Source organism: Triturus cristatus, chromosome 11 (genome assembly GCF_964204655.1).
Source record: "Triturus cristatus chromosome 11, aTriCri1.1, whole genome shotgun sequence".
NCBI lineage: Eukaryota > Metazoa > Chordata > Amphibia > Caudata > Salamandridae > Triturus > Triturus cristatus.
The window spans coordinates 100,851,099-100,923,187 of NC_140594.1; positions in this window are offsets into that span (position 1 = coordinate 100,851,099).

The window sequence follows — 72,089 nt, forward strand, 5'->3', positions numbered from 1 at the left end:
TCCATATTCTTCATCGTTTGCTTGTCTCATATTAGTAGTAAGTTCCTTGTACTCAAAGAAGGACCAAATATTTGCATTACCGATGCTTCCTAATGACTTCTTTGTATCTTCATGTGTCACAGTATTAAACACTGGTTGTCCTTTAACTGGAGTAAGCTGTAGAAGATCTCCAAAAACTATGACATGTTTTCCACCAAATAACACGTCATAATCTGTCCTTAGAGTTTGCTGCATTCTTAAATGCACAAAGGCAAGCATTAAGTTTGATACCATGCTCACCTCATCAATAATGAGAACTTGCATCTTCTTCAATACTCTTGAAACTTCCAAGCATGCTTCTCCAGTTAGCTTGTGGTATTGTATTTTGTTCTCATGCTCCACTGGTAACATTAGCAAACGATGTAAGGTGATTCCTTTTATGTTATATGCTGCTAACCCAGTTGGAGCAGTAACCACACAAGACAAAGTAGAATCCGTTTTTTGCTGTAGGTAGCTTCTGATGACTTTTATTAGGAAACTTTTTCCAGTTCCAGCTTGTCCGCTTACATACATCCTGATTGGATGAAATGATGTGCATGAGCACTCTTTTTTTTCATGTAGTAATCCGTGATCAATTTTGTTTCTGATTTCTTCATAAATTTGTTGCTGCTCTTCATTCAGTTGTCTTTCCAAATTTGGTAAGTCTATTAAATCTTCCTGAGCTTGATTCATAGCCGTTTCCACTTCATTCATGGCTATTGCAGCTTCATTTTCAACGATTGGTTGTCCTAGGGGATCTTGACTGAGTGTTCCTGAACTTTGGTTGTTTTGAGAACTGTCTCTAGCTACTTCAGCTGCAATTGTAGTTTCCTGTTCAATTTCTTCATTTAACATTTCCACATTGTTGGACAGGCCACATGAAGGGCTCGCTCCCTCCCCGCATGACACGGCCCCAGCCCCGGCCTCCTAGGTGTTACCCACAAGAGCAACCCGCACCCCGTCTCCCGACGGAACTCCTGCCCCCGGACATCCATGTATCATGGGGCCGAACCCCTACCGGCTCCCCCTGCCGGATCAGCCGCCATCTTGGACACTGCGCCACGAGGCCGCGTGGCCTCAGCTCGACCCTAACCCTGGGCCTGGCCCGGCCCCGACAGCCCGGCACCACCATCCACCCAGGAGGTGAACGGACCACTTGGCAGGTCAATGGGAGAAAGAAGTGTCGATGGCTCTCCCCCGCCAGGTGCCGATCGCCCTCCAGCTCCCCCGGGCGCTGGCTCCACCCCCTGCTGGGTGTCTGGACTCCCTCATCCCGGACCCCCCGACCTCCAAGTGCGAGGGTCCGGACATCAAAGGGCGCCAGACCTATAACTAGGGCAGCTCCAGAGCAGGAGGGCAGTTGTATCCTGGAGTCGAGAGACACCGAGAGAACTCAGCCTTGACGGACTACCGGCACTGCCGTAGCCCTGCCTTGTGAACCATCGTCCTGCCTGCTGGTGCTGCCGCGGCCTTCTACATCCTCCATCCTCATCGGGACCTGCTGGCGCTGCCGCGGACCGTGTAACGACCACCTTCATCAGGACCTGCTGGCGCTGCCGCGGTCCGTGTAACGACCACCTTCCTCGGGACCTGCTGGCGCTGCCGCGGACCGTGTAACGACCACCTTCACCGGGACCTGCTGGCGCTGCCGCGGCCCGTCCAAAGCTAGAACATCGAGCTCGAGGATTGTGAGCTATCCATCAGACCATCTCAGCTACCAGATTGGTAACCAGACTGTCCCGCTACCCCCCTTTCCCAAGCCAAGAGACTAGAATCGAGGGGACCCCTGAGTCCAGACCTCCTTGTACCCTTCCATCGTACCTTAAGAAATCGCTTATAAAGAACGTTAAATCCTATCCTTGTGTGGTGTATATCTGTGGGGGGGAAGTTACGCATCTGTACGATCGCTGGAGACGGTTCTCCCCGGAGACCTCTCCCCTTGTCCTCGGCCGACCCTCCCGGTCCGTCTAACATTGGTGGCCAGCGGCGCGATCCGAATCAACGCGTAATCGTACAGAGAGTAGCTCACCCCACGACAAAACCACAATGTCAACCAAAGAGAGCGGATCCACCGAGAAATTCCAGATGGATAAATTGGAGGAGTATAACCATCGTGAACTGAAACAATTCTGCATGGAACTAGGCATTGCTACCACCGGCCTGAGTACCAAAGACGATTTTAAGCACGCCATTGAGTCGTGGGCAGAAACCGGGGTCGCCGGATCCCCAGACCAAAACGGTGCAGCATCGGAGAGGAACGCCACGGATCCCGAGGAGCGAGGAACGGGCCTCTTGCAGGAAGAGATCCAAGAAAGAGAAAAAAACAGATTACATGAGTTGGAAATGGCACGACTCAAAATGGACGGTGAACTAAAATTAGCCGAGCAAAAACTGAACCTAGAACATCTGCGGCTCCGAGAAGAACGGGAAGAAAAACAGAGGCAGAGAGAGCTCGAAGAAAAAAGACTAACATTCGAACACGAGCGCAAACTGGCAGAAATAGAACTACGGAAGCAGAACAAAGAACCGGAGGTACCCGAGCGACCGCGCACCCCGGGAGCGACAGAAAAGAAAGTCCACATCCCCAAGGATGTTGTCCGAGAGTATGTCCGAGAGGACGACATACAACAGTGGTTCAAAGCCTACGAGATCGCCATGACCTCCCACCGGATCGATCGGAGCGATTGGGGAGCCGGCCTATGGGGGAGGTTCGTCAACGAAGGCCGCGATGCCCTACTGCAGCTCCCAGACCATCAGATGTCGTCCTATGACCACATGAAGGCTGCCCTCCTCACCCGATATGGGCTCACACCCGAAATGTACCGCCAGAGGTTTCGGGACTGCACCCGGATCCCAGGTACAACGTGGGTGGAATATGTCAACTATTTCAGCCGAGCCTTCGAGGGTTGGATCAAGGGAAGCCACGTAACGACCTACGAGCAACTTTTTAACCTCATGGTGTGGGAGCACCTGTCTAACAACTGCTTCGTCGAGCTCAGGCAGCACCTCCTCGACAGTAAATTGACTGACCCACGGCAACTCGCCGCCGAAGCTGACCGGTGGGAAAGCACCCGAGTGGGCCGGAGAAGGCCACACGAGCAAAACCGGAACAACCAAGGTCAGCACCGTCCCCGAGGAGGAGGAGGAGGCCAGGGGCGAGGGAGAGACACCGTCCCGGCCACTCCCGCTGCCAGCACCCCGCCCCCGGCCGGCCGGGGCAACCCCCCGATGCGCCCGGGGTTCCGAGCCAACGTCACGTGTCACCGATGCCAGCGAGTCGGCCACTACGCCAATGACCCGAACTGCCCGCAGAACCAAACGCCAAAACCCCGCCAGGTAGCTGCCGCCACCCTGGGGGGAGAACAAATCTCCGAGGAACAAGAAGAATATGAGCAGGCACAACAAGAGTGGGAACCGGCCGCCATGGTTCTAGCGTGCCTAGGGGGAAAAGACATGGTCCCGTGGGCTCCCCTACCCGCCAACACCAGAAAATATAGCCAGTGGGTGAACATTAATGGGCGCCGGGCCGAAGCCCTACGCGACACAGGGGCCAGTGTGACGGCCGTCCGCTGTCACCTGGTAAAACCAGAGCAGATCCTGCCGAACATTCTCTGCCCCGTCCGCTCAGCCGACAATTCCGAGAGTCTATGTCGGATGGCCTGCGTCCCCTTCGAATGGGGAGGGGTCTCCGGCATGTTGAAGGTGACGGTCCGGGATGATGCCCCCGTGGACTGTCTCCTGGGGAATGATCTTGAGAGTTCCCCGTGGGCCGCCGTCGAAAGAAGAGAGCACCTGGGGATGCTGGGCCTCCCGGACTGGGCGTGCGTAACCACCCGGTCCATGGCCGCCCGTGCCATCCCCCGACCAGAAGAACCAGAATGGCCTGCACCTCCTCCACCGATCGCTCCAGTAGAGGACACCGACTATACCGACCCCCCAGAGCCAACCCCCGAAGGGGTCGCCCAGCCCCAGGACCTTCCCGGCCTGGCTCAGTGGCGTCAAGAAGGGGGGCCCACTCAGGAACAGTTCCGCCAGGAGCAGAAGACCTGTCCCTCCCTCGAGGGACTCCGCCAGCAAGCCATCGCCCAGAGCGCAGGGGACTCCACCGGAGCCCACTGGGTCTATTGGGATAACGACCTGTTATACAGTGAACAGAGAATCGCGGAGTTAGGGGCCAGTCGAGTGCTGGTGGTGCCCCTCCGTTTCAGAGACTTCCTGCTAAATTTGGCCCACGATGTCCCTCTGGCGGGACACCTGGGCCAAGACAAAACCTACAGTCGCCTGGTGACCCACTTTTTCTGGCCGAGGATGCGAAACGACGTCCTCAACCACTGCCGGTCCTGCCCCACGTGTCAGGCCAGCGGGAAGAGCGGCCGCAAGCTCAAAGCACCTCTGCAACCCTTCCCAGTTGTCACCACCCCGTTCGAGAGGGTGGGAATAGACATTGTGGGGCCCCTGGACCCCCGCACAGCACAAGGACATCGGTTCATCCTGGTACTGGTGGACCACGCCACCCGCTACCCCGAGGCTGTGCCCCTGCGAACTGTAACAGCTCCGGTGGTCGGCCAGGCCTTAATGGGGATCTTCTCCCGGGTGGGCTTCCCCCGAGAAGTCGTCAGCGACCGAGGCACAAACTTTATCTCGAAATATATGAAGTCCCTCTGGCAACAGTGCGGGGTCACCTACCGATTCACGACCCCCTATCATCCTCAAGGAAACGGACTGGTTGAGCGATTCAACCGCACGCTCAAGGGAATGATTGGGGGATTGGAAGAGCCCCTCCGTCGCCAGTGGGATGTACTACTTCCGTGCCTCCTCTTCGCCTATCGAGAAGTTCCCCAGAAGTCCCTTGGTTTTAGCCCCTTCGAACTGTTGTACGGGCACCCTGTGCGAGGGCCCCTCAGCCTAGTCAAAGAAGGTTGGGAGATGGCCCCCCTAAAGACCCCTCCAGACGTCTTCAAGTACCTCCTGGCACTACGCAATCAGACCCGGCGATTCAGGGAAATGGCAAAAGCGAATCTTGAGGCCAGCCAGGAGGACATGAAAAAATGGTACTATCAAAATGCCTCCTCCGTCGAATTCGAACCTGGTCAACAAGTGTGGGTGATGTCCCCCACCGAACCATGTGCCTTGCAGGACAAGTGGACGGGGCCCTTCAAAGTGGTCGAACGCAAGAGCCCCGTCACCTATCTCATCGATATGGAGTCTCCTCGGAACCCCCTCCGGGTCCTCCACACCAACAGACTCAAGCCCCACTTTGTGCGCTCGGAACTCAGCCTCCTGATGGCTACAGACAGTGGGGCGGAAGAAGACTCCGAGCCTCTCCCTGATCTCCTGAAGACTCAGGAGAAAGACGGTTCCGTGGACGTGGTCCGGCTCTCCGATGCCCTCACCCCAGAGCAACGCCAAGGCTGCCGGGACCTCCTGCTGCAGTTTGCTACTCTGTTTTCCCTCACCCCAGGGGTCACCCCCTGGTGCTTGCACGACGTGGACACGGGGGACAGTCCCCCTATCAGACACCGGGCATACCACGTACCAGATCGGGTGCGGGCCTGCATCCAAGAGGAAGTGTTCAAGATGCTCACGCTCGGGGTCATCGAGCCCTCGGACAGCCCCTGGGCCAGCCCGGTCGTGCTGGTCCCCAAAGCCGCTGCCCCCGGCACCACTCCTGAACTCCGATTCTGCGTCGACTATCGGGGCTTGAATGCTGTCACCAGGACCGACGCTCATCCCATCCCCCGAGCGGATGAATTGATCGACCGCATGGGGGCTGCCCGTTACCTCAGCATCTTCGACCTGACAGCGGGCTACTGGCAGATCGGTCTCACACCCCGAGCCCAAGAACGGTCCGCCTTTTCTACCCCCGATGGCCACTACCACTTCAAGGTCATGCCCTTCGGCATGAAGAATGCCCCAGCTACTTTTCAGCGACTAGTGAACCAGGTCTTGGCGGGGCTCGAAGAGTTCAGCGCCGCCTACCTGGACGATATCGCTGTGTACAGCCACCACTGGTCCGACCACCTCCACCACCTCAGAGAGGTCCTGCAAGCCCTCCAGCGGGCCGGCCTCACAATCAAGGCCGGCAAGTGCCAAATTGGTCAGGGGTCCGTGACCTACCTCGGACACCAGGTGGGAAGCGGTCTGGTGGCCCCTCTGCAACTCAAAATCGCTGCCATCCAGGCCTGGCAGCCTCCAGTCACGCAGACCGAGGTACGAGCCTTCTTGGGGCTCACCGGCTACTACCGGCGGTTCGTGAGGGACTATGGCAGCATTGTGGGGCCCCTCACGGGTCTCACGTCCAAAAACCAACCGAAGAAGATTAACTGGACCCCCGACTGTCAAGCGGCCTTCGAGAAGCTGAAAGCCGCCCTGTGCACCGCCCCTGTGCTCCAGGCCCCCGATTACAGTCGGGAATTCATTGTGCAAACGGACGCCTCCGACCACGGCATCGGGGCGGTTCTCTCCCAGCTGAACCCCGAGGGTCTTGACCAGCCGGTGGCCTTCATCAGCAGACGCCTCCTGGCCCGAGAACAGCGCTGGAGCACAATCGAGAGGGAGGCCTTCGCAGTGGTGTGGGCCCTCAAAAAGCTCCGGCCCTATCTTTTCGGTACCCACTTCCGGGTGCAAACCGATCATCGACCCCTGCAGTGGCTAATGCAGATGCGGGGGGAAAACCCAAAACTATTGCGCTGGTCCATCTCCCTGCAGGGGATGGACTTCACTGTGGAACATCGGCCGGGCCAAGACCACGCCAACGCAGATGGCCTGTCACGCTTTTTCCGCCTCGACGAGGAGAGTCCCCAAGAGGATGGGTGACTCTCCCCGCCTTCAGCTGGGGGGGACGCATGTTGGACAGGCCACATGAAGGGCTCGCTCCCTCCCCGCATGACACGGCCCCAGCCCCGGCCTCCTAGGTGTTACCCACAAGAGCAACCCGCACCCCGTCTCCCGACGGAACTCCTGCCCCCGGACATCCATGTATCATGGGGCCGAACCCCTACCGGCTCCCCCTGCCGGATCAGCCGCCATCTTGGACACTGCGCCACGAGGCCGCGTGGCCTCAGCTCGACCCTAACCCTGGGCCTGGCCCGGCCCCGACAGCCCGGCACCACCATCCACCCAGGAGGTGAACGGACCACTTGGCAGGTCAATGGGAGAAAGAAGTGTCGATGGCTCTCCCCCGCCAGGTGCCGATCGCCCTCCAGCTCCCCCGGGCGCTGGCTCCACCCCCTGCTGGGTGTCTGGACTCCCTCATCCCGGACCCCCCGACCTCCAAGTGCGAGGGTCCGGACATCAAAGGGCGCCAGACCTATAACTAGGGCAGCTCCAGAGCAGGAGGGCAGTTGTATCCTGGAGTCGAGAGACACCGAGAGAACTCAGCCTTGACGGACTACCGGCGCTGCCGTAGCCCTGCCTTGTGAACCATCGTCCTGCCTGCTGGCGCTGCCGCGGCCTTCTACATCCTCCATCCTCATCGGGACCTGCTGGCGCTGCCGCGGACCGTGTAACGACCACCTTCATCGGGACCTGCTGGCGCTGCCGCGGACCGTGTAACGGCCACCTTCCTCGGGACCTGCTGGCGCTGCCGCGGACCGTGTAACGACCACCTTCACCGGGACCTGCTGGCGCTGCCGCGGCCCGTCCAAAGCTAGAACATCGAGCTCGAGGATTGTGAGCTATCCATCAGACCATCTCAGCTACCAGATTGGTAACCAGACTGTCCCGCTACCCCCCTTTCCCAAGCCAAGAGACTAGAATCGAGGGGACCCCTGAGTCCAGACCTCCTTGTACCCTTCCATCGTACCTTAAGAAATCGCTTATAAAGAACGTTAAATCCTATCCTTGTGTGGTGTATATCTGTGGGGGGGAAGTTACGCATCTGTACGATCGCTGGAAACGGTTCTCCCCGGAGACCTCTCCCCTTGTCCTCGGCCGACCCTCCCGGTCCGTCTAACACACATAAGTTGTGAATGTACTGCATTGTATGCTGTCTTTGCAAGCATTAAATGAATCTTCATAGCTTTGAAATTCTCCCAGTAGTTCATCCTCTGTACGCCATGGTTTAAATAGCTGTAAAAGAGCCAAGTAGTAAAATTCCTTTTTGTCAGTAGTGTCACAACTCAGCTTCCTGTGATTTATCAAACTTCCTTTTGTTTGCTTCACCAAATATCCTTCCTCACCAATGACTTTATATTTTCCATTGTTGATGTCTTCTGCAGCTTTCCGTGAATAAATGTAGTTCTGCAGCACTTCATAGAGACACATGTTCTCCAGATGATGACTTCTCTTGGGATAATATGTGTCCAACATGTTTGATTTCAAAATATCTGTACTTTCTGGGTCATTCTCGGCCAAATATTCAATTTCTCCAACAGATTTCAGTACCCGATTTCTCATTGCTGCAAGGCCTAAACTTGCCCAAATTATTCTTCTTGATTTCGAGTAGAGACTTGCAGAAGATAACCTATCAAAACATTCGTAGGATCCAATTTCTCGATGCGATAACATCTTTAAACTGAAACTGTACAGCTTCTTACTGACAGTCTTCTCGTGACAAATCTCTTCCCACATTTCCTTCAATTCCGTTTTCTCAGATTTAGTAATGTAAGACGTTACATATCGAGCAACAGCAATGGAATTGTCAGCTACATACTGTATATCCATGTTAGCATTCCACATGGATAAAATGACTGGGTTGTAGTCATTTATATTTTTTGATTCTTCTTTTCTTTTTAGGTTGTAGGTATTCTTAGGTGATTTTCTTGTAATAGTATGTCTCACAGATGACATAAAACTGTTTACTCTTCCATTTGAAAGAACAGGTCTAGGAAATCCAAATCGACATTTAATGTAGTATTTATCTTTGCTCTTGTATTTCCGTCGACAGTATTTTCCACACCGATGACTTTGGAAACGTAAAACTTGCTCCTTTAGCTTTTTCTCTTCTGTGCTTTTTGGTATAGCACATGTTGCATATTCTTCAATGAAAGATAACACTGCTTCATCAGTATCTGTTCCAAACTTTGGGGCATCCTTGATCCACAACAGCATATGAATATGAGGAGCACCTCTTGCCTGGTAATCTTTTCTCCAAAAGAAATCCTCTACTTCTCCAAGAGGTGGATTTTTTTTATTGCAGATGAAGGACATCATAGCCTCAAATCTATGATTGAAATATCTGCAAACATTAACCGGATCCAATGAGCACAGTTCTCCTGCTGTCTTGTATTCGATGTTTTTAATGTTTGAATTTGCCTCTCGTAGAAAATCCAGTAAATCATCCCAAGCGTACTCAGCACAGCTTAGGGTAAGGAACCATGTTGGTGTTCCTAAATTTCGTAACATGCATTTTAATTCACCATGGCGTCGGTACCAATATTCATTTGTCCCACGCTGACAAGCCATCAGATTGATGAGTTGTGTTTCCAAATGATCATCTCGGTGCTGCACTTTCTCCATAAAATCCTTAGCAGACACATTTTGTAAATGTACTCCACTTTTTAAAATGTGATTTACTGCATATGATAATGCAGACAAGTCGCTTTCAAATAAAAGATGGAATACATAAGGAATACTTTGTCGAAATCTTGGATCTTCTGCATATAGTCTTGTAGTCCGATACTCAGAAGCTGGAATCTGTTCTGGACGTTCATCGTATCGTCCTCCTTTTCCTGTAGGAAACAGCTGGGGAAAACATCGAGCTTCCAAGCTCTCCTCCCATACACTCACGGGAGTTCCTTTTGCTTTCCTCATCTGAAACAGATCAATATTGTCTCCCATAACTTCTTTTGAATGAAGAGGATGTATGCTAAAATGTTCATAAATTTCTTCTTCCTTTGACTTGTCCACTTTTTTAATTTGTCCAGTTGGTGTTTCTGTGTCTTCTTGTAAATCTTCTTCTTCTTCTTCTATATAAATTGATTCATACCATTTGTTATTCCTTTTCAAATACAAATTTGCTCTTTGAACTTTCCGTACATCTACCAGCTCCTGCCAAATCTTTTTATTCTTTGTAGGTACACCATTAACCAGAATAACTAATGGTTCAGTTTCCAAAGTATCTGCATCAATAGTTTCCATATTTTTTTTCAAATCCAAGGGCAAATACACCACTCTACCTTTTAAACCTCTCAGTAAATCAGAAGGAGGTAATTTACCAGTTTTGGGCTCCATACGTACTATGGTCTGGAACGGATGAAAACATTGAATAAGTATAGACTCATATGTATTTAATTCAGAAAGTTCGGCAGGAATAACATCCAATTCTAAATTATTATGTACAGCTCTGGTCGGCATTCTATTTTCTTCTAACTTGTTGTAACAGTATTTACAAATATATATGTGGCAAAATCCTTCCACTTATAATTATCTTCATTTTCACTTTTTCTGTAGAGATCAACATTCTTGGTTTGTTTTCTATAATGAGTTCTGCGGCAACAAATACAAGTAATATTTGGTCTTTCATTAGAGATTATTGCAAATTTTGTTATGTGATCATTAAATGTCTTACTTAGAGAGGGTTCTACATTCTCTTCCACTTCTTCCTCATTTACTGTGTCCTTTTCTGCACTTTCTTGTTCTGGACCAAAGTAACAAAACTGAATTTCATCAATAACCTTCTCTACATCTGATACCGTTCCACGGAACAGAGCCCTATTCAATTCATCTAACTTTATTGCTGGACTTTTAGCAAAATACAACCGTCTCACAAACTTTCTCATTTCAGTATGATGAACAGCCAGCATCCTAAAATGATGAAAAACACTTTTACACACTTTTCTAGATAGACAAGCCAGAGAATGACCCTGCAAACCAGTATTCTCTCTCACTCTGCATGGATCTAGACTTTGAAGCACCTTAATCTTCTGTTTTACACTTTTTTTACTATATTCTCTTAGAAACTCACGAAATTTATCAATAGATTCCTGACGCACAGTGCAAATACTACTACAATTCCAAGTGTACACTGGGGCTTTAGGACGTCTCCCCATAGCCTCATCCGCCATCACTTGTACCTCATCTCTTGGAACCATTTTCTCCTTCTCCATTATACAACAATTTTTCACTTCGTAAGCACGACCTCTGGTGTCAACTGCATGCAGCAAAGTATTACTTTGAAAATAACTCTCTTCATTAAAAAAAGGTTCACTACTTGAACTATGCATCCATTCTCCTAAAAACACTTTGCAAAAGTTTGTTCTTTTCACTTCTCTTTTCCTTTTGGTTTGTGATTTCAGTACATTAACCATTTTATCTAATGTACGCATCCTATTCAAAATTAAAATGAATAGTTTCCTTTTTAATTCTAATGCCTAAGCTGCAATGGCTTCAATTTCTTTTTTTCTCTTATAAAATTTAGCCTTTTGCATATATTTCTTCACATCCTTTATCAAATTGGACATAACTCTTCTCTGAAACATTTTTCTACGTATCTCTTTAAACGCTGTTTTTCTGTTTAAATTAATCTTTATTGTTTCTGAAGGTATATTTGAATTAACTAAATGCTCAATTTTTTCCTGTTCTTTTCTATTTAAAACATTCTTTCCAGTACAGACATTTTGTACATTTTTCCTTTTTTTGAAGATGTTCTTTAAAAAATCTTTTGTCTGCTTACCAGAAGACTTTCTCTTTTTCCCAACATGAGCATCTCCAGCTAACTTAGGTCCTCCAGTTGTCTTCAAATATAGATTTTTTTTGTGGTTTTTCCTTTGTCTGGATTTTGTAGGCATCTTAAATTTTGTTCACTGCTCTTCAGCAATACCTGAAAAAAACTAAAAAAAAATTCCTTTATTTTATTTAAATATATTACTACATTTTTATGATCTTTTCAAATCTTAAAATACTATGTACCCCTTTCCTACAAGTGAAAATCACAATAACACCTTCACAAATTAAATATCTAAAAACTATTCCTGTGTGCACACAGACTCATGGTTTGAAATTAGGCAGAAAACGAAATTTCTTTGCCATTTTGAAAGCACACTTACTACTCTTTTTTTTGGCAAGTGATAAGTACTTTTACAATCTGACACATTTTGAAACCACTTTTCATATTCTCAAAAAAGCACATGTCCAAACAGCTTTTTGAGACCAGCAACATGTGTAACCTGGGTGACTGACTACACTCCAGCAAGGGCAACCAGCCTTAGTGATGCTGAATGTATTTGCATTACTGACTGCAACCTCAAAACCCACTCAGTTGTGAATACTGTGCATGATTCCACAGGATAAGCAGCTGGCTGTGTGCTAAGAGTCTGCTTCTGCACAAAAAAAATAGCTCCCCCTTTCCATCTAATGCAACTGTAAAATTACCAGAGCAATACGCAAAAAATCTCTGCCTGTAATTCCTCTTTGCACGCAGAGTCATGTTTTCATATTAGTCAGAAAACGAAATTTCTTTGCCAATTTGAAAGCACACTTACTACTCTTTTTTTTGGCAAGTGATAAGTACTTTTACAGTCTGACACATTTTGAAACCACTTTTCATATTCTCAAAAAAGCACATGTCCAAACAGCTTTTTGAGACCAGCAACATGTGTAACCTGGGTGACTGACTACACTCCAGCAAGGGCAACCAGCCTTACTGATGCTGAATGTATTTGCATTACTGACTGCAACCTCAAACCCCACTCGGTTGTGAATACTGTGCATGATTCGACAGGATAAGCAGCTGGCTGTGTGCTAAGAGTCTGCTTCTGCATAAAAAAAATAGCTCCCCCTTTCCATCTAATGCAACTGTAAAATTACCAGAGCAACCCAAACAGCTTTCTGAGACCAGCAACATGTGTAACCTGGGTGACTGACTACACTCCAGCAAGGGCAACCAGCCTTAGTAATGCTGAATGTATTTGCATTACTGACTGCAACCTCAAACCCCACTCAGTTGTGAATACTGTGCATGATTCCACAGGATAAGCAGCTGGCTGTGTGCTAAGAGTCTGCTTCTGCACAAAAAAAATAGCTCCCCCTTTCCATCTAATGCAACTGTAAAATTACCAGAGCAATACGCAATAAATCTCTGCCTGTAATTCCTCTTTGCACACAGAGTCATGTTTTCATATTAGTCAGAAAACGAAATTTCTTTGCCATTTTGAAAGCACACTTTCTACTCTTTTTTTTGGCAAGTGATAAGTACTTTTACAGTCTGACACATTTTGAAACCACTTTTCATATTCTCAAAAAAGCACATGTCCAAACAGCTTTTTGAGACCAGCAACATGTGTAACCTGGGTGACTGACTACACTCCAGCAATGGCAACCAGCCTTACTGATGCTGAATGTATTTGCATTACTGACTGCAACCTCAAACCCCACTCGGTTGTGAATACTGTGCATGATTCGACAGGATAAGCAGCTGGCTGTGTGCTAAGAGTCTGCTTCTGCACAAAAAAATAGCTCCCCCTTTCCATCTAATGCAACTGTAAAATTACCAGAGCAATACCAAACAGCTTTCTGAGACCAGCAACATGTGTAACCTGGGTGACTGACTACACTCCAGCAAGGGCAACCAGCCTTACTAATGCTGAATGTATTTGCATTACTGACTGCAACCTCAAACACCACTCAGTTGTGAATACTGTGCATGATTCCACAGGATAAGCAGCTGGCTGTGTGCTAAGAGTCTGCTTCTGCACAAAAAAAATAGCTCCCCCTTTCCATCTAATGCAACTGTAAAATTACCAGAGCAATACGCAATAAATCTCTGCCTGTAATTCCTCTTTGCACACAGAGTCATGTTTTCATATTAGTCAGAAAACGAAATTTCTTTGCCATTTTGAAAGCACACTTACTACTCTTTTTTTTGGCAAGTGATAAGTACTTTTACAGTCTGACACATTTTGAAACCACTTTTCATATTCTCAAAAAAGCACATGTCCAAACAGCTTTTTGAGACCAGCAACATGTGTAACCTGGGTGACTGACTACACTCCAGCAAGGACAACCAGCCTTACTGATGCTGAATGTATTTGCATTACTGACTGCAACCTCAAACCCCACTCGGTTGTGAATACTGTGCATGATTCGACAGGATAAGCAGCTGGCTGTGTGCTAAGAGTCTGCTTCTGCATAAAAAAAATAGCTCCCCCTTTCCATCTAATGCAACTGTAAAATTACCAGAGCAATACCAAACAGCTTTCTGAGACCATCAACATGTGTAACCTGGGTGACTGACTACACTCCAGCAAGGGCAACCAGCCTTACTGATGCTGAATGTATTTGCATTACTGACTGCAACCTCAAACCCCACTCGGTTGTGAATACTGTGCATGATTCCACAGGATAAGCAGCTGGCTGTGTGCTAAGAGTCTGCTTCTGCACAAAAAAATAGCTCCCCCTTTCCATCTAATGCAACTGTAAAATTACCAGAGCAATACCAAACAGCTTTCTGAGACCATCAACATGTGTAACCTGGGTGACTGACTACACTCCAGCAAGGGCAACCAACCTTACTAATGCTGAATGTATTTGCATTACTGACTGCAACCTCAAACCCCACTTGGTTGTGAATACTGTGCATGATTCCACAGGATAAGCAGCTGGCTGTGTGCTAAGAGTCTGCTTCTGCACAAAAAAAATAGCTCCCCCTTTCCTACTAATGCAACTGTAAAATTACCAGAGCAATACGCAATAAACCTCTGCCTGTAATTCCTCTTTGCACACAGAGTCATGTTTTCATATTAGTCAGAAAACGAAATTTCTTTGCCATTTTGAAAGCACACTTACTACTCTTTTTTTTGGCAAGTGATAAGTACTTTTACAGTCTGACACATTTTGAAACCACTTTTCATATTCTCAAAAAAGCACATGTCCAAACAGCTTTTTGAGACCAGCAACATGTGTAACCTGGGTGACTGACTACACTCCAGCAAGGGCAACCAGCCTTAGTGATGCTGAATGTATTTGCATTACTGACTGCAACCTCAAACACCACTCGGTTGTGAATACTATGCATGATTCCACAGGATAAGCAACTGGCTGTGTGCTAAGAGTCTGCTTCTGCATAAAAAAAATAGCTCCCCCTTTCCATCTAATGCAACTGTAAAATTACCAGAGCAATACCAAACAGCTTTCTGAGACCAGCAACATGTGTAACCTGGGTGACTGACTACACTCCAGCAAGGGCAACCAGCCTTAGTGATGCTGAATGTATTTCCATTACTGACTGGAACCTCAAACCCTAAAAGTATTCCTTATTTGTACCAGTACACCTTAATTTATGGTGAAAAAATAGTCCATATTATTTTACATGTTCCTCACATTTAAATTTCTCCCAAAACACAAAATGATAAACACAACTTCAACAAAAGGAATTCCAATGCTATTATTCATTTCTTAATTTACCATATACATCCCCTCTCAAACTCTTAACTCACGTTTAAAATTAGTTAGTTGTGAAAGAAATGTGGCACTCAAACAGCAGATTATCAGAGCCAGGATCTCTGTTCTGTACACCTCTCTCCTCTCAGCAGAACCAGATAATGGCAATGTTTCCCTCTCTTTTTCCACACATATACATGTTAGTTTCAAATCTCAGTGCTTCCCCCTTTTTTTCAAATATAATCACACATTTCTATTGGTTGAAAACCAACCCTTTTCAAAAAGTACCCTTCCCCCAACTTGACTTCTGCCTAGTACCCTTCCCCCAACTTGACTTCTGCCTGCTACCATAGCAACAGCTCATGGAACACTGCTGTGTGGTGTCAGGTCAGAAGTTCAGCAGACAATGTTTCATTTTCAAAGTGCAAGAGTGCTTGACTTTTCAAACCTAACAGCAAATCCATAGTACTGTTCTTTGGTAACACATTTTTCTTTACCAATACAAATCATGCTTCTATAAATTGACACACACAGCCTAGTTTTTAGTGTAGAATGGTATGAAACAGCCAATCAGTTCTTTTTCTTTAAAAAAAATATGTATGCCTCCATTTCCAAACTGTCTTTAATTTCTTTTTACCATTCTACTGAATTACACCTCCTGAGTGCATCCAGATCTCCTTGGAAGATGTTCACAGTGTGGATTGTAGGGCACAGCTATGTCTTCTGGAGTGAAAAGTATGCAGAGAAAACAGGTATGGTGAGAGACCTTGCTTTGCCAAATGTAGACATTAAATGGATTGGTCAGAGAGGGTTAAAGTGGCACCAATTGATGCCATTGGTGAAATCCTTCATGCAAATCCAACACCCTGACCTCATAATAGTGCACTGTGGTGGCAATGACCTAGGCACTTTGACTGGGGTAGGTCTGGAAGTGCTTATGAAGGAGACCTTTGCACAACTGTTTTCACTTTTCCCTAAAACTGCCTTTGTGTTTTCTAACATATGCCAAAGGCAAAAATGGAACTGGTCCAATCATTTTTGTCCACAGATTGACAAAGCAAGAAAGCACGTCAACAAATCTGTTTCTGCTCTCCTCCGTGACTATGGTATGGGTTCCATTTACCACAACAACTTGCGTTACGACATGCAAGACATTTATAGAGGAGATGGTGTACACTTCACTGATGAAGGGAACAGAGTCTTCCTCTTGAACCTTAGACTCTGCATCGGTACTTACTTGTAGGTACCACTAACAAATCACTTAATAAACACAACGGCTCTTTTTAGAGCCCCCTAATATCTAAACACTTAAATCTGCATTTAATTTCATTTTTTTTTTTTTTTTACCGTACGCGTACGGTGAGCTTACCGTACACGTACCCCGCGATTTTTTTTAAAATTATTAAATGTTTTTTTTATACTTTTCTGTCCTTCTTAGACCCCCTTTCAAATGTTAGGGGGTCTGTAACTCTCTTCCTTGCCCCCTTTTCAAGTTATCACCCTTTATTTTCTCAGTGAAACACACAAAATGGTGGCCGCCGCTTCCTGGTTTCGACCGATTCGAATGTTTACTAAGATCTAACAGCCAATCAGAATCACGCTCACGCACGTCACCGTACGCGTACGGTAAGCGCACCGTAAGCGCACCGTAAGCTGGCTCAGATATATATATTGATTTAAAGGCTATTTTCTCAGAATCTACTGAACACATTTACAACAAACCTACAAAAGGCACTTCCTTGACCTGTAGACTACCTCTCTGACAAATTTCAAGGAACTCTGTTCAGCCGTTCGGGCTGTAGCTGTGTCTAAAGGTCCTATGGAAAAATGCATGGGAAAAACGCGTTTTGGGACCCCCCTTTTATCTCGGCGCCCGCTTGACGAATCCCCCCGAGACTTTCAGGGTAGGAGCGGAGCGTAGCGCCCCATTAGTTTTGAAAATTTCGCGAGGATTTGTCGACCGGCGCCAAAGTTATTCAAAATAGAATGTTGCGGTTTTCCTATGGAAACAGGGTCCTAACTATAACTACCTACTGGCGACCGCCAGTAGGTAATTATCTACTGGCGGTCGCCAGTAGATAGTTATAGTTACAACCTAGTTTCCATAGGAAATCTCAAAATTCTATTTTGAATAACTTTGGCGCCGGTTGACGAATCCTCGCGAAATTTTCAAAACTAATGGGGCGCTCCGTTCAGCTCCTACCCTGAAAGTCTCGGGGTGATTCGTCAAGCGGGGGCCGAGAAAAAAGGGGGGTCCCAAAACGCGTTTTCCCCATGCATTTTCCCATAGGACCTTTAGACACAGCTACAGCCAGAACGGCTGAACTGAATTACTTGAAATTTGGCAAAGAGGTAGTCCTCAGGTCAGGCATGTGCCTTTTGCATATATGGTGTAAATCCGTTCAATAGTTCCTGAGAAAATCAAAAGTAAAATCATATACATATCTGGGCGGAGCCTAACCACACATCTCATTGTGAGATCGGATTGGCTGTCAGCACTTCATCCAAGAAGTGTTGGCAGCCATCTTGGGACCAATATACATGATAGCACCTCATTAAAAAGCATTGCAGATAATAGAAGGTTTTAAGACTTTAGTTACATTATAAATCATTTGTTGATGGTACCATACTCATTTTAGGAATTGTAGTATGTTCTAAGGTGATTTTACCATGTGAAAAAGCCTTCTGCTGGGATATCATGAATCATGTTTGAGAGAAAACTATTTTCACATGCTTTTCCCACAGGGGTTTGGAAGGTGATCTATAAGCTAAACTGAGAGCATATTTCTGTAAATTCACATTATCTTTCTCAGTCATGTGAGAATGAACTCTGACATTCTCAGTAAAACATGTACATCCAACAAGGGCAGAGACTGTCAGTTGATTCCTTTGTGTTCTACTGCAGCTTCCCAGAGTGTTCCAAAGAACAACTAGAGCGCTAACAGTCTTACTTATGACAAAGGTATGGCACACCTGAAGCCATCTTGATTGGAATAAAGTGGTAACATTTAAAACATTTAATTTAAAAAGGAACAAAATGAGAGGGTTCATTTTGCCATAGAATGTATGATTAGTGCTGCAGAAAGAAAAATTAGGGCACATTTTGAGTGACTTCTCAAATCCTCTTCTATTTCATTAAAGAATTCTGACATGCAGACTGAAACATGCACTTTCAATACGAGCAGCAGACTTCCCTGGTGAGCAGTAGCTTTACTACAGTGATCTAATGAGCAACTAGAGTGCTAACATTCTGAATTTATGGCAAATGTGTGACACATCTGAATGCCTTCTTCATTGAATCAAAGTAAAAAACTGACAGTATGCCTACTGAGGAGACTGCAGTAAATGAGGAAATTAGGAAACTTCATAACAAGTCTCCCAAGATGGCCACCAGAGACAAAAGAGCCCAAATGTAGCACAAATATCACCGAGATGTAGCCCAAGTATAGCCCAATGACAGAAATCCCAGAGTGTTTTTACAGAACAACTAGAGCGCTAACAGTCTTACTTATGACAAAGGTATGGCACACCTGCAGCCATCTTGATTGGAATAAAGTGGTAACATTTAAAACATTTAATTTGCAAAGGAACAAAATGAGGGGGTTCATTTTGCCATAGAAATTATGACTAGTGCTGCAGAAAGAAAACTTAGGGCACATTTTGACTTCTCAAATCCCCTTCTATTTCATTAAAAAGTTCTGACATGCACACTGAAACATGCACTTTGAATTCCAGCAGCAGACTTCCCTGGTGAGCAGTAGCTTTACTACAGTGATTTAATGAGGATCTAGAGTGCTACCATTCAGAATTTATGGCAAATGTGTCACATCTGAATGCCTTCTTGATGGAACCAAAGTAAACAAGCATTGAAAATGCAATAGGTCTCGCCCTCGTTTAAGTTAAAGCAATTCTGTTTGTAATTAGGTGGCTTTTTAGCTTTGCTTTTATTAGTGTTTTTCAAAATTTCATGTAAATACCATGCATATCTGTATATGTATGCATGCATTTATATTTGTATTTATATAGATATGCAGATTATATATATGTTTATATATGTATGTATATACATATATATATACACATACATATATATAAATGCATATATGTGCATATGTGTGCGTGTAGAGAGAGATAGAGAGAGGTAGAGAGGTAGAGATGTAGAGGTAGAGACGTAGAGGTAGAGAGGTAGAGGTAGAGAGGTAGAGGTAGAGAGGTAGAGTTAGAGAGGTAGAGGTAGAGAGGTAGAGAGTAGTAGAGAGAGAGGTAGAGAAAGGTAGAAAGGTAGAGAGTAGAGGATGAGTAATAGAGAGTAGAGAGTAGAGAGAGAGTAGTAGAGAGAGTAGTAGAGAGTAGGAGAGAGAGTAGCAGAGAGTGAGTAGGAGAGAGTAGTAGTGAGTAGTAGAGAGTGAGTAGTAGAGAGTAGTAGCGAGTGAGAAGTAGAGAGTAGTAGAGAGTGAGTAGTAGAGGGAGTAGTAGAGAGTAGTAGAGAGTGAGTAGTAGAGAGTAGTAGAGAGTGAGTAGTGGAGACTGAGTAGCAGAGAGAGAGTAGTAGAGAATGAGTAGTAGAGAATGAGTAGTAGAGTGAGTAGTAGAGAGTAGTAGACAGTGAGTAGTAGAGAGTAGTAGAGAGTGAGTAGTAGAGAGTAGTAGAGAGTGAGTAGTAGAGAGTAGTAGAGAGAGAGTAGTAGAGAGTGAGTAGTAGAGAGTGAGTAGTAGAGAGTGAGTAGTAGAGAGAGAGTAGTAGAGAGAGTGAGTAGTAGAGAGTAGTAGAGAGAGTAGTAGAGAGTAGTACAGAGTGAGTAGTAGAGAGTGATTAGTAGAGAGTAGTGGAGAAGTAGAGAGTGAGTAGTAGAGAGTAGTAGAGAGTGAGTGGTAGAGTGAGTAGTAGGGAGTAGTAGGGAGTAGTAGAGAGTGAGTAGTAGAGTGAGTAGTAGGGAGTAGTAGGGAGTAGTAGAGAGTGAGTAGTAGAGTGAGTAGTAGAGTGAGTAGTAGAGAGCAAGTAGTAGAGAGTGTGTAGTAGAGAGAGAGTAGTAGAGGGTGAGTAGTAGAGAGTGAGTAGTAGAGAGAGTAGTAGAGTAGTAGAGAGTGAGTAGTAGAGAGTGAGTAGTAGAGAGTAGTAGAAAGTGAGTAGCAGAGAGAGTAGCAGAGAGAGTAGTAGAGAGTAGTAGAGTGAGTAGTAGAGAGTGAGTAGTAGAGAGAGTAGTAGAGAGTGAGTGGTAGAGAGTAGTGGAGTGAGTAGTAGAGTGAGTAGTAGAGAGAGTAGTAGAGTGAGTAGTTGAGAGTGAGTAGTAGAGAGTAGTAGAGAGTAGTAGAGAGTAGTAGAGAGTGGTAGAGAGTGAGTAGTAGAGAGAGTAGTAGAGAGGGAGTAGTAGAGAGAGAGTAGTAGAGAGTAGTAGAGAGTGAGTAGTAGAGTAGTAGAGAGTGAGTGGTAGAGAGTAGTAGAGAGTAGTAGAGAGTGAGTAGTAGAGAGTGAGTAGTAGAGAGTAGTAGAGTAGTAGAGAGTAGTAGAAAGTGAGTAGTAGAGAGTGAGTAGTAGAAAGTAGTAGCGAGTGAGTAGTAGAGAGTGAGTAGTTTAATTTAAAAGGAACACAATGAGGAGGTTCATTTTGCCATAGAAATTATGATTAGTGAGGAAAAAAGAAAAATTAGGGCACATTTTGAGTGACTTATCAAATCCTCTACTATTTCATTAAAACATTCTGACATGCAGACTGAAACATGCACTTTCAATACCAGCAGCAGACTTCCCTGGTGAGCAGTAGCTTTACTACAGTGATCTAATGAGCAACTAGAGTGCTACCATTCAGAATTTATGGAAAATGTGGGACACATCTGAATGCCTTCTTGATGGAATCAGAGTAAACAAGCATTGAAAATGCAATAGGTCTCGCCCTCGTTTAAGTTAAAGCAATTCTGTTTGTAATTAGGTGGCTTTTTAGCTTTGCTTGTATTAGAGTTTTTCAAACTTTCATGTACATACCATGCATATGTATGCATATATGTATATGTTTGCATGAATTTATATTTATATTCACTGAAAAAACCATGGGTTTCACACACGTTATAGTTAGGAATTAGCATTTAAAAAACCTTGCAAATTCAGTGAAAAAACCATGGGTTTCACACACGTTATAGTTAGGAATTAGCATTTAAAAAACCTTGCAAATTCAGTGAAAAAACCATAGGTTTCACACACGTTATAGTTAGCGGACATTTTACTCATAAAAAACCAATGAAATTCCCCCGTTATATTTAGTTAAGCTAACTATAACTCGCGCACCCGCAATCCACTGCTGATGACGTAACATATTACATCACTCATGACATGGTCAGTGACATCACTCATGACATCACTGATGACATCTCAAATGACATCACTGATGACATCATCCAGTGAATGTGTGTTTTTCTGAAAATTACATATGTTTTATATATGTATATCTCAAGGTCGATGGAAGAATAAATGGGTATATAAGTGTCTAAAAGGATGATTTGTTTTTGAAAAATTGATTGTATAACTGACTGATTAAGTGTATCTTACTGAATACATGGCTTAGTGAGTAATGTTTAAATGTGTAAATATCTGTATCAGTCTCTCACTTTGTGTATAAGTGGCTGCATGGGTTGGTGAGTAGCTACATGGGTGTTTATATAGGATATTAGGTTGTTTTTTGAGTATCAGTCTGAGTGTCTGCATGGTTCGGTGGGGGGTATTACGTAGTGCATAGGTGCATGAATGATTGACTCTCTGGTTGTATGTGTTGAAGACAGCATGTGTGCATGTCTGTATGGTTGGATGAGTGTGTGTATGGGTGTGTTAGTGAGTGAATGACTGTCTCAATAGTGTCTTTATGAGTTACTAAATATGTTTTAAAGAAGTATATTTGACTATTGGTGTATATAAGTGAATATATGTGAGAGTGAGAGATTGAAACAGTTCCTGTATGAATAAGTATGTGTTTTTATAAGTGATTATTTAAAAGAGTTAGTATGTGTAAGTTTCCATAGAAGTAAGTGTGGTGGTGTGTGTATAACTGTATATGCAAGTAAATGTATGTTTGATTCTTTATTAGCATGAGTGACTATGTGTGTGAGTAACTCTATGGATGAGTGGCATTGTGTAACAGGATGTATAGGTGTATGAGTACATATGATGAGTGAGTACACGTATGAGTGACTGTACAGGACTGTTGGTGAATGTGTGGATGTGTATGTGGATCTTAGAATTACTGAAGAGGTTGTTGTAACCTGTATTGGTATGTCCATTTTTTTGAAAATTTCTGTCTCTATTTTTGAATGTTTGTATCAAAGGTTATATTAGGGTGAGAGGAGGTCTACTACTCTGTCACAAGGATGATGTCATCAGTGATGTCATTTGAGATGTCATCAGTGATGTAATGAGTGATGTCACTGACCATGTCATGAGTGATGTAATATGTTACGTCATCAGCAGTGGATTGTGGGTGCGCGAGTTATAGTTAGCTTAACTAACTATAACGGGGGAATTTCATTGGTTTTTTATGAGTAAAATGTCTGCTAACTATAACGTGTGTGAAACCTATGGTTTTTTCACTGAATTTGCAAGGTTTTTTAAATGCTAATTCCTAACTATAACGTGTGTGAAACCCATGGTTTTTTCACTGAATTTGCAAGGTTTTTTAAATGCTAATTCCTAACTATAACGTGTGTGAAACCCATGGTTTTTTCAGTGAATTTGTATGGTTTTTTAAATGCTAATTCTTACCTATAACATGTGTGATTCCCTTGGTTTTTTCATTGTTTTTGTATGGTTTTTTTAATACAAATTCTTATATTAAACGTGTTTTTTTTTTGTTATTTGCAAGCTTTTTTACTTTTTTTTTTTTTTTTTACTTTATATTCTCTTAAAACACTATGCTTAATTTTTAAAAATTCTGCAATATATTATTTTTTCTCATTTTTTTTTTTACCAAACAGGTAAGATATATTAGTATAACATAGTGATTTTTTTTTTCCTTTTTTTTTTTTATTTTTACGTGCGCGTACGGTAAGCTTACGGTAAGCGTACGGTTTGCGTAATGTTCGTAATATTTCTACTGTTTTTGCGTATGGTTACGCAATTTACGTAGCCGTGCGTACTGCGTACGTGGCGCGTAAGCGTGTACGCTACACGCGCACGTTACGCGGAAGTGTTGGGCCGTGCCTGTTATGCGCATGCGCGCGAGCGCGTGTCTTTTTTACGCGCATGCGTACTTTTACCGTAAGCGCTCCGTAAGCGCTCCGTAAGCGTAACGTACGCGCACGGTGGGTCATGTGATCAAGAAACAAAACTTTTGATTGGTTCAAAGTAGTTTCAGTTCCAGAACTCTCCTACACCACACCCATTCCCCTCATTTCTGCTTGTGATCCCTTAGGAGAAGGAGCTGAGTTGTCTTTGTGATACGATGGCAGACCAGCACTCCTCTGCTGAGAGTGAGGCTAGCAGCACCACCATCAGGCAGAGAAAGAGGAAACAGAAGAGCTCTTTTATATGGGAGTATTTTACTTTTCCTGAGGGCGAGAAAAAAGTCAATGCTGCTTTGGTGACTTGTAAGCTGTGCCAGCGTGTACTTTCAAGAGGTAATCCTAACAAGAAGTATTCCTTCGGGAATCACACTATGTTACGACACCTTGAGGATGTACACCCTAGGACACATGCACGACATACTAGAGGTAACCCTTCAGTAAGTCGAGCAAGCACATCCACAGCAGCTCAGCCGAGTCCATCTTCGGAAGCTCAGCTGAGCCCTTCATCTGTGGGGGCAGATTCACCTTTTTCTGGTCCTGTGGAAACTAACCATCGGTTTGCGAGGGTTACAATGCGGTGTTCATTTTGCCATGGTCTAATTGTTCATAGGGAGACCAGTCTTCCCCTCATTAACAACAAAATAGACCAGCACATTTGTCCTACCAGCTAATGTTCCCATTCTTCCTTTCCTCTGTCCGTGCATGAACACAACGGCTCTTTTAAGAGCCAACCTTACCTCTCAACTTTTTTTAATTTTTTCTTAAAAACTTATTTTTTTTTTTTTTTTTAAAACACTAAAAAACAATTACCACATTACAAGGTCCTTGTGGGATTAATAACTAAATACTGAAAATCTGTTTGAGGAGAAGTGGAAGAAAGGGACCATCTAATTTCTGACTTACCTGACCCACCCAACAATTTAATTTTTAATTAAAATTTAATTGAAATTATTTGTAAAAATTGTTTTTTTTTCCGAAAATTTTCTTTCACAATCTGAAAAAAAAGAAAAAAGTATTAATATTTAATAAATCATTATATAATACAGTATACGTATTTACATATTTTCCAAAAACAATTTTTTGCCATTTTTTTGCTGTTTTCAGAATATATTGCATCTCACTATAAATCGTGAAAGCAATTGCATTCATCACTTAACAGCGGGCAAAAAAAAAATAACAATCTCAAAGATTGTTTTAAAAAAGCCCAGAATCTCTTTTCACTTAAACATAACATTATCGAAATGCAAAATATTCAAAAAAAATATCATCTAATAACAATAATTATTTCTTTAAAATACCGTCTGACAATTTTGTTACAGAAGCATAATCACAAAAATAATATATCTCAAATAACTCCACAATACATCTGGTTACATTTCCTTTAGGCCAAATGGTAATTTTAAAATTCTTTTTTGATTAAATTTCCAATGGTAATCTAATAAAATTCCAAAATTTAAATTGTACAGATGTTACCGATTCTCTCTAAAATGTTGGTTTCCGAAAGATTAATTAGTAATTAAATAAGTCCACAATACAATTGGTTACCTTTCCTTATGGCCAAATGGTAATTTTAAAAATCTTTTTTGATTAAATTTCCAATGGTAATCCAATAAAATTTCAAAATTTAAATTGTACAGATGTTACCGATTCTCTCCAAATTTTTGGTTTCTGAAAGATTCATTGGGAATTAAATAAGTCCACAATACAATTGGTTACCTTTCCTTTAGGCCAAATGGTAATTTGAAAAATCTTTTTATTTGAAAATTCCAATGGTAATCCAATAAAATGGTAACATTGTTTTGTACAGATCTTGCCAATTCTCTCTAAAATGTAGGTTTCAGAAAGATTAGATAGGAATTTGCTAAATCAAAAGGCAAACGTTGCTTGAAAATCAATTGGGAATCATTACACAGTGTCCAGCCTTTTTCACATTTAAGATAAACTGTGTAATGTCCAGAAGTAACAGTAGGTCCTTCATGGAAAATTATTGCAACTGTTACAAAAGTTTTTCCTGAAATTGATAATTGCTGTCCTATAAACTTCTTTATTAAAGTATCCAATTTTGAACCATCAGCTCTACATCGTTGCATCATTAAAATTACATACTGTCCGTAGTCCTTTAAAATTAACGTTGAAAACATGTCAGATTTACACTCACCGCATTCCATGCTATGATTAGCATCTTTAACTAATTTAGCAAAAGTGACTGTTTTACTGTCTGGCAATGTTAAATAAATAAACCTTTCAGAATCAACATTAGAGCCACATGTATTGAAACAGTTTTCACAACTATGTTCCCATTTATAAGAGACACCAAACATATTTTCAATGTGTACCCCTTCTTCTTCCAGTACCTGAAGAAAACACATCAAGAATTCCTGTGCGTCTTGCTGTACATTTTGAGAAAACTGTGTTCGTCCTGAACATACATCTAAAAGTTTTCTAATTTCAGTAGCACTTTCTATTTGAGTTTTATCATTACTCAGCTTTTGAAAAAGGAGACTCAACTCAGAACAGAATCTTTTTCTCTGATTTACTATTATCTGCTCTTGCAAACTTTCCAGATAAAATGCAACATTCAGCACTACATTAGCGAAGCAGTTGACACCAGAGCTATTTTCAAAATGACAACCTACAACCTCTTCAACATTTTCCTTTTTCTTTTTGCTTGCAATTACATCACTCTTCTTTTTTTTTCCTCCTCTCTACATCCTCATTACAGATATTCTCAATTCTCCTTTTTCGAGAAACTACACGTTTCTCCAACACAGGATACTGACCTAAATGAGGAGCATAGGTTCTTCTTAATCTATTATACTCCTTTACACAGTTTGTATCAGCACTAACTTTTGAATCATCAAAGTCTATCATGAATAAACCAGATAATGTTTTCACTCGTGACAAAGCTACATAAGCCATACCTTCTTTGAACACAGTTGAACCAATGTTTACAAATGCACAATCTACAGTCAATCCTTGAGACTTGTGAATAGTTACAGCATATGCTAGAGAAAACGGAAACTGTTTCCTACGTACATATAACTCTTTCACAAGCATGAAACGAACTGTACAACGACAAATGTCTATAACTTCTTCTATCTGATCAAATTTTATTTTTAAACATTCAATTCCATCTTTTTTCTGATAACTAATAAAACCCACAACTCTTCCCATAGCTCCATTTACTAAACCTTTTTCAACATCCAAATTTCTCCTTAAAAATACTCTACAGTTCATGCAAACATATAGATTTTTTTCTAATCCAGCAGTTTTTGAAATGTTCTTCTCTAGTGAATCCAATTTATTTTTCAGTTTGCCTGTTAATGTAATAGTAATTCTTTCATGCTAAATTTTGTCCACTGCTTCCAATTTCCTAATCTCTTCCTTTCCCAATTTCAAAAGCTCCTCATTGAATATTGAGCATTCACGTAGAGTTGGCATTAAGCAGATGACACTTTTCTTTTCTGCAATGTTCTTGTATATCTTCTCTGCAACTATTTCTTCCTTTGGAAATAAATTATGTAGCAACCGACTCTGTAATGCTTTCGTGCCAGCTTCAGTGAGTAGTCCAATTCTGATATCTTTCAGAATACTTCCATATTCTTCATCGTTTGCTTGCCTCATATTAGTAGTAAGTTCCTTGTACTCAAAGAAGGACCAAATATTTGCATTACCAATGCTTCCCAATGACTTCTTTGTGTCTTCATGTGTCACAGTATTAAACACTGGTTGTCCTTTAACTGGAGTAAGCTGTAGAAGATCCCCAAAAACTATGACATGTTTTCCACCAAATAACACGTCATAGTCTGTCCTTAGAATTTGCTGCATTCTTAAATGCACAAAGGCAAGCATTAAGTTTGATACCATGCTCACCTCATCAATAATGAGAACTTGCATCTTCTTCAATACTCTTGAAACTTCCAAGCATGCTTCTCCAGTTAGCTTGTGGTATTGTATTTTGTTCTCATGCTCCACTGGTAACATTAGCAAACGATGTAAGGTGATTCCTTTTATGTTATATGCTGCTAACCCAGTTGGAGCAGTAACCACACAAGACAAAGTTGAATCCGTTTTTTGCTGTAGGTAGCTTCTGATGACTTTTATTAAGAAACTTTTTCCAGTTCCAGCTTGTCCGCTTACATACATCCTGATTGGTTGAAATGATGTGCATGAGCACTCTTTTTTTTTCATGTAGTAATCCGTGATCAATTTTGTTTCTGATCTATTAATAAATTTGTTGCTGCTCTTCATTCAGTTGTCTTTCCAAATTTGGTAAGTCTTCTTGAGCTTGATTCATAGCCGTTTCCACTTCAGTCATAGCTATTGCAGCTTCATTTTCAACGATTGGTTGTCCTAGGGGATCTTGACTGAGTGTTCCTGAACTTTGGCTGTCTTGAGAACTGTCTCTAGCTACTTCAGCTGCAATTGTAGTTTCCTGTTCAATTTCTTCATTTAACATTTGCACATAATTTGTGAAAGTGCTGCATTCTATGCTGTCTTTGCAAGCATTAAAGGAATCTTCATAGCTTTGAAATTCTCCCAGTAGTTCGTCCTCTGTACGCCATGGTTTAAACAGCTGTAAAAGAGCCAAGTAGTAAAATTCCTTTTTGTCAGTAGTGTCGCAACTCAGCTTCCTGTGATTTATCAAACTTCCTTTTGTTTGCTTCACCAAACATCCTTCCTCACCAATGACTTTATATTTTCCATTGTTGATGTCTTCTGTGGCTTTCCGTGAATAAATGTAGTTCTGCAGCACTTCATAGAGACACATGTTCTCCAGATGTTGACTTCTCTTGGGATAATATGTGTCCAACATGTTTGATTTCAAAATATCTGTACTTTCTGGGTCATTCTCGGCCAAATATTCAATTTCTCCAACAGATTTCAGTACCCGATTTCTCATTGCTGCAAGGCCTAAACTTGCCCAAATTATTCTTCTTGATTTCGAGTAGAGACTTGCAGAAGATAACCTATCTGAACATTCATAGGATCCAATTTCTCGATGCGATAACATCTTTAAACTGAAACTGTACAGCTTCTTACTGACAGTCTTCTCGTGAGAAATCTCTTCCCACATTTCTTTCAATTCAGTTTTTTCTGATTTAGTAATGTAAGACGTTACATATCGAGCAACAGCAATGGAATTGTCAGCTACATACTGTATATCCATGTTAGCATTCCACATGGATAAAATGACTGGGTTGTAGTCATTTATATTTTTTGATTCTTCTTTTCTTTTAAGGTTGTAGGTATTCTTAGGTGATTTTCTTGTAATAGTATGTCTCACAGATGACATAAAACTGTTTACTCTTCCATTTGAAAGAACAGGTCTAGGAAATCCAAATCGACATTTAGGTGCCGATCACGATCCGGCAAAAACCGGGTACGAACCGTCGGACGGAGCATAATTTCCGTCCGACGCGTACCCGGTCGTCAATTTTTACAAACAAGGAATTACGATTCGCACGGGTACACCAGTACCGTACGAATCGTAAAAAAGCCCGACCGACCAAAAAAAACCTACCAATGCGATCCGGAAAAGCGCCGACCTGACGTCGGGACGCTCGCAGCCAGCCATTCACGACCCAGGAATCACGATTCGCACCGACGTCACCCCGCACGGTGAATATTTTGCGGCAGCCAAAAACTGCCGGGAAATCAGGACGACGCGAACAAGGACCACCAGTACGCGACGGACAGACGACGACGCGAACAAGGAGGACCAGTACGCGACGGACACAAAGGACGACGCGACCAAGGAGGACCCGTACGCGACAGGACGACGCGATCAAGGAGGACCCGTACGCGACAGGACGACGCGATCAAGGAGTACCAGTACGCGACGGACAGACATGGACCCGAACCTACGAGTCATCCCTGCCCTCATAGCAGTCCACCTCCTCTACAGGTTACGACGCAGACGCCGCAGAAGGTCAGAATAACTAAGGGAGGGGGGAAAGTGGGGTGGGGTGGGGGTGGCACGATCAGGGCAGGCGCCAAAACAACCACATAAGTCACACACCACACATGGCCTGGACATACCTGACTCCCATGCCCTGGTCACCACGAGGGGGTGGGGGCGTGTCCTGATAAGCCAGCGACCGCCACAACGGAAGTCCGTCACCACGCGAACCGGCAACACAACCAGACAGGTACGTCCCGTACCCACGCCTGAAGAGCGTGGCTACGAGTCGTACCACGCCCACACACACGTCACCCCAACAATGGCGGGACGGATCGTACCCACGTGGCAAAGGCCTGGGTACGGCCCGCACAAGCATCACATAGCGTGGGGACGGATATGTACGGACCCTACCCCCACCCCGTATGCATGGAGCGTACCCCCACCCCAACAGTGTAAGTACGACCCGTACCCCCACCCGCGTATGCATGGAGCGTACCCCCCATGCCAACAGTGGAAGTACGACCCGTACCCTCACCCGCGTATGCAAGGATCGTACCCCCCACCCCAACAGTGTAAGTACGACCCGTACCCCCACCCGCGGACTCACGGACCGTACCCCCACCCCAACAGTGTAAGTAAGACCCTTACCCCCACCCGCATATGCAAGGAGCGTACCCCCCACCCCAACAGTGTAAGTACGACCCGTACCCCCACCCGCTGACTCACGGACCGTACCCCCACCCCAACAGTGTAAGTACAACCCGTACCCTCACCCGCGTATGCAAGGAGCGTACCCCCCACCCCAACAGTGTAAGTACGACCCGTACCCCCACCCGCGTAAGCATGGAGCGTACCCCCCACCCCAACAGTGTAAGTACGACCCGTACCCCCACCCGCGGACTCACGGACCGTACCCCCACCCCAACAGTGTAAGTACGACCCGTACCCTCACCCGCGTATGCAAGGAGCGTACCCTTCACCCCAACAGTGTAAGTACGACCCGTACCCCCACCCGCGTATGCATGGAGCGTACCCCCCATGCCAACAGTGTAAGTACGACTCGAACCCTCACCCGCGTATGCAAGGAGCGTACCCCCCACCCCAACAGTGTAAGTACGACCCGTACCCCCACCCGCGGACTCACGGACCGTACCCCCATGCCAACAGTGTAAGTACGACTCGAACCCTCACCCGCGTATGCAAGGAGCGTACCCCCCACCCCATCAGTGTAAGTACGACCCGTACCCCCACCCGCGGACTCACGGACCGTACCCCCCATGCCAACAGTGTAAGTACGACTCGAACCCTCACCCGCGTATGCAAGGAGCGTACCCCCCACCCCATCAGTGTAAGTACGACCCGTACCCCCACCCGCGGACTCACGGACCGTACCCCCCATGCCAACAGTGTAAGTACGACTCGAACCCTCACCCGCGTATGCAAGGAGCGTACCCCCCACCCCATCAGTGTAAGTACGACCCGTACCCCCACCCGCGGACTCACGGACCGTACCCCCCATGCCAACAGTGTAAGTACGACTCGAACCCTCACCCGCGTATGCAAGGAGCGTACCCCCCACCCCAACAGTGTAAGTACGACCCGTACCCCCACCCGCGGACTCACGGACCGTACCCCCCATGCCAACAGTGTAAGTACGACTCGAACCCTCACCCGCGTATGCAAGGAGCGTACCCCCCACCCCAACAGTGTAAGTACGACCCGTACCCCCACCCGCGGACTCACGGACCGTACCCCCATGCCAACAGTGTAAGTACGACTCGAACCCTCACCCGCGTATGCAAGGAGCGTACCCCCCACCCCAACAGTGTAAGTACGACCCGTACCCCCACCCGCGGACTCACGGACCGTACCCCCCATGCCAACAGTGTAAGTACGACTCGAACCCTCACCCGCGTATGCAAGGAGCGTACCCCCCACCCCAACAGTGTAAGTACGACCCGTACCCCCACCCGCGGACTCACGGACCGTACCCCCACCACACCAGTGTAACTAGACTCGTACCCTCACCTCGAATGCATGGAGCGCACCCCCACCGTGTATGTTCCAAGCGTACATATCCAGAAATAGGAGGTGTGTGTGCAGAGTCCACCCAGCAGTGCCCAGAGGCAGGAGGGGTGTGTGCCTATCACTCCCAGCAGTGCCCTGAGACAGGAGGGGTGTGTGCAGAGTCCTCCCAGCAGTGCCCAGAGACAGGAGGGGTGGGTGTGGAGTCCTCCCAGCAGTGCCCTGAGACAGGAGGGGTGTGTGCAGAGTCCTCCCAGCAGTGCCCAGAGACAGGAGGGGTGTGTGCCTATCACTCCCAGCAGTGCCCAGAGACAGGAGGGGTGTGTGCCTATCACTCCCAGCAGTGCCCAGAGACAGGAGGGGTGTGTGCCTATCACTCCCAGCAGTGCCCAGAGACAGGAGGTGTGTGTGCAGAGTCCTCCCAGCAGTGCCCAGAGACAGGAGGGGTGTGTGCAGAGTCCTCCCAGCAGTGCCCAGACACAGGAGGGGTGGGTGTGGAGTCCTCCCAGCAGTGCCCAGACACAGGAGGGGTGGGTGTGGAGTCCTCCCAGCAGTGCCCAGACACAGGAGGGGTGGGTGCAGAGTCCTCCCAGCAGTGCCCAGAGACAGGAGGGGTGTGTGCCTATCACTCCCAGCAGTGCCCAGAGACAGGAGGTGTGTGTGCAGAGTCCACCCAGCAGTGCCCAGAGGCGGGAGGGGTGTGTGCCTATCACTCCCAGCAGTGCCCAGAGACAGGAGGGGTGTGTGCCTATCACTCCCAGCAGTGCCCAGAGACAGGAGGGGTGTGTGCCTATCACTCCCAGCAGTGCCCAGAGACAGGAGGTGTGTGTGCAGAGTCCTCCCAGCAGTGCCCAGAGACAGGAGGGGTGTGTGCAGAGTCCTCCCAGCAGTGCCCAGACACAGGAGGGGTGGGTGTGGAGTCCTCCCAGCAGTGCCCAGACACAGGAGGGGTGGGTGTGGAGTCCTCCCAGCAGTGCCCAGACACAGGAGGGGTGGGTGCAGAGTCCTCCCAGCAGTGCCCAGAGACAGGAGGGGTGTGTGCCTATCACTCCCAGCAGTGCCCAGAGACAGGAGGTGTGTGTGCAGAGTCCACCCAGCAGTGCCCAGAGGCAGGAGGGGTGTGTGCCTATCACTCCCAGCAGTGCCCAGAGACAGGAGGGGTGTGTGCCTATCACTCCCAGCAGTGCCCAGAGACAGGAGGGGTGTGTGCCTATCACTCCCAGCAGTGCCCAGAGACAGGAGGTGTGTGTGCAGAGTCCTCCCAGCAGTGCCCAGAGACAGGAGGGGTGTGTGCAGAGTCCTCCCAGCAGTGCCCAGACACAGGAGGGGTGGGTGTGGAGTCCTCCCAGCAGTGCCCAGACACAGGAGGGGTGGGTGCAGAGTCCTCCCAGCAGTGCCCAGAGACAGGAGGGGTGTGTGCCTATCACTCCCAGCAGTGCCCAGAGACAGGAGGGGTGTGTGCAGAGTCCTCCCAGCAGTGCCCAGACACAGGAGGGGTGGGTGTGGAGTCCTCCCAGCAGTGCCCAGACACAGGAGGGGTGGGTGTGGAGTCCTCCCAGCAGTGCCCAGACACAGGAGGGGTGGGTGCAGAGTCCTCCCAGCAGTGCCCAGAGACAGGAGGGGTGTGTGTCTATCACTCCCAGCAGTGCCCAGAGACAGGAGGTGTGTGTGCAGAGTCCACCCAGCAGTGCCCAGAGGCGGGAGGGGTGTGTGCCTATCACTCCCAGCAGTGCCCAGAGACAGGAGGGGTGTGTGCCTATCACTCCCAGCAGTGCCCAGAGACAGGAGGGGTGTGTGCCTATCACTCCCAGCAGTGCCCAGAGACAGGAGGTGTGTGTGCAGAGTCCTCCCAGCAGTGCCCAGAGACAGGAGGGGTGTGTGCAGAGTCCTCCCAGCAGTGCCCAGACACAGGAGGGGTGGGTGTGGAGTCCTCCCAGCAGTGCCCAGACACAGGAGGGGTGGGTGTGGAGTCCTCCCAGCAGTGCCCAGACACAGGAGGGGTGGGTGCAGAGTCCTCCCAGCAGTGCCCAGAGACAGGAGGGGTGTGTGCCTATCACTCCCAGCAGTGCCCAGAGACAGGAGGTGTGTGTGCAGAGTCCACCCAGCAGTGCCCAGAGGCAGGAGGGGTGTGTGCCTATCACTCCCAGCAGTGCCCAGAGACAGGAGGGGTGTGTGCCTATCACTCCCAGCAGTGCCCAGAGACAGGAGGGGTGTGTGCCTATCACTCCCAGCAGTGCCCAGAGACAGGAGGTGTGTGTGCAGAGTCCTCCCAGCAGTGCCCAGAGACAGGAGGGGTGTGTGCAGAGTCCTCCCAGCAGTGCCCAGACACAGGAGGGGTGGGTGTGGAGTCCTCCCAGCAGTGCCCAGACACAGGAGGGGTGGGTGCAGAGTCCTCCCAGCAGTGCCCAGAGACAGGAGGGGTGTGTGCCTATCACTCCCAGCAGTGCCCAGAGACAGGAGGTGTGTGTGCAGAGTCCACCCAGCAGTGCCCAGAGGCAGGAGGGGTGTGTGCCTATCACTCCCAGCAGTGCCCAGAGACAGGAGGGGTGTGTGCCTATCACTCCCAGCAGTGCCCAGAGACAGGAGGGGTGTGTGCCTATCACTCCCAGCAGTGCCCAGAGACAGGAGGTGTGTGTGCAGAGTCCTCCCAGCAGTGCCCAGACACAGGAGGGGTGGGTGTGGAGTCCTCCCAGCAGTGCCCAGACACAGGAGGGGTGGGTGTGGAGTCCTCCCAGCAGTGCCCAGACACAGGAGGGGTGGGTGCAGAGTCCTCCCAGCAGTGCCCAGAGACAGGAGGGGTGTGTGCCTATCACTCCCAGCAGTGCCCAGACACAGGAGGGGTGTGTGCCTATCACTCCCAGCAGTGCCCAGAGACAGGAGGTGTGTGTGCAGAGTCCACCCAGCAGTGCCCAGAGGCAGGAGGGGTGTGTGCCTATCACTCCCAGCAGTGCCCAGAGACAGGAGGGGTGGGTGCAGAGTCCTCCCAGCAGTGCCCAGAGACAGTAGGGGTGGGTGCAGAGTCCTCCCAGCAGTGCCCAGAGACAGGAGGGGTGTGTGCCTATCACTCCCAGCAGTGCCCAGACACAGGAGGGGTGTGTGCCTATCACTCCCAGCAGTGCCCAGAGACAGGAGGTGTGTGTGCAGAGTCCACCCAGCAGTGCCCAGAGGCAGGAGGGGTGTGTGCCTATCACTCCCAGCAGTGCCCAGAGACAGGAGGGGTGGGTGCAGAGTCCTCCCAGCAGTGCCCAGAGACAGGAGGGGTGGGTGCAGAGTCCTCCCAGCAGTGCCCAGACACAGGAGGGGTGGGTGTGGAGTCCTCCCAGCAGTGCCCAGAGACAGGAGGGGTGTAACACATGTGTGTGAGGCCGGAATTACCCACATCCATACTGCCTACAAGGGAACATGTCCCCATGAACTCATGTCAACAGACTCCACACACAAGTACAGTGATCACCAAGGATGCCACGATTGTTGCAGGTGGAGACATGGCCATGCATGCATGGCCAAAGTAGAAGGGCTCCGTCACACACACAGCTCATGTAGACACTGCTCTGCGCTAAACATTGGGAACACCCTGCAGGGAAGAAATCTGGGTACACAGAGGAAGGAATACACCCTGGGACAATTGCACCATGCAGTAACTGCTTACATGACCAAAGGAAGTTAGCCAACACCTTGTGATGGCACACAGATCCCAGGGTCCCCCCAATGAGCAGAACACTACTACATATCCCACACACCCAAACCCTTAAACACCACCCAAAACCATGTAGCAGCCCCACCAACACCAATACCACCATAGCAGTAGTGTGATAATGAAAACAAAATTAAGCTTTATTCAGCATGAGCACAATGTCCGTGGATCGCAGGCAGTTCAATATTCACAAAGCCCATAGGGCAGTCAATGATTCGCAGCTGGATGGGGGACACAGTGGGATGCGTGTCCCCTACCTTGCCTGCACAGTCAAATGGCATCGTCTTCCATACTGGTGAGGGCATCAGGGGGGGGGGGAAGCACCAGGCACCGCAGGGACATCAGGGCAAAGGGGCGGCGTTGTGGGTGCAGGGATGGAGGACTCAACCACAGGGGGTGTGTCATGGCCAAAGGCGGAGGCCAGGATGGCACTACACACCTTAGCAAGGTCCTCCAGGGACTCCCCTGCACCCGAAGGGACCTCAGGCCCCAAGGAGGGGGGGGGGTCAGAGGGATGGGTCGCAGCGCCACCGGGGGAGGGTGGAGACAGGGGGGGAGACTCAACCACCCTGACCGAGGACTTCCTTGACCGCTTGCGTGGTGGTGTAACTGTGGGGCTCAGGGACAGAGCGGCCATGAAGGAGTCCTTGGGGGAGATGTGGCCAGGAGAGCTGAGGGGAGGGGATTTGGAGGGAGTGGACTGGGTGGAATGCGGACTCCCACTATGGCTGCGTGTCACACGTTTGCCCCCCGACCCAGTGGGTGTGCCTACCTCACCCTGTGTGTGCGTGTCAGGAGGAGTGCGGTGGACCTTCCCTGCTGGTGTGGTGCCTGTGTCTGTTGATGTGGGTGCATGCCGACGTCTGGGTGTACGTGGGACAGGCATGGGAGTGGGAAGTGTGGATGGGGCAGGGGTAGGTGGGGGGAGGTCGCGCTGCAGGAGACCCACTGCTGCAGTCAGTGTGGAGTCTATGGACCTCAGCAAGTTGCGTTGGTCAGCCTGCGATGAATGAATGCCCTCCAAGAATGCCTCGATGTTGGTGAGGGTTTTCCCGTGGGCATGGAGGACATTAAGGATCGCAGCCTGACCAACCTGCAGTTGCCGCTGGATGTCCACAGACTCAGCATTGGCGGCAGCAGTGGAGACAGGGGCAGGGGGTGCGGTGCCTGGCCGGAAGGAGACATGCGGTGACCGGGCACGCTGGGAAGGGACACAAGCAAGTGGGAGGCGGCTGATGGGAACTGAGGGGGCGGTGCGAGGTGTTGTTCCGCTGTCAGCTGCTGGTGCAGCCACCGCCCACTCGGAGACATCCTCCTCGGACCTGTCAGCTTCGTATTCTGACGTGCCAGTCGACAGGTCCTCGGCCGCACTATCCTCCACCTCTGTCCCACTCGATGTGCCAGCCCCGATGTCACGGCTGGCACTGGTGCTCGGTCCCTCCGCCTTGCCTGTGTCCATGTCTCCCTCTGTGTCCCCCGACGATGCTGTGGGCAGGGTGGAGAGACAGAAATTAATCAGACAGCTGTACACATCAGTCACATGAGTCCAATCGACATAGGTAACACTGCATAGCCTGAAAAGGAAGATCCCTAACATCTACTAAACAAGGTACCGATGTAGGGCATGAAACACACAGTTGGTTGAGCCACCATGCCACTGAAATACCATGGAGAGCATGAGACAATAGCTAAAGACAGGAAACGGAGTCTGACATAGCACCCAGGCCCTGGGGACAATCCAGCACTGCATCTGCACCACACAGCGTTGGCGAAAATACCGATGACCAGGGACCATATCCATGAACTTGAGACACATGCTGCATAGTTAATGCTGAAAACATGCCCAACATGACTCGGTCACTGCACCTTGCGTGTGTGTCCAGAAACATCACACACTGCCCAGACCCAGCAAGTAGAAATCAGGATTTGACACATAGGCATTGCCCGCCCCAACAAACCCCTACACGAGGCAAATTGTTGAGACACAGGTGGCACCAACATCTCATAGTCTGGGTGATAAACACAGGGGCAGGCAAAATGCAAGATTGGACGCCAAACAGCCAAGGTGCGCCTGTACAAATAATGAGGTACCAGTGCCCATCCTCAGATGAGTATAACAAGACACACAGGCACTGGCAACTGTGAGTATGAAGAAGGACAATCAGGTCAGGCTGCACAGTGGACACCTGTACAAAATAGCACGTCTATATACATGGTGACAGGGGACAATGGCACAGAGCACAACCTACGCTGTAGACACTGAGAGTGTCCACGTTTATGATGACACATACACCACTGAGGAAAAGGTGCCCCAGGGGACAGTAGTGGGCACGCAACTACATGCTACTGAATGGTAATGACTGCAACACACGTCACCATCCCTGCACTATGCGTTCGCACACTCATGCACATCATGTCACAGGCCACTACATAGGACATGCGCGTTGTAAGGCATGACACATGAGAGACCAACTCTCATGTCTGGAGTCAGCATCAGTGCCAACTGACATGGAACCCACATGCAGTGAACTTGACAGTGCACAGGCAAGGTCCCACAACCTGTTACAAACCACCCCCACACATGATGCTACAGTCATTGTTCTCGTGGACAAAGTGCCAGCCTACATTACCTTGTGAAGGAGTGACTACACACAGACCAGGGAACACATTGCAAGGAGGGGAAGGGTGGCAGGGGCGCAGCGCTATACTGGGGCAAACAGGATCTGCACAGCACCTTTAAACCCTGCCAGTGAATTCATGCTACTGTGCCCTTACAAATGCCGGTGACACACAACAAACACACATGTACCTACCCCCTTCCGGCTGCTGCATCGCCTGTAAGCACCTCTCCAGGTCTGGAAAGACCACCGGCAGCACACGCCTGTGGAGGTGGCTCAGACGGCGGCGGCCGCGGTTCTTGTGGCTCTCAGGTGAGTCCCCCAGCAGGAGCCGTGCAATCCTCCGCGTCCAGCACCGGATATCCTGCCAGCGTTTCCTCACCTGGGGCAGGCTCCGCCTCCGACCATCCACACCCCTCACGGCACTGACGGCGGTCAGCCAGATCTGCTCCTTGGCAGTGGCGCCTACCTGTGAGGAAGAACAAGTGACACCACATCAATACACCAGCCACATGTCACAGAGAGACATATGAGTACAAATTAGCTGGTTACAACAAGGCATGTCATGCAGTCAACGCATTGCACCTTTGTCATAGGGACATCATCCCCTGGTGAGGGAAAAAGCAGTACGTGCCATAGTGGGTACACAGGTGGAATGATGGCAATGTCACAATCAATGATCAAGGCTCACACTGTGCATCACACCCACCCCTCCTGTCTCAGGGCACTGCTGTGAGGACTCCACACCCACCCCTCCTGTCTCAGGGCACTGCTGTTAGTGATAGGCCCCCACCCCTCCTGTCTCAGGGCACTGCTGTTAGTGATAGGCCCCCACCCCTCCTGTCTCAGGGCACTGCTGTTAGTGATAGGCCCCCACCCCTCCTGTCTCAGGGCACTGCTGTTAGTGATAGGCCCCCACCCCTCCTGTCTCAGGGCACTGCTGTTAGTGATAGGCCCCCACCCCTCCTGTCTCAGGGCACTGCTGGGAGGACTCTGCATCCACCCCTCCTGTCTCAGGGCACTGCTGTTAGTGATAGGCCCCCACCCCTCCTGTCTCAGGGCACTGCTGTTAGTGATAGGCCCCCACCCCTCCTGTCTCAGGGCACTGCTGGGAGGACTCTGCATCCACCCCACCTGTCTCAGGGCACTGCTGTTAGTGATAGGCCCCCACCCCTCCTGTCTCAGGGCACTGCTGTTAGTGATAGGCCCCCACCCCTCCTGTCTCAGGGCACTGCTGGGAGGACTCTGCATCCACCCCTCCTGTCTCAGGGCACTGCTGTTAGTGATAGGCACACACCCCTCCTGTCTCAGGGCACTGCTGGGAGACATCAGGCACCCCCCCCCCCTGGGACCCCCCCGACAGTACATGGCATGTGTGTCACACCAGGACACAATGCCTGAAGTCACAGTCACAACATAGGGACAGTCTGTGCCAGTGGCCTATGCACTCACCTGATACCCTGGTCGCCCATACAGCATGGAGTACTGTGGGAGGATCACATCCAGCAGAGCCATGTTCTCATCCAGGGTGAATGGCTGTGTCCTCTCCACAGCCCTTGACATGGTTCCAGGGAATCAGTAGCAGCAGCTGGGTCGACGAATGCAAAGATGTGCAGGCAAGTACTCCCTCATGGGACCTGGCTGCCTTATATGTGCCCTTCTGCCCAGTCTCATGCACAGGAGTACAGAGTGATTGGTCACTCACATTTGCATCCTATGTTTCCACCAATCCCTTCAAACCTAGCAGTCTGTGGGTTCTCTATCGGTTTCATTCTCCTGCATGATGTCAGCCCCACAAACACATTGCAACAAAGTAGAAGAATTCCAACTGACTTCTGCTGTGTACCTTCCAGAACAATTTCGAAATTTGAACTTGGTCTCCATGACAACCAGCATGCATGTAGGCCTTAATACTTGTCCCCTATGTAATTTGGAGCATCACACACAGGTACGGTGCGTTTCGGGGCCCTAGGGCACCCCAAATGCATGGCAACGGCCCGTACATGCATGCCTACGTTCACTATCACTATGGGTGTCCTCGCGTATGCGTACTCGTAGTGGTACGGGCCGTACACTCGCATGTACGCTCACTATCACTACGAGTACGCATACGCGTGCAGACCCATAGTGATAGTGAGCGTAGATGCGTGTGTACGGTCCGTACCACTACGAGTACGCATACGCGTGCAGACCCATAGTGATAGTGAGCGTAGATGCGTGTGTACGGTCCGTACCACTACGAGTACGCATACGCGTGCAGACCCATAGTGATAGTGAGCGTAGATGCGTGTGTACGGTCCGTACCACTACGGGTACGCATACGCGAGGACACCCATAGTGATAGGGCCGTACACACGCATCTACGCTCACTATCACTATGGGTCTGCACGCGTATGCGTACTCGTAGTGGTACGGACCGTACACACGCATCTACGCTCACTATCACTATGGGTCTGCACGCGTATGCGTACTCGTAGTGGTACGGACCGTACACACGCATCTACGCTCACTATCACTATGGGTCTGCACGCGTATGCGTACTCGTAGTGGTACGGACCGTACAAATGCCTGTACGCTCGCCATCACGATGGGTACACATACGGCAGCACTCCCACAGTGATTTGGGAACATACACAGGCCCTCTTAGCAGCAGTACGGCGGTTTTTACACATCACAGTGGTGATAGGCGACACACAGGTAGGAATAGGGCGGACATACTTGTCCATGGATGGACATACTTGTCCATGGATGGACATACTTGTCCAGGAATGGACATCAAGGCATCGTCTGTGCATTACTACATGTGTGGGGCACAGGTGTGACAGGCTGTGATGTGGAACATGACTCCTGAGTGGAGAAGGCACCAGATGTATGATGAGATGTGTATAGGTGTACTGTGAGACGGTGCAATGTGTGCCAGGCATGCCCTTGACTCCTTTGACATGTGTGCATGTCGTACTGCGCACTTGGGGTGAGCATCACTGGCATGGCACGGACACCAACACACGGAAGTGTCCCATGATGCCCGGTACAGGGGTTATGACACATGACTTGTCACTACCCACAGTGCACAATGTGACTATGTCATTTATGTGTGCGGGATTTCCATCAGGTTGATGTTGTAGCACCCTCAAAAGCTGCAGCCGTTGCAGCAACCAACATGTGTCTGTGTGTAGATTGTCATTGCACACTGTTCCGCACACCATGCCACATGTGTTATCGGATGTGAGGTGCACATGTATGCATGGGACACGGAGTAGCGTGACAAGGCCATGTCAGCATCCTCACAAGGAATGTGTGGTGAGTCATGACATGTGCACCTTCATGGCAAGGTGTGTGGGCAGGCCTAGTGTAATGTCATGTGACCTGTGGCTCCGGTGTTCCGCTACCAGTCTCTGCAATCGGCATCCTACTTCTGCTGATGTGTGGGTGGATGTCACTCCTGTCTTGCGTCTGGCTGTTCACTTGCACTGGGACACAGCTATTCCCATGGCGTGGCATGGGGAGGTTCTCAATCTCCGTGTGTAGCTGGGTCTTGGAAGGAGTGTCACCTTGCATCCATACGTGTCCTGGGCATGTAGCACATACCTGACTCCCTATGTAGCATGTGTGTATTGCCAGATTTACATGTGCTCAGTAGACATGAGTTGTTGTCGTAGTGCACTCACTCTTCCTTGTCACTTCCAAATTACTGCAGAGCGCCGCCTCTTGCCCGAAGAATTCCAGACTTGGCTGCCATGCAGGAGAATGACAGGATCCGGCTCTACCGCTTCACCCAACCGTTGATTCTGGAGCTGACGGCGAGACTGGCACCACACCTGCAACCGCAGCACAGGTATCCTACGGCACTGACACCCCAGCTGAAGGTAATGGCTGCCCTACATTTTCTTGCCACGGGTAGCTTCCAAAATACCATAGCTCATGTTGGTGGCATGTCCCAGAGCATGTTCAGCGGTGTGCTGCATGATTTCTTGGAGGCCATGTTGATTCACCTGGATGACTTCATCAAGTTCCCAACCCCTGAACAGATGACTGAGGTCAAGCGTGGATTCTATGCCCTGGGAGGGATGCCCCATGTCATTGGGTCCATAGATGGGACACATGTAGCTTTGGTACCACCACACGCACGGGAGGTGGCGTACCGCAATCGGAAGCACTACCACTCCATCAATGCCCTTGTGGTGTGTCTGTCCAACATGGTGATTTCACTCTATTATAGAGTCAGGTAGCTATCCCAGGAGGTGGAAGGCGGCTTCCATTTTACCATTAATTAAAAAACCCACTCTAGATAAGTGTGACCCGAATAGCCTTAGGCCTATTTCGCGGCTCCCACTACCAGCGAAATTATTAGAGAAGGCCATAAACAAGCAACTTACCTCCTTCCTTGAAAGGTCGAGGGCCCTTGATCCCACACAGTTTGGGTTTCGTGCTGGTCACAGCACAGAACTTGCCCTGGTTAAGGCGACTGAGGAAATCAGAGTGGCAGTGGATCAAGGGGGTGAGGCGATCCTCATTCTGTTAGATCTGTCGGCGGCCTTTGATACGGTCCATCATGGTGTTATGATGGACCGACTGGCTCTGGCCGGGGTGGAAGGCACTGCCTGGAACCTCCTTAAGTCTTTTATGGCCGACAGATCCCAGAGTGTTGAATTGGGAGCAGAGAGATCTAAACCTTTTGTCCTTCCCTGTGGGGTCCCGCAAGGCTCATCTTTGAGTCCCACTCTCTTTAACGTATATGTGAGTCCCTTGGGAGCTTTGATTAGATCCTATGGACTCCAACTTACCTCATACGCTGATGACACGCAGATTGTGTTATCGGTACAAAGAGGGTCCCAAGCTGATCTGACAGCAAGGTGTCATGACTGTCTTCATGGTATAGCGAGTTGGATGGCTGCAAATTGCCTTAAACTTAATGCTGGAAAAACCGAGGTAATGATATTCGGAAATAATCCCAACATCTGGTCCCCAGCCATGTGGCCCGAGGTACTGGGGAAGATACCAGTGCCCACACCCAAAGCTAGGAATCTGGGGGTGATTATGGACCAGAAACTGGACTTTGGAAATCAGGTCAGTGGTGTAGTCTCATCCTGCTTTCACATCCTCAGGATTCTGAGGAAAGTTAAAACATTGCTTCCCACGGATGGTCTCCGGCTAGTAGTGTCGGCTCTCATTCTCTCGCGTCTTGACTACTGCAACAGTCTGTACCTTAACTTGCAAAAGAAACACCTGTACAGACTGCAGTTGGTGCAGAACGCGGCAGCGAGACTGTTGACAGGTACTCCTAAACATGTCTCAATCCGAGAAGGAATGAGGAAACTTCATTGGCTACCAATTCACAAACGCTCCCAATTTAAGGCCTTGTGTACAGTCTTCAAGGCATTAAAAGGCACTGGCCCGGAGTTTCTTAAGGCCTGTTTTAAGCAGTATGTGCCGGGGAGGGCACTGCGCTCTTTGGAGGGCAATCTAGTAGTGGTGCCTAGGATAAAAAAGGCCAGCTGGGGAGGAAAGCTGTTTTCATATGGTGCTGCTACTGCATGGAACGGTCTGCCAGCACATATGAGAAAAATGGAGGAACTTCTCTCTTTCAGAAAGGGCTTGAAGACTTGGTTGTTTAGGGATTAGACACTCGCTCTCCAGGGATGATCAGTTTCTCAGCGCCAGGACACCTTTGGGTATAAGCGCGCTTTATAAGCTCCTAATAATAATAATAATGTCTGTGCTCGTTTTCCAGGATCAGCACACGATGCCTACATCATGAGGCGTAGCGGGATGCCTGATATGATGATGCAGCTGCGCAACGAACGGGCATGTGTTGTTGGTGGGTACAGTCTGTCTGTCCTGTATTCTGTATAGCCTACCAGCAAGACCGCTTCACCACTTCTAACGATGTCCATGTGCTTCCCATGTAGGGGACGCTGGCTATCCCAACATGCCTTGGCTGCTGACACCTCTCCGCAACCCCATCACGCCGGCCCAGCTCCGCTACAACACCGCCCATGGCCGGACAAGGCGAGTGATAGAGAGGACGTTTGGCATGCTGAAGAGCCGATTCCGGTGCCTCCACAAGACCGGCGGTGCACTCCCTTATGCCCCGGCGAAGGTCTGCAAGATCTTCATGGTCTGCTGCATGCTGCACAACATGGCAGTTGAAAGAGCTGTGCCACTCATCCTGAATCAACATGACGAGGACCATCCACCCGTGGAGGACGAAGGGCTTGGCAATGGGGCTAGTGATGTGGAGGATGTGGAGCCGCAAGAGGACATCCGGACTCGGCTCATACGCGACTTCTTTGCTTAGTGGTGAGTACCAGTGTCTGAGTGTGCACGCATCGGTCCCCGTGTGGCATGCGTTGTGATGTGTGTCTCCACCTGCATGTATGGCACGTGAGTCAGAGGTGTGTGTGGGTGTGTCACTGGAGTGATGGTGGCAGTGATGGTAGTATTTCCCCAGTCACAATGATGACCTAGCATGTTGTCATCCATACATGTGTCGAGTAAATGCACATGCAAGTGGCTGTGTTATTTGTGGCTGACTTCTTGTGTGTCTCTCTTCCCCAGGTACCTGCGCATGCCGTTTGCTGGTTGCATTGTTGTGCCACTGCTATTCCTCATGAACATGACATCGTGGGCTGACTCAGCGTTACAGGCACGGACACGTTTGGAAGTCTCCATGGGGTAAGGGATGCATCTGGGGTGTGTTGGTTGTGGCAGTTGTTCACGATGTATGCACACTGCCCCTGTCGATGTGTTGTTCCTCTGCAGCCATGTCGCATCCCCATGGGACACGACATGCAGCTGTGTACACCTGAATAGATGGTCTGCCTGGTTGACAGTCATCAGTGATGGGATAGTGGATTGTGATGATGGCATCAATGTGTGTGACACTGCCCTCGGACACATACAGTTAGCATTGGCTTGACATGGTGTGGGACTTCCACATCAGCGGATCTATGGTGTATGGCAGGCTCTCCGTGTGCAGCTGTGGGTATTTAGCTGTTAGCCGACGCTTGTGTGCCAGTACCATGGCTATCACGCATTTGTGCTGCAGAAGGGGGGTGCCAGTGTTGGACCCACATGTCACTCCACATGATGTGTTCATGTGTACTTCGAGTTGCCTCTGCAATCCCGAATACATGACTAATAAAGGTGTCCCTATGCCTCCAAGGTGCCTCTTCTCAGTCAATGCTGGTGTGTTGGCACGGTGCATCCTGCATGTCTGGCATGGTATTCCCTGATTGTGGCTATGTGTCAATGTGTCGAGTGGCAAGATGCAAGCTGTGTGTGTGGGCTGAGACTGTGTATTGGGCATGATGTCCATGACTGCGTGGGTATTGTGACATGTGCCATCCCCATGCATCCAACGTTGGCCAGGCCCCCATTCTCTGCATCCACCGGACTCAAGCTTGCAGGACATGGTTCTGCCACCTGTCTACACATACCTGGGTGCCCCCCAGGACACTGGACTGGATCCCCGACCTCTGCGCATGACTGTTGGTGTACTCAATGTGTGTGTAAGCACGGTTGTTTGGCCACCCCCTCAGCTGGTTGTGCCCATCACGGGTGTGTATGGTGCTCCATGTCTGTCTGGCCTAATACACTGTGACCCATGTGTCCTGTGCCAGAGTCAGGCCCCAGGGTGTGGATGGTTGAAGAGAAAAGATGACTCAGGCATGTTTAGACTTTACAAGACACATGTTAGGTAATAATGCTACCAGCAGGCATCTACTCTTCATAGTGTGATTTATTATTGGGGGGGGGGGGGGACAAAGTGAGGGGCTTTCCGGGATTATGGAATCCAAAGTTCAGTAGGGGAGTTGGTGTCCTTGCCATTGGAAATCCTCAGAGTCCATGCCACAGTCTTTGTCAACATTGGTCAGCCAGTGACCAGCAGGGCCATGTGGCAGAGAATGTCTCTTGATGCTGTGATGCTGTTGCTCCAGTGGGCCAGGTGCCAGGCCAGGTGTCCTGGGAGATGGTGATGTAGCAGCCACCCTCACGGTCCTTTCCGTGGACGACCCGGCCTCCTGCGGGGAACCTCACCAGCAGGCCGTGACGACGTCTGGGATGCTCCGTCGGATGTTTCCTCCTCCTCCTCCTGATCCCTCCCTGTGGGTGGTGATGTTCTCCGCCTTCTGGCACAGGGAGGGTCGGCCATGGTGTCGGCCATCCGACGGAGTGTAGCGTGAATCCCCTGGAATGCCGTCACTTGCTCAGCCTGTCTGTCCTCCATCCTCCGTTGGTGTACCAGTAGACAGGCAATTAGCTCCGCATGTTGCTGGGCCTGCTGGGCCTTGATCCCCTCGAGGACGGACACAACCTGGGCCATGCCCGTGGTGTCCTGCCGGTATGAGTCCAGGATGTTACGGACATGGGAAAATACCGGATCCCCAGCCAACTGGTCAGGCTTGCGCCTCCGCCGTCCTCCACTCCCACCACCCCTGCCCACTTGCACCTGGCCTGCACTTGTGGGCACATGGGGTCTCCGGGACCCCTGAGGGGTGGCATTGGCGTTGTCGCCTGCCTCCTCCTGGGTGCCCGGGACACCGTGTCCCTCCTGGCGAGCCTGGCTGCATTGTGGTGTTGGGGCAGGGATCCTGGGTGTCTCCTGGGATGTGGCAGGAGTGGGGGTGGTGGTTGGCACAGTTGTACCTGACGCAGGTGCTGCAGGTGGTTGGACACCAGAGGGGCCAGGGTGGTCGGGGTCGTCTGCAGAGTGGTGAGAGTGGTCGCTGCCGGTGGGATCGGGCTCCTGCAGATCCGGGTCCTGTGAGTGTTCCCCCCCAGTGTTGGGGGGTGCACCACGACGTTGACCTGTGTGTGAGAGAGACAATGTTAATTTTGGTCCATGCAACATCCATGTTTCATCCGTTTCAAAGTTGGCACATTTCCTCTTGGAATTAGGATCGGTCTTGCATTCCACTCACAGTGCACTTGTGCATGGGTGTGTCCCTTGGGCACCACTTTGGCCCCTTTAACTATGTGTGGCACAGTCTTACTTGCTGCGTCAAGTGTGACTGCAGTCAGCAGTGGAGTGGGCAGGTGTGGCGAGCCATGCATTGGCGCCTTCCGTGTAGCACTGTACATGTGCACATGGAGTGGATCCACACACTTATATGATCCAGGTAGCTGTCGTTGTGCTCGTGAACAGGTTGTGACATGGCCCTGTGTTTTGCCATGGTGAAGAGGGGGGGTTCTGGCACTGGCCACCCTTGTCTACATGCACGCAGTCTACCTGCTGACGAGCAGACATTCACACACGCAACACGGCTGATTGGCTCTCCCTGTGTCTCGCTCCCTCTGTGTCCCCCTCTCCCTCCCTCCGTGTGTCAGCCTCCTCCCTCTGTCCGTCTCCCTCCCTCTCTGTCCCCCTCTCCCTCCCTCTCTGTCGCCTTCTCCCTCCCTCTGTGTCCCCCTCTCCCTCCCTCCGTGTGTCAGCCTCCTCCCTCTGTCCGTCTCCCTCCCTCTCTGTCCCCCTCTCCCTCCCTCTCTGTCCCCCTCTCCCTCCCTCTCTGTCGCCTTCTCCCTCCCTCTGTGTCCCCCTCTCTCTCCCTCCGTGTGTCAGCCTCCTCCCTCTGTCCGTCTCCCTCCCTCTCTGTCCCCCTCTCCCTCCCTCTCTGTCCCCCTCTCCCTCCCTCTCTGTCGCCTTCTCCCTCCCTCTGTGTCCCCCTCTCCCTCCCTCCGTGTGTCAGCCTCCTCCCTCTGTCCGTCTCCCTCCCTCTCTGTCCCCCTCTCCCTCCCTCTGTGTCCCCCTCTCCCTCCCTCTGTGTCCCCCTCTCCCTCCCTCCGTGTGTCACCCTCTGTCACCTCGGCCCAGCTTCCTGGGCACACACTGTTAGCAGATCTTTGAGTGGCCCTTGGCTTGTTGATGTGAGTTTGTTCCTGATCTCCAGGCACCCATTGGGTGTGATGTGTGTCTGTGCGCTGCTGCTGTGGTGGTGTGTGCTGCCACTCTTTCACAATGTTGGCTGTTCATTAGCTGCTGTCATGTGCAAAACAGTGCCTTCACCCCCATGTGTTGATGCAAGGCGTCCGCCATTTGCTGGCAAGTCATTCCTGTGTTGGGACACACTGTCTGTCTGGCTGTGACCTAGGCCATATGGGTAGAGTGAATTGTTGTCTGCTTCTGAGTTGCACTATGTGCGTTTTGGGGCCCAGCCTCCCGCCATCCGGGTTACCGTGTCATGTGTTGTTGTCTTCTGTGGCCTGTGACTTGACATTGTCCAGCTGGGTGCATGGGGCATGGTGGCAGCAGTGGCATGTGCGTGCTCATGGAGTGTGGTTGAGTCATGCGATGGCTTGTGGTGGTTGCGTGCCTGTTAGTGATGTTGGTTGTGGATGCCGTTCCCCCCATGTGAGGTGCGTTGTTTGTGTACTCACCCGGGTCTCGGAGTCCTTCTAATCCTTCGACTGCCTCCACCGGCAGTATGGCCATCACCCTCTCCTCCCAGGGATGGTAGTGTACGGGTCTGCGGGAGGGCCCTCCTCCGGTGGCGTTGGCCTGGTCGTGTTCATCCTGCCTCTTGGCTCAGACCCTCCTCCGCAGATCGTACCACCTGTTCTGGCATTCCTGCCTGGTCCGTCTGGTGTCCGCAACAGCATTCACAGCATCGACGATGGTCTGCCACATGGCTGTTTTTGCTGCCTGGCTGGTGTTTCTGACCAATGTTCCAAAGATCTGTGGCTCGACTCTGAGGATTTGATCAACAAGAACCTCCAACTCTCGGTTACTGAACTTTGGATTCTTGGTAGTGGGCATGATGAGGGGTGTGGATGGTGGGGGGGGTGTGGATGGTGGGGGTGGTGTGTGGATGGTTGTGGGTGTGTGGGTGTGGTTGTGCAGGTGCGTGTGTGTGTGAATGTGATGAGGGTGTGTTTGTGAAGGTGGTTGTGTGAAGGTGTGCAAGTGTAAGGTGTAGTAAAGGTTGAGGTCTGGTGCTGTGGGTTGTCTGTGGGGTCTGGCAGCAGTGGGTCTGTTGCAAAGGCTCATGGTTTGTGTGTGTGGGCCCTTTTTATTGGTCCATTGGTGGGTGTGGCTGTGTTTGAATTGTGGGTGGGTTGGTTATAAGGAGTGGTGGTGTATTGGGCCTCTGTTTGTTTTTGGCAGTTGCAGGTCAGTGAAGGTGTTGTTTTAGTGTTTTTTGGCCATGTTTAGTGGCTTTGTGCCATTCGAATGGTGTATTGTTGTGTTGTTTTGTTTTGTCCTGGTTGTGTCCGTGCGTTTTGAGCGTGTGTACGGTGTGTACATGGGCCATTTGGTTGTACGGTGCTGTCCTTGTGTGTGGCTTGGTACGACTCGTACATGCGGTTGTGATGTTGGGGCCTGGGGTGCGCTCCGTAGTTAGGAGGTTGTGTTGGGGGTAGGACTCAAACGTACTGGGATGTACATACACGGTGGTTCGACACGTACAGGGGTGGGGGTAGGACTCGAACGTACTGGGTACACGGTGGTACGACACGTACAGGGGTGGGGGTAGGACTCGAACGTACTGGGATGTACATACACGGTGGTTCGACACGTACAGGGGTGGGGGTAGGACTCGAACGTACTGGGTACACGGTGGTACGACACGTACAGGGGTGGGGGTAGGACTCGAACGTACTGGGATGTACATACACGGTGGTTCGACACGTACAGGGGTGGGGGTAGGACTCGAACGTACTGGGTACACGGTGGTAGGACACGTACAGGGGTGGGGGTACGACTGGAACGTACTGGGGTGGGGGTACACGGGGGTAGGACACGTACAGGGGTGGGGGTACGACTGGAACGTACTGGGGTGGGGGTACACGGGGGTAGGACACGTACAGGGGTGGGGGTACGACTGGAACGTACTGGGGTGTGGGTACACGGTGGTACGACACGTACAGGGGTGGGGGTACGACTGGAACGTACTGGGGTGGGGGTACACGGGGGTAGGACACGTACAGGGGTGGGGGTAGGACTCGAACGTACTGGGTACACGGTGGTACGACACGTACAGGGGTGGGGGTAGGACTCGAACGTACTGGGGTGGGGGTACACGGTGGGACGACACGTACAGGGGTGGGGGTACGACTGGAACGTACTGGGGTGGGGGTACACGGTGGTACGACACGTACAGGGGTGGGGGTACGACTGGAACGTACTGGGGTGGGGGTACACGGGGGTAGGACACGTACAGGGGTGGGGGTAGGACTCGAACGTACTGGGGTGTACATGGACGGTGGTATGACACGTACAGGGGTGGGGGTAGGACTCGAACGTACTGGGGTGGGGTTACACGGTGGGACGACACGTACAGGGGTGGGGGTACGACTGGAACGTACTGGGGTGGGGGTACACGGTGGTACGACATGTACAGGGGTGGGGGTACGACTGGAACGTACTGGGGTGGGGGTACACGGGGGTAGGACACGTACAGGGGTGGGGGTACGACTGGAACGTACTGGGGTGTGGGTACACGGGGGTAGGACACGTACAGGGGTGGGGGTACGACTGGAACGTACTGGGGTGTGGGTACACGGGGGTAGGACACGTACAGGGGTGGGGGTACGACTGGAACGTACTGGGGTGTGGGTACACGGTGGTACGACACGTACAGGGGTGGGGGTACGACTGGAACGTACTGGGGTGGGGGTACACGGGGGTAGGACACGTACAGGGGTGGGGGTAGGACTCGAACGTACTGGGTACACGGTGGTACGACACGTACAGGGGTGGGGGTAGGACTTGAACGTACTGGGGTGGGGGTACACGGTGGGACGACACGTACAGGGGTGGGGGTACGACTGGAACGTACTGGGGTGGGGGTACACGGTGGTACGACACGTACAGGGGTGGGGGTACGACTGGAACGTACTGGGGTGGGGGTACACGGGGGTAGGACACGTACAGGGGTGGGGGTACGACTGGAACGTACTGGGGGTGGGGGTACACGGGGGTAGGACACATACAGGGGTGGGGGTAGGACTCGAACGTACTGGGGTGTACGTGGACGGTGGTATGACACGTACAGGGGTGGGGGTAGGACTCGAACGTACTGGGGTGTACCTAGAGGGGTGGGGGTGTACATACACGGGGGGTACGTGTCGGACGTACGGGGGCTGGGGGGAGTGTTGGGCGCGTATGCGGGCACATGTCTCCATGGTTGCTATAGGAGTTCGGTGCGGACGGTGTTTTTTCCATACGGTTGTGACCTCGGACGCACGGGATGGATCGTGATTCCTCGGTCAGACTTGACTTTTCACGTTTGTACGGTAAATCGTCCGAGGACGTGTCGGACACATTTTCCGACCCGAGGACGTGTGGGGAATGATTCCCAATGCGGTTCGTATGGACTTTTTCCCATGCGAATCGTGATTGCCAGTTCGTACGGCACTTGTACGATTCGTACGGTAAAAAGACCGGATACGAGTCGCACGGGGTAATTTTTTACCGGATCGTGATCGGCACCTTAGTGTAGTATTTATCTTTGCTCTTGTATTTCCGTCGACAGTATTTTCCACACCGATGACTTTGGAAACGTAAAACTTGCTCTTTTAACTTTTTCTCTTCTGTGCTTTTTGGTATAGCACATGTTGCATATTCTTCAATGAAAGATAACACTGCTTCATCAGTATCTGTTCCAAACTTTGGGGCATCCTTGATCCACAACAGCATATGAATATGAGGAGCACCTCTTGCCTGGTACTCTTTTCTCCAAAAGAAATCCACTACTTCTCCAAGAGGTGGATTTTTTTTATTGCAGATGAAGGACATCATAGCCTCAAATCTATGATTGAAATATCTGCAAACATTAACCGGATCCAATGAGCACAGTTCTCCTGCTGTCTTGTATTCGATGTTTTTAATGTTTGAATTTGCCTCTCGTAGAAAATCCAGTAAATCATCCCAAGCGTACTCGGCACAGCTTAGGGTAAGGAACGATGTTGGAGTTCCAAAATTCCGTAACATGCATTTTAATTCACCATGGCGTCGGTACCAATATTCATTTGTCCCACGCTGACAAGCCATCAGATTGATCAGTTGGGTTTCCAAATGATCATCTCGGTGCTGCACTTTCTCCATAAAATCCTTAGCAGGCACATTTTGTAAATGTACTCCACTTTTTAAAATGTGATTTACTGCATAAGATAATGCAGACAAGTCGCTTTCAATTAAAAGATGGAACAAATAAGGAATACTTTGTCGAAATCTTGGATCTTCTGCATATAGTCTTGTAGTTCGATACTCAGAAGCTGGAATCTGTTCTGGACGTTCATCGTATCGTCCTCCTTTTCCTGTAGGAAACAGCTGGGGAAAACATCGTGCTTCCAAGCTCTCCTCCCATACACTCACAGGAGTTCCTTTTGCTTTCCTCATCTGAAACAGATCAATATTGTCTCCCATAACTTCTTTTGAATGAAGAGGATGTATGCTAAAATGTTCATAAATTTCTTCTTCCTTTGACTTGTCCACTTTTTCAATTTGTCCAGTTGGTGTTTCTGTGTCTTCTTGTAAATCTTCTTCTTCTTCTTCTATATAAATTGATTCATACCATTTGTTATTCCTTTTCAAATACAAATTTGCTCTTTGAACTTTCCGTACATCTACCAGCTCCTGCCAAATCTTCTTATTCTTTGTAGGTACACCATTAACCAGAATAACTAATGGTTCAGTTTCCAAAGTATCTGCATCAATAGTTTCCATATTTTTTTTCAAATCCAAGGGCAAATACACCACTCTACCTTTTAAACCTCTCAGTAAATCTGAAGGAGGTAATTTACCAGTTTTGGGCTCCATATGTACTATGGTCTGGAACGGATGAACACATTGAATAAGTATAGACTCATATGTATTTAATTCAGAAAGTTCGGCAGGAATAGCATCCAATTCTAAATTATTATGTACAGCTCTGGTTGGCATTCTATTTTCTTCTAACTTGTTGTAACAGTATTTACAAATACGCTGATCTTCACCCAATTCAAAACAATTTTCAAGAAATATATATGTGGCAAAATCCTTCCACTTATAATTATCTTCATTTTCACTTTTTCTGTAGAGATCAACATTCCTGGTTTGTTTTCTATAATGAGTTCTGCGGCAACAAATACAAGTAATATTTGGTCTTTCATTAGAGATTATTGCAAATTTTGTTATGTGATCATTAAATTTCTTACTCACAGAGGGTTCTACATTCTCTTCCACTTCTTCCTCATTTACTGTGTCCTTTTCTGCACTTTCTTGTTCTGGACCAAAGTAACAGAACTGAATTTCATCAGTAACTTTCTCTACATCTGATACCGATCCACGGAACAGAGCCCTATTCAATTCATCTAACTTTATTGCTGGACTTTTAGCAAAATACAATCGTCTCACAAACTTTCTCATTTCAGTATGATGAACAGCCAGCATCCTAAAATGATGAAAAACACTTTTACATACTTTTCTAGATAGACAAGCCAGAGAATGTCCCTGCAAACCAGTATTCTCTCTCACTCTGCATGGATCTAGACTTTGAAGCACCTTAATCTTCTGTTTAACACTTTTTTTTACTATATTCTCTTAGAAACTCACGAAATTTATCAATAGATTCCTGACGCACAGTGCAAATACTACTACAATTCCAAGTGTACACTGGAGCTTTAGGACGTCTCCCCATAGCCTCATCCGCCATCACTTGTTCCTCATCTCTTGGAACCATTTTCTCCTTCTCCATTATACAACCATTTTTCACTTCATAAGCACGACCTCTGGTGTCAACTGCATGCAGCAAACTATTACTTTGAAAATAACTCTCTTTATTAAAAAAAGGTTCACTACTTGAACTATGCATCCATTCTCCTAAAAACACTTTACAAAAGTTTGTTCTTTTCACTAGTCTTTTCCTTTTGCTTTGTGATTTCAGTACATTGACCATTTTATCTAATGTACGCATCCTGTTCAAAATTAAAATGAATAGTTTCCTTTTTAATTCTAAAGCCTTTGCTGCAATGGCTTCAATTTCTTTTTTTCTCTTATAAAATTTAGCTTGTTTCTTATATTTCTTCACATCCTTTATCAAATTGGACATAACTCTTCTCTGAAACATTTTTCTACGAATCTCTTTAAACGCTGTTTTTCTTTTTAAATTAATCTTTATTGTTTCTGAAGGTATATTTGCATTAACTAAATGCTCATTTTTTTCCTGTTGTTTTCTATTTAAAACATTCTTTCCAGTACAGACATTTTGTACATTTTTCCTTTTTTTGAAGATATTGTTTAAAAAATCTTTTGTCTGCTTACCAGAAGACTTTCTCTTTTTCCCAACATGAGCATCTCCAACTAACTTAGGTCCTCCAGTTGTCTTCAAATATAGATTTTTTTTGTGGTTTTTCCTTAGTCTGGATTTTGTAGGCATCTTAAATTTTGTTCACTGCTCTTCAGCAATACCTGAAAAAAACTAAAAAAAAATTCCTTTATTTTATTTAAATATATTACTACATTTTTTATGATTGTTTCAAATCTTAAAACACTATGTACCCCTTTCCTACATGTGAAAATCACAATAACACCATCACAAATTAAATATCTAAAAACAATTCCTGTGTGCACACAGAGTCATGGTTTGATATTAGTCAGAAAACTAAATTTCTTTGCCAATTGGAAAGCACACTTACTACTCTTTTTTTGGCAAGTGATAAGTACTTTTACAGCCTGACACATTATCAATCCACTTTTCAGATTCTGAAAACAGCACATGTCCAAACAGCTTTTTGAGACCAGCAACATGTGTAACCTGGGTGACTGACTACACTCCAGCAAGGGCAACCAGCCTTAGTGATGCTGAATGTATTTGCATTACTGACTGCAACCTCAAACCCCACTCGGTTGTGAATACTATGCATGATTCTACAGGATAAGCAGCTGGGTGTGTGCTAAGAGTCTGCTTCTGCAAAAAAAATAGCTCCCCCTTTCCTACTAATGCAAATGTAAAATTACCAGAGTAATACGCAATAAATCTCTGTCTATAATTCCTCTTTGCACACAGAGTCATGGTTTGAAATTAGGCAGAAAACGAAATTTCTTTGCCAATTGGAAAGCACACTTACTACTCTTTTTTTGGCAAGTGATAAGTACTTTTACAGTCTGACACATTTTGAATCCACTTTTCAGATTCTGAAAACAGCACATGTCCAAACAGCTATTTGAGACCAGCAACATGTGTAACCTGGGTGACTGACTACACTCCAGCAAGGGCAACCAGCCTTAGTGATGCTGAATGTATTTGCATTACTGACTGCAACCTCAAACCCCACTCGGTTGTGAATACTATGCATGATTCTACAGGATAAGCAGCTGGGTGTGTGCTAAGAGTCTGCTTCTGCAGAAAAAATAGCTCCCCCTTTCCTACTAATGCAAATGTAAAATTACCAGAGTAATACGCAATAAATCTCTGTCTATAATTCCTCTTTGCACACAGAGTCATGGTTTGATATTAGTCAGAAAAAGAAATTTCTTTGCCAATTTGAAAGCACACTTACTACTCTTTTTTTGGCAAGTGATAAGTACTTTTACAGTCTGACACATTTTGAATCCACTTTTCAGATTCTGAAAACAGCACATGTCCAAACAGCTTTTTGAGACCAGCAACATGTGTAACCTGGGTGACTGACTACACTCCAGCAAGGGCAACCAGCCTTAGTGATGCTGAATGTATTTGCATTACTGACTGCAACCTCAAACCCCACTCGGTTGTGAATACTATGCATGATTCTACAGGATAAGCATCTGGGTGTGTGCTAAGAGTCTGCTTCTGCAGAAAAAATAGCTCCCCCTTTCCTACTAATGCAATTGTAAAATTACCAGAGTAATACACAATAAATCTCTGTCTATAATTCCTCTTTGCACACAGAGTCATGGTTTGATATTAGTCAGAAAACGAAATTTCTTTGCCAATTGGAAAGCACACTTACTACTCTTTTTTTGGCAAGTGATAAGTACTTTTACAGTCTGACACATTTTGAATCCACTTTTCAGATTCTGAAAACAGCACATGTCCAAACAGCTTTTTGAGACCAGCAACATGTGTAACCTGGGTTACTGACTACACTCCAGCAAGGGCAACCAGCCTTAGTGATGCTGAATGTATTTGCATTACTGACTGCAACCTCAAACCCCACTCGGTTGTGAATACTATGCATGATTCTACAGGATAAGCAGCTGTGTGTGTGCTAAGAGTCTGCTTCTGCAGAAAAAATAGCTCCCCCTTTCCTACTAATGCAAATGTAAAATTACCAGAGTAATACGCAATAAATCTCTGTCTATAATTCCTCTTTGCACACAGAGTCATGGTTTGAAATTAGGCAGAAAACGAAATTTCTTTGCCAATTGGAAAGCACACTTACTACTCTTTTTTTGGCAAGTGATAAGTACTTTTACAGTCTGACACATTTTGAATCCACTTTTCAGATTTTGAAAACAGCACATGTCCAAACAGCTTTTTGAGACCAGCAACATGTGTAACCTGGGTGACTGACTACACTCCAGCAAGGGCAACCACCCTTAGTGATGCTGAATGTATTTGCATTACTGACTGCAACCTCAAACCCCACTCGGTTGGGAATACTATGCATGATTCTACAGGATAAGCAGCTGGGTGTGTGCTAAGAGTCTGCTTCTGCAGAACAAATAGCTCCCCCTTTCCTACTAATGCAAATGTAAAATTACCAGAGTAATACGCAATAAATCTCTGTCTATAATTCCTCTTTGCACACACAGTCATGGTTTGATATTAGTCAGACAACGAAATTTCTTTGCCAATTGGAAAGCACACTTACTACTCTTTTTTTGGCAAGTGATAAGTACTTTTACAGTCTGACACATTTTGAATCCACTTTTCAGATTTTGAAAACAGCAAATGTCCAAACAGCTTTTTGAGACCAGCAACATGTGTAACCTGGGTGACTGACTACACTCCAGCAAGGGCAACCAGCCTTAGTGATGCTGAATGTATTTGCATTACTGACTGCAACCTCAAACCCCACTCGGTTGTGAATACTATGCATGATTCTACAGGATAAGCAGCTGGGTGTGTGCTAAGAGTCTGCTTCTGCAGAAAAAATAGCTCCCCCTTTCCTACTAATGCAAATGTAAAATTACCAGAGTAATACGCAATAAATCTCTGTCTATAATTCCTCTTTGCACACAGAGTCATGGTTTGATATTAGTCAGAAAACAAAATTTCTTTGCCAATTTGAAAGCACACTTCCTACTCTTTTTTTGGCAAGTGATAAGTACTTTTACAGTCTGACACATTTTGAATCCACTTTTCAGATTCTGAAAACAGCACATGTCCAAACAGCTTTTTGAGACCAGCAACATGTGTAACCTGGGTGACTGACTACACTCCAGCAAGGGCAACCAGCCTTAGTGATGCTGAATGTATTTGCATTACTGACTGCAACCTCAAACCCCACTCGGTTGGGAATACTATGCATGATTCTACAGGATAAGCAGCTGGGTGTGTGCTAAGAGTCTGCTTCTGCAGAAAAAATAGCTCCCCCTTTCCTACTAATGCAAATGTAAAATTACCAGAGTAATACGCAATAAATCTCTGTCTATAATTCCTCTTTGCACACACAGTCATGGTTTGATATTAGTCAGAAAACGAAATTTCTTTGCCAATTGGAAAGCACACTTACTACTCTTTTTTTGGCAAGTGATAAGTACTTTTACAGTCTGACACATTTTGAATCCACTTTTCAGATTCTGAAAACAGCACATGTCCAAACAGCTTTTTGAGACCAGCAACATGTGTAACCTAGGTGACTGACTACACTCCAGCAAGGGCAACCAGCCTTAGTGATGCTGAATGTATTTGCATTACTGACTGCAACCTCAAACCCCACTTGATTGTGAATACTATGCATGATTCTACAGGATAAACAGCTGGGTGTGTGCTAAGAGTCTGCTTCTGCAGAAAAAATAGCTCCCCCTTTCCTACTAATGCAAATGTAAAATTACCAGAGTAATACGCAATAAATCTCTGTCTATAATTCCTCTTTGCACACAGAGTCATGGTTTGAAATTAGGCAGAAAACGAAATTTCTTTGCCAATTGGAAAGCACACTTACTACTCTTTTTTTGGCAAGTGATAAGTACTTTTACAGTCTGACACATTTTGAATCCACTTTTCAGATTTTGAAAACAGCAAATGTCCAAACAGCTTTTTGAGACCAGCAACATGTGTAACCTGGGTGACTGACTACACTCCAGCAAGGGCAACCAGCCTTAGTGATGCTGAATGTATTTGCATTACTGACTGCAACCTCAAACCACACTCGGTTGTGAATACTATGCATGATTCTACAGGATAAGCAGCTGGGTGTGTGCTAAGAGTCTGCTTCTGCAGAAAAAATAGCTCCCCCTTTCCTACTAATGCAAATGTAAAATTACCAGAGTAATACGCAATAAATCTCTGTCTATAATTCCTCTTTGCACACACAGTCATGGTTTGATATTAGTCAGAAAACAAAATTTCTTTGCCAATTTGAAAGCACACTTACTACTCTTTTTTTGGCAAGTGATAAGTACTTTTACAGTCTGACACATTTTGAATCCACTTTTCAGATTTTGAAAACAGCACATGTCCAAACAGCTTTTTGAGACCAGCAACATGTGTAACCTGGGTGACTGACTACACTCCAGCAAGGGCAACCAGCCTTAGTGATGCTGAATGTATTTGCATTACTGACTGCAACCTCAAACCCCACTCGGTTGTGAATACTATGCATGATTCTACAGGATAAGCAGCTGGGTGTGTGCTAAGAGTCTGCTTCTGCAGAAAAAATAGCTCCCCCTTTCCTACTAATGCAAATGTAAAATTACCAGAGTAATACGCAATAAATCTCTGTCTATAATTCCTCTTTGCACACAGAGTCATGGTTTGATATTAGTCAGAAAACAAAATTTCTTTGCCAATTTGAAAGCACACTTCCTACTCTTTTTTTGGCAAGTGATAAGTACTTTTACAGTCTGACACATTTTGAATCCACTTTTCAGATTCTGAAAACAGCACATGTCCAAACAGCTTTTTGAGACCAGCAACATGTGTAACTTGGGTGACTGACTACACTCCAGCAAGGGCAACCAGCCTTAGTGATGCTGAATGTATTTGCATTACTGACTGCAACCTCAAACCCCACTCGGTTGTGAATACTATGCATGATTCTACAGGATAAGCAGCTGGGTGTGTGCTAAGAGTCTGCTTCTGCAGAAAAAATAGCTCCCCCTTTCCTACTAATGCAAATGTAAAATTACCAGAGTAATACGCAATAAATCTCTGTCTATAATTCCTCTTTGCACACAGAGTCATGGTTTGAAATTAGGCAGAAAACGAAATTTCTTTGCCAATTGGAAAGCACACTTACTACTCTTTTTTTGGCAAGTGATAAGTACTTTTACAGTCTGACACATTTTGAATCCACTTTTCAGATTTTGAAAACAGCACATGTCCAAACAGCTTTTTGAGACCAGCAACATGTGTAACCTGGGTGACTGACTACACTCCAGCAAGGGCAACCAGCCTTAGTGATGCTGAATGTATTTGCATTACTGACTGCAACCTCAAACCCCACTCGGTTGTGAATACTATGCATGATTCTACAGGATAAGCAGCTGGGTGTGTGCTAAGAGTCTGCTTCTGCAGAAAAAAATAGCTCCCCCTTTCCTACTAATGCAAATGTAAAATTACCAGAGTAATACGCAATAAATCTCTGTCTATAATTCCTCTTTGCACACAGAGTCATGGTTTGAAATTAGGCAGAAAACGAAATTTCTTTGCCAATTTGAAAGCACACTTCCTACTCTTTTTTTGGCAAGTGATAAGTACTTTTACAGTCTGACACATTTTGAATCCACTTTTCAGATTCTGAAAACAGCACATGTCCAAACAGCTTTTTGAGACCAGCAACATGTGTAACCTGGGTGACTGACTACACTCCAGCAAGGGCAACCAGCCTTAGTGATGCTGAATGTATTTGCATTACTGACTGCAGCCTCAAACCCTAAAGGTATTCCTCATTTATACCAGTACACCTTAATTTATGGTGAAAACATAGTCCATATTATTTTACATGTTCCTTACATTGAAATTTCTCCCAAAACACAAAATGATAAACACAACTTCAACAAAAGGAATTCCAATTCTATTATTCATTTCTTAATTTACCATATACATTCCCTCTCAAACTCATAACTCACCTTTAAAATTAGTTAGTTGTGAAAGAAATGTGGCACTCAAACAGCAGATTATCAGAGCCAGGATCTCTGTTCTGTAAACCTCTCTCCTCTCAGCAGAACCAGATAATGGCAATGTTTCCCTCTCTTTTTCCACACATATACATGTTAATTTCAAATCTCAGTGCTTCCCCCTTTTTTTCAAATGTAATCACACATTTCTATTGGTTGAAAACCAACCCTTTTCCAAAAGTACCTTTCCCCCAACTTGACTTCTGCCTAGTACCCTTCCCCCAACTTGACTTCTGCCTGCTACCATAGCAACAGCTCATGGAACACTGCTGTGTGGAGTTAGGTCAGAAGTTCACCACACAATGTTTCATTTCCAAAGAGCAAGAGTGCTTGACTTTTCAAACCTAACAGCAAATCCATAGTACTGTTCTTTGGTAACACATTTTTCTGTACCAATACAAAACATGCTTCTATAATTTGACACATACAGCCTAGTTTTTAGTGTAGAATGGTATGAAACAGCCAATTAGTTCTTTTTATTTTAAAAAAATATGTATGCCTCCATTTCCAAACTGTCTTTCATTTCTTTTTACCATTCTACTGAAATACACCTCCTGAGTGCATCCAGATCTCCTTTGAAGATGTTCACAGTGTGGATTGTAGGGCACAGCTATGTCTTCTGGAGTGAAAAGTATGCAGAGAAAACAGGTATGGTGAGAGACCTTGCTTTGCCAAATGTAGACATTAAATGGATTGGTCAGAGAGGGTTAAAGTGGCACCAATTGATGCCATTGGTGAAATCCTTCATGCAAATCCAACACCCTGACCTCATAATAGTGCACTGTGGTGGCAATGACCTAGGCACTTTGAATGGGGTAGGTCTGGAAATGCTTATGAAGGAGACCTTTGCACAACTGTTTTCACTTTTCCCTAAAACTGCCTTTGCATATTCTAACATATGCCAAAGGCAAAAATGGAACTGGTCCAATCATTTTTGTCCGCCGATTGACAAAGCAAGAAAGCACGTCAACAAATCTGTTTCTGCTTTCCTCCGAGACGTTGGTATGGGTTCCATTTACCACAACAACTTGCGTTACGACATGCAAGACATTTATAGAGGAGATGGTGTACACTTCACTGATGAAGGGAACAGAGTCTTCCTCTTGAACCTTAGACTCTGCATCGGTACTTACTTGTAGGTACCACTAAAAAATCACTTCATAAACACAACGGCTCTTTTTAGAGCCCCCTAATATCTAAACACTTAAATCTGAATTTTATTTCTTTTTTTATTTTTTTTTTCTACCGTACGCGTACGGTAAGCTTACCGTAAGTTTACCGTACGCGTACCCCGCGATTTTTTTTTAAAATTAATAAATGTTTTTTTTGTACTTTTCTGTCCTTCTTTGACCCCCTTTCAAATGTTAGGGGGTCTGTAACTCTCTTCCTTGCCCCCTTTTCAAGTTATCTCCCTTTTTTTTTCTGTGTGAAACACACGAAATGGCGGCCGACACTTCCTGATTTCGTCCGATTCGAATGTTTACAGTCATGTGACAACCAATCAGATTTGAGCTTGCGCACGGCACCGTACGCGTACGGTAAGCTTACCGTAAGCGCACGGTAAGCGCACGGTAAGCTGCCACAGATATATATATTGATTTAAATGCTATTTTCTCAGGAACTACTGAACAGATTTACACCAGACCTACAAAAGGCACTTCCTTGACCTGTAGACTACCTCTCTGCCAAATTTCAAGTAACTCTGTTCAGCCGTTCGGGCTGTAGCTGTGTCTAAAGGTCCTATGGAAAAATGCATGGGGAAAACGCGTTTTGGGACCCCCCTTTTTTCTCAGCCCCCGCTTGACGAATCCCCCCGAGACTTTCAGGGTAGGAGCGGAGCGTAGCGCCCCATTAGTTTTGAAAATTTCGCGAGGATTCGTCGACCGGCGCCAAAGTTATTCAAAATAGAATGTTGCGGTTTTCCTATGGAAACAGGGTCCTAACTATAACTACCTACTGGCGACCGCCAGTAGGTAATAGATATGCAGATTATATTTATATGTTTATATATTCACTGAAAAAACCATAGGTTTCACACACGTTATAGTTACGAATTAGCATTTAAAAAACCTTGCAAATTCACTTAAAAAACCATAGGTTTCACACATGTTATAGTTAGCTGGACATTTCACTCGTAAAAAACCAATGAAATTCCCCCGTTATAGTTAGTGCAGGCAACTATAACTCACGCGACCGCAATCCTCTGCTGATGACGTCAGATATTACATCACTGTATTTAGACACTTATTTACCCATGTCTTCTTCCATTAATCTTTAGCTATACATATATTACAAATATTTATTTTTCATAAAGACACATATGTCATCAGTGATGTAATATCTGACGTCATCAGCAGAGGATTGCGGTCGCGTGAGTTATAGTTGCCTGCACTAACTATAACGGGGGAATTTCATTGGTTTTTTACGAGTGAAATGTCCAGCTAACTATAACATGTGTGAAACCTATGGTTTTTTAAGTGAATATATATATATATATATATATATATTATCTACTGGCGGTCGCCAGTAGATAGTTATAGTTAGGACCGTGTTTCCATAGGAAATCAGAAAATTCTATTTTGAATAACTTTGGCGCCGGTTGACGAATCCTCGCTAATTTTTCAAAATAGGTGGAGCGCTCTGCTCCGCTTCTACCCTGAAAGTCTCGGGGTGATTAGTCAAGCGGGGCCGAGAAAAAAGGGGGGTCCCAAAACGCGTTTTCCCCATGCATTTTTCCATAGGGACCTTTAGTCCAAGGTACAGCCCGAACGGCTGAACAGAATTACTTGAAATTTGGCAGAGAGGTAGTCCTCAGGTCAGGGATGTGCCTTTTGAATATCTGGAGTCAATCTGTTCTGTAGTTCCTGAGAATATTTCAGTTAAAAGTACATATATATCTATAAGCGTGCACCGTGCGCGTACGGTAAGCATACCGTACGCGCACGCTGCCGTGCGCGAGCGTAATTCTGATTGGTGGTTACATGACAGTAAACATTCCAGTCGGTCGAAATCAGGAAGTGTTGGCCGCCATTTTGTGTGTCTCACACTAAAAAACAAAGGTGGAGAACGTGAAAAGGGGGCAAGGTAGAGAGTTGCAGACCCCCTAGCCTTTGTCAGGGGGTCCAAAAAGGACTCAGAAGTGTGAAAAAGACATTTTTATTTTTTCTAAAAATAAATCGCGGGGTACGCGTACCGTGCGCGTACGGCAAGCGTACGGCAGAAAAAATAAATTAAAAAAAATAGAATTAAAAATCAATGAAATGTTTGGATGTTGGTTGGCTCTAAAAAGAGCCGTTGTGTTCATGGAGTGTTTTTTGTACCTATAAGTAAGTACAGATGCAGAGTCTAAAGTTCAAGAGGAAGACTCTGTTCCCTTCATCATTGAAATGTACACCGTCTCCTCTATAAATGTCTTGCATGTTGTAACGCAAGTTGTTGTGGTATATAGAACCCACACCATAGTCTCTGAGGAAAGCAGAAACAGACTTATTGACGTGCTTTCTTGCTTTGTCAATCTGCGGACAAAATTGGTTGGACCAGTTCCACTTTTGCCTTTGGCATATATTAGAATGTACAAAGGCAGTTTGTGGAAAGAGTGACATCAATTGCACAAAGGTGTACTTAATAAGCATTTCCAGACCTACCCCAGTTAAAGTGCCTATGTCATTTCCACCACAGCGCACAATAATAAGGTTAGGCTGTGGGAGATGTAGAAAGGTTTTCACCAAAGGCATTAATTGGTGCCACTTTAACCCTCTCTGACCAATCCATTTAATGTCTACATTTGGCAAAGCAATGTCTTTCACAATACATCTTTTTTCTGCAAACTTTTCACTCCAGAAGACATAGCTGTGACCTACAATCCACACTGTGAACATCTTTCAAGGAGATCTGGATGCACTCAGAAGGTGTCTTTCAGTAGAATGGCAATATGAAAAGAAAGATAGATGTATAATGGAGGCTAACATACTTTTTTCTTTTTTTTAAAAAGAACTGATTGGCTGATTCAAACCATTTTACAGTTAAAACTAGGCTGTATGTTTAGATTTTTAAAAGCATGTTTTGTATTGGTTCAGAAAAATGTGTTCACACAGAACATTACTTTGGATTTGCTGTTAGGTTTGAAAAGTCAAGCACTCTTGCTCTTTGGATTAAAAACATTGTGTGCTGAACTTCTGACCTCTCTGCTCACACCAGTGTTCCATGATCTGTTGCTATGGTAGCAGTCAGAAGTCATGTTGTGGGAAGGGATCATTTGGAAAGGGATGACATTTGCAACCAATAGAAATGTGTGTTTCCATTTGAAAAAATTGTGGGAAGGACTGTGATTTGGAGTTAACATGTATATGTGTGGAAAAAGAGAGGGAAACATTGCCATTAACTGGTTCTGGTGAGAGGAGAGAGGTGTACAGCTCAGAGATTCTGGCTCTGATAATTTGCTGTTTGAGCGCCACATTTATTTCTGAACTAACTACTTTTAAAGGTGAGTTATGAATTTGAGAGGGAATGTATGTGGAGCATTTTGATATAAATAATAGAAATGTGATTCTTCTTTTAAAGTTGTTTTTCACATTTTGTGTTTTGGGATATATTTAACTGTCTTGAAGTTGTGAGATATTATTGAGTATGTCTTCACCATAAGTTAAGGTGTACTGGTATCACCCAGGAATAATGTTTTCTGCCTAGAATTACACCATGAGTCTGTGTGCACACAGGAATTGTTATCAGAGATTTAATTTGTGTTGCTCTTGCTCTGTTAACCTTGCACTCGCAGGATAGGGGCAGTTTGTTTTCTTAAAGTGTGATGGTTAGCATTCAGCAGAAATCACTTTCTCACAAATGAGAGGCAAATGCAAACACATTTGAAAATAGCATGGTAAATTTTCCTACCACTTTAAAAGTTGTGTTTTACATTTTATGTTAAGTAAGATATTTAAATGCCTTGAACATGGTAGATATTATGGAGTATGTCTTCACCATAAGTTAAGGTGTACTGGTATCACCCAGGAATACTGTTTTCTGCCTAGAATCACACCATGAGACAGTGTGCACACAGGAATTGTTATCAGAGATTTAATTCGTGTTGCTCTTGCTCTGTTAGCCTTGCACTCGCAGGAAAGGGGCAGCTTGTTTTTTGGAACTGTGATGGTTTGTATTCAGCATAAAAAAGCTGTTTGGGCATGTGCTATTTTCTGTTTCTGAAAAATAAAATGAAAATGTGTGAGACTGTTACAGTAATTATCACTTGCTCTACCACAGTAGTAAGTGTGCTTTCAAATTGCAAATCAAATTTCGTTTTCTGCCTAGAATCACACCATGAGTCTGTGCGCACACAGGAATTGTTGTCAGAGATTCAATTCGTGTTACTCTGGTTCTTTCAGAATTGCATTCGTAGGAAAGGGGCAGCTTGTTTTATTGAACTGTGATGGCTAGCATTGAGCCCAAATTAATATGTCACAAATGAGAGGGCAATGCAAACACATTTGACATCAACATGGTAGATTTTCCTTACACTCCTGCAATGGGTCATGTAGTTTTTACATGTTCAGAAGTCAAATTAACCCTTACCACACATGTAGTGTTACATACATGTCTCCAATGTTATGCAGTTGTGCAAGGATCAATGCAGATCTCTTTTGCACTTGACAGTAGACAGTCTCCAGAAGCACACTCTTAGCAGAGAGCAAGCTGTTTCTCATGTACAGTCAAGCTTACTATTCAGCGCTATGTGGTGTTTCAGATAGCAGTGAGCAACGCTAATACATTGAACCCCACCAAGGCTCATTTCCTTTGCTAGAGTGTAGTACGTCATTCAGGTTGCACATGTTCATGGTCTCAAAAAGCAGTTTGGGCATGTGCTGTTTTCTGTTTCTGAAAAATATAATGAAAATGTGTCAGACTGTTACAGTAATTATCACTTGCTCTACCACAGTCGTAAGTGTGCTTTCAAATTGCAAATCAAATTTCGTTTTCTGCCTAGAATCACACCATGAGTCTGTGCGCACACAAGAATTGTTGTCAGAGATTCAATTGGTGTTACTCTGGTTCTTTCAGAATTGCATTCGTGGGAAAGGGGCAGCTTGTTTTATTGAACTGTGATGGCTAGCATTGAGCCCAAATTAATATGTCACAAATGAGAGGGCAATGCAAACACATTTGACATCAACATGGTAGATTTTCCTTACACTCCTGCAATGGGTCATGTAGTTTGTACATGTTCAGAAGTCTAATTAACCCTTACCACACAAGTAGTGTTACATACATGTCTCCAATGTTTATGCAGTTGCGCAAGGATTAATGCAGATCTCTTTTGCACTTGACAGTAGACAGTCTCCAGAAGCACACTCTTAGCAGCGAGCAAGCTGTTTCTCATGTACAGTGAAGCTTACTATTAAGTGCTGTGTGGTGTTTCAGATAGCATTGAGTAACGCTAATACATTGAACCTCACCAAGGCTCATTTCCTTTGCTAGAGTGTAGTACGTCATTCAGGTTGCACATGTTCATGGTCTCAAAAAGCTATTTGGGCATGTGCTCTTTTCTGTTTCTGAAAAAAAATAATGAAAATGTGTCAGACTGTTAGAGTAATTATCACTTGCTCTACCACAGTAGTAAGTGTGCTTTCAAATTGCAAATCAAATTTTGTTTTCTGCCTAGAATCACACCATGAGTCTGTGCGCACACAGGAATTGTTGTCAGAGATCAAATTTGTGGTACTCTGGTTCTTTTAGAATTGCATTAGTAGGAAAGGGGAAGCTTTAATTCGTGTTGGTTTTATTGTGTTTTTCACTTGTAGGAAAGGGGTAGATAGTATTATAAGATTTGAAAAGCACAAAAAAAATATAGTAATAAATTTAAATTACATAAAGGTATTTTTTTTTTAGTTTCTTTCAGGTATTGCTGAACAACAGTGAAATAAGTTAACCTCTTCAGCGCTGCGCGGTTTCCCGCGCAGTGCTGAAAGATCTGAGCGCGGGCGGGGCCATGACGGAACGGTTCCGTCATAAGCACAGCCCAACCGGCGTGCATGACGGAACCGTTCCGTCATCGGCATCGAAGAGGTTAAAGATGCCTATAAAATCAAGGAAGAGAAAAGAATAGAAAAAACATTTATATTTGAAGACAACTGGAGGACCCAAATTAGTTGAAGATCCTCATGTTGGAAAAAAGAAGAAGTCTTCTGGTAAGCAAACCAAGGATTTTTAAAAAAATATCTTCAAAAAAAGAACAAATTTGAAAAATGTCCCCACTGCAAATAGAGTTTCAAGTAGAAAAGAACAGGACAAAAGTGAGAAATTAGAAAATGCTAATGTACAATTAGAAGCAATAAAGATTGACTTAAAAAGAAAAACAGCATTTAAAGACATTCGTAGAAAAATGTTTCAGAGAAGAGTGATGTCCAATTTGCTAAAGGATGTGAGAAAATATAAGAAGAAAGCAAAATTTTATAAGCGAAAATAAGATATTGAATCAATTGTAGCTAAGGCTTTAGATTTAAAAAGAAAACTATTCATTTTAATTTTGAACAGGATCCGTACATTAGATAAAATGGTCAATGTAAGCAGTCACAAAGCAAAACGAAAAGAGTAGTGAAAAGAAATAACTTTTGTAAAGTGTTTTTAGGAGAATGGATGCATAGTTCAAGTACTGAACCATTTTTCAATGAAGAGAGTTATTTTCAAAGTAATAGTTTGCTGCATGCAGTTGACACCAGTGGCCGAGCTTATGAAGTGAAAGATGGTTGTATAATGGAAAAGGAGAAAATGGTTCCAAGAAATGAGGAAGAAGTGATAGCTGATGAGGTTATGGGGAGACGTCCTAAAGCCCCAGTGTACACTTGGAATTGTAGTAGTATTTGTACTGTACGACAGGAATCTATTGATAAATTACGTGAATTTCTAAGAGAATATAGTAAAAAAAGTGTTAAACAGAAGATTAAGGTGCTTCAAAGACTAGATCCATGTAGAGTGAGAGAGAATACTGGTTTGCAAGGACATTCTCTGGCTTGTCTTTCTAGGAAAGTTTGCCAAAGTGTTTTTCACCATTTTAGGATGCTGGCGGTTCATCATACTGAAATGAGAAAGTTTGTGAGAAGATTGTATTTTGCTAAAAGTCCAGCACTAAAGTTAAATGAGTTGAATAGGGCTCTGTTCCGTGGATCTGTATCAGATGTAGAGAAGGTTACTGATGAAATTCAGTTTTGTTACTTTGGTCCGGAACAAGAAAGTGCAGATAATGACACAGTAATTGAAGAAAATGTGCAAGACAATGTAGAACCTACTATTAATAAAAATTTTGAAGATCAAATGACAAAATTTACTATCATCTCTAATGAAAGACCAAATAATACTTGTATATGTTGCCGGAGAAGCCATTATAAAAAACAAACAAGGTATGTTGATCTCTATAAAAAAAAGTGAAAAAGAAAATAATACTAAGTGGTTGGATCTTGCTACATATTTATTTCTGGAAAATTGTTTTGATTTGGGTGAATATCACCGTATTTGTAAATACTGTTATAACAAGTTAGAAGAAAATAAAATGCCAGCAAGAGCTGTCCATAATAATTTAGAATTGGTTGACATTCCTGCAGAAATTAGTGATTTAAATACGTATGAGTCTATACTCATTCAATGTGTCCATCCATTCCAGACTATAGTTCATATGGAGCCCAAAACAGGCAAATTACCTCCTTCGGATTTACAAAGAGGTTTAAAAGAAAGAGTTGTCTATTTGCCATTGGATTTGAAAAAAAAATATGGAAACTATTGATGCAGATACATTGGAAACTGAACCATTGTTGGAAGGCGTTCCCCGGGGAGGCTGCGGAATGTGTTCCTGACAACCCTGAGGCCCACCTTTCCCAGAGTTAGGCCGAGCAAGAGCAGGGAGGCCCTTCCTGGAAGGGTCTCGTACCTAGGATCGCACACGCTACGCTTACTCTCTTCTTCGGATAGAGGGACACCACACAGTAAATCGTTGTAAGATAATGAGCTTTTATCGGTGGTTATCAGGGATCTTTATGATCCGGCAGGCAGGTGCAGAATTAATGCCACAAGCGGCAGCGATCTTGTGATGGAGGGAAAAGGGGTAGCGGGACATTCTTTCAATCAGTGTCTCTGCGAGGTATCCGGCGCCCAGCTCTCAATCCTCTAGCTGAGGGGATGTTGCTTCTCTCGGCGATCTCTGCCGATTCTCTTGGAGGAGCGGGCCGCGAGTCACTCAGCAGGCACCGGAGGTTCGTAGTTCAGGGAGCCGCGACGGCGTCAGCAGGGCTCAGATGGTTCAGAGTTCGGGGAGCCGCGACAGCGTCAGCAGGGCTCAGATGGTTCAGAGTTCGGGGAGCCGCGACAGCGTCAGCAGGGCTCAGATGGTTCAGAGTTCGGGGAGCCGCGACAGCGTCAGCAGGGCTCAGATGGTTCAGAGTTCGGGGAGCCGCGACAGCGTCAGCAGGGCTCAGGTGGTTCGGAGTTCGGGGAGCCGCGACAGCGTCAGCAGGGCTCAGATGGTTCAGAGTTCGGGTAGCGTTCTTCTGCTCGGGGAGCGATCGAGCCGCGACCAAGTCCGCAGGCTCTCGTCAGTTCAGGTCTTCTCCCCTCTCGTCCCTTCAGCACCCCTTGTTATACTCCCCCTCCTCTTTGAAGTCCGGAGTCCTCGCGGAGAGGGGTCTGGTGCCTGGGGGCGGTGTGTCGGGGTTTCCCGTCGCTCGGCCCCTTGATCTGTTCAGGTGTGTCTGGGAGGGACTCCAGACGCCCAGCAGGAGAGGCGCCCGCTCACCGGGGGCCTGGTGGTCGATTGAAACCTCCCTCGGGGAAGAGACCAGAGGTGTGACAGGGTCGGCGCCTCTCGGTCTGGTTTGGGGGGGGGTTTCGTTCTCCCTCGGCCGGGCATGCGTGTTGGGGATCTGGTCGGCCCTCTGGATGTTGGTCCACGGAAGCCGGAAGGCCGTGCCCACGAGGTTCGGCGTGGTTGTAGTGTAACTTGCTAGTCGGGAGGGCCCACGCCACGAGGCCGGTCTCACACGTGCCCCCCCCAGCTGAAAGGCGGGGAGAACTACCCATCCACTTGGGAGTTCTCCTCGCTGAAGCGGAAGAATCGGGACAGGCCGTCCGCGTTGGCGTGGTCAGTCCCGGGGCGATGTTCCACAGTGAAATCCATCCCCTGGAGAGAGATGGACCAGCGTAGCAGCTTGGGGTTTTCCCCTCGCATCTGCATCAACCACCGCAGGGGTCGATGATCTGTTTGCACTCGGAAGTGTGTTCCGAACAGGTAGGGCCGTAGCTTTTTGAGGGCCCAGACTACTGCGAACGTCTCTCGTTCAATTGTGCTCCACCGCTGTTCCCGGGGCAGTAACCTTCGGCTGATGAAGGCTATGGGCTGATCTATGCCTTTGTCGTCGTACTGTGAGAGGACTGCCCCGATGCCGTGTTCCGAGGCGTCCGTCTGGACCACAAACTCCTGGGCGTAGTCGGGTGCTTTGAGCACGGGAGCCGTGCACATTGCGGCCTTTAGGGTGTCGAACGCCTTCTGGCAGGAGGGAGTCCAGTGTATTTTCTTGGGGTGTTTTTTGGAGGTTAGTTCTATAAGAGGGCCTGCGATGCTGCCATAGTTTTTAATAAACCTTCGGTAGTAGCCGGTGAGGCCCAGGAAGGCTCGGACTTCCATTTGGGTTGCAGGGGGTTCCCAGCACAAGATGGCGTCTATCTTCGGCTGGAGGGGGGCGACCTGCCCACTCCCCACCTGGTGCCCCAGATAGGTTATGGAGCCGTGCCCAATTTGACATTTGCTAGCTTTGACGGTGAGGCCGGCTCGGCGCAGAGCCAGCAGGACTTGACGGAGGTGCTGGAGGTGCTCGGTCCATTGGGAGCTGAAGACCGCTATGTCGTCGAGGTATGCTGCGCTGAACCCCTCTAGTCCGGACAGGACCCGGTTCACCAGCCGCTGGAAGGTGGCCGGGGCATTTTTCATTCCGAACGGCATCACCCTAAAGCGGTAGTGCCCATCCGGGGTGGAGAAGGCGGAGCGCTCCTTGGCTCCCTCGGTGAGGGCAATCTGCCAGTACCCACTGGTCAGGTCGAAGGTGCTGAGGTAGCGGGCGGCCCCAAGGCGGTCAATGAGTTCGTCGGCACGGGGGATAGGGTGAGCGTCTGCTCGGGTGACTGCATTGAGGCCTCGGTAGTCCACGCAAAACCTCAGCTCGGGGGCAACACCCGGGGTAGTCGCTTTCGGAGCCAGGACTACCGGGCTGGCCCAGGGGCTGTCGGAGGGTTCAATCACCCCGAGGTCTAACATCCTTGCCACCTCGGTCTGGATGCAGGTCCGGACCCGATCAGGGACCCGGTAGGCCCGAAGTCTCACTGGCGGGCTGTCTCGGGTGTCCACGTCGTGGGCACACCAGTTGGTGACCCCGGGGGTCAGGGAGAAGAGATCCGCGAACTGCCCTAGTAGCTGGCGGCAGTCGTCGGTCTGTTGGGCTGTGAGGGCGGTCGACAGTCTCACTCCCTCCACGGATCCATCGGTTTCCTTCGCCCCCAGGGGGTCTGGAAGGGGCTCGGTGTCTTCTTCGGCCCCATCGTCGGTGGCCAGGAGTAAACTTAATTTGGTCTGTACAAAGTGGGGCTTGAGGCGGTTCACGTGGAGAACCCGGAGGGGGTTCCGCGGGGACTGCACATCGATGAGATAGGTGACTTGGCTCTTCCGCTCGACCACCTTGAAGGGCCCAGTCCATTTATCTTGGAGAGCGCAGGGTCTCACCGGGGCCATGACCCAGACTTGTTGGCCCGGCTGAAACTCGACCAGCGTAGCATTCTGGTCATACCAGCGCTTCATCTCTTCTTGACTGGCCTCGAGGTTTGCTTCTGCGAGTTCCCTGAATTTTCGGGTCTGGTTGCGGAGCGCCAAGATGTATCGGAACACGTCCGGAGGGGTCCCCCGAGGGGTTGTTTCCCACCCCTCCTTGACCAGGCTCAGGGGTCCTCGGACGGGGTGTCCATATAATA